This window comes from Dama dama, chromosome 33 (genome assembly GCF_033118175.1).
Source record: "Dama dama isolate Ldn47 chromosome 33, ASM3311817v1, whole genome shotgun sequence".
NCBI classification, from domain to species: domain Eukaryota; kingdom Metazoa; phylum Chordata; class Mammalia; order Artiodactyla; family Cervidae; genus Dama; species Dama dama.
The window spans coordinates 16,965,447-17,037,535 of NC_083713.1; the positions used below are offsets into that span (position 1 = coordinate 16,965,447).

The following is a 72,089-nucleotide window of genomic DNA, read 5'->3' on the forward strand; positions in this document are numbered from 1 at the left end:
TTCCCAAAGAGAATTAAGTAACTTTAAATTATTTAAATTGTTCCAAATCATATTAATCTGGACTTCTTGGAAAAGAAATATATATTAAAGCTGAAATTAAGAAAATGTAAAAAGGCTTTTCAAACTGTCAAAAACAGTATCTGCTATTCAGGGTATAAATTACTCAGTTTTCAACTACCAAAGTCAGAAAGTGATTAACTTTAGTGAGAGATTAATTGTAAAAAACCACTTGTATTGTCAAGAGAGCACAGAAATTTGCATAATTAGTAAAAAGGACGCAAGTCCTATCATGATACTCCTCTACTAGAAAGTATTCAATTGCTGTCACTCAGTGTGTGTTTTTTGTTACTGCCAAATCAAATTATCACAAATTTAGCAGCTTAAAACAGTGTCAATTTATTACCTCACGGTTCCAACAGGTCAGAAGTCCAAGAGCTTAAACCAGTCTGAGTCTCAGAAGGCCAAAATCCAGAAGTTAGCAGAGATGTGTTCCTTTTCCAAGGTTTTAGGAGAGAATGTTTTCTTACCCATTCTGGCTGATTCCAGAATTCAGCACTTGTAGGACTATCTCCAATTGCTTGCTATCAGCTGAGAACTCTTCTCAGAAGCTCTATTTCTGACTTGGGAGGAGGAGGGGATCCTCTGAGCGGTCTAAGGGCTGATTGATTAAATTGGGTCCACCTGAGTAACCAATATACTCTTCCCAACTCAAGGTCCATACAGTTTTGTTCGTTTGCTTATTTTTTTTTAATTGAGATATAAGATGTAACGGGGATGAGATAGTTGGATGGCATCACCAACTCGATGGACATGAGTTTGAGCAAGCTCTGGGAGTTGGTGATCGACAGGGAAGCCTGGCATACTGCATTCCATGGGGTCACAAGGAGTCAAACATGACTAAGCAACTGAACTGATGATTAAAGGGGAAAAGGGGAGGGAGGGATATATTAGGAGTTTGGGATCCCCTGACGAAGGGAATGGCAACTCACACTTCTTGCCTGGAGAATTTCATGGACAGAGGAGCCTGGCATGCTGTAATCCATGGGGTTGCACTGAGTCGGACCAACTGAACAACCAAGACACAGACACACTACTATATACACAAAACAGATAACCAACAAGGACCTATTGTCCAGCACAGGGAACTATACTCAGTATTTTATAATAACCTACAAGAATCTGAAAAAGAATATATCAATGTCTCTCTCTCTATATATATATCTGAATCGCTTTGTTGTACACCTGGAACTAACACGTTATAAACACATTGTAAATCAACTATACTTCAATTACATATTTTTTTTAATTGAAGAATGACATATAACATTTTATTAGTTTCATGTGTATAACAATGATTTGATATCTGTATGTAACAGCAAAGGATCACAATAATAAGCCAAGGTAACATCCATCACTACAACATGGCTAAAATCATTTTTCTTGAGGTAATATTTAAGATCTACTCTCTCAGCAACTTTCATATATGTGATACAGTATTATTAACTCCATGCTGTGCATTACACTCCATCACTTATAACTGGAAGTTCGTACAATATCTTGTGACTCCTCTCACTCATTTTGTCCTCCCACACCCCACCTTTGGCAGCCACCAACCTGTTCTCTCAGACTGTGAGCTTGGTTGTTTTGCTTAACATTCCACACGTAAGTGAGATTATACATTACTTGTCTTCCCCATCCAACTTCTTTCATTTAGCATACTGCCCTCAAGTTCTATCCATGGTGCCACAAATGGCAAGATTTCACTTTTCATGAAAAGAAAGTCACTCAGTCGTGTCCGACTCTTTGCGACCCCACGGACTATACAGTCCATGGAATTCTCCAGGCCAGAATACTGGAGTGGGTAGCCTTTCCCTTCTCCAGGGGATCTTCCCAACCCAGGGAAGAAACCCAGGCCTGCTGCATTGCAGGCAGATTCTTTACCAGCTGAGCTACATGGCTGAATAATATTCCATTTTATATATATATATATATATATGTATATATATATCCCCATCATTTCTTGACCCATTCATGTCAATGGACACTTAAGATGTTTCTGCATCATGGCTATTATAAATAATGCTGCAATAAATAGAGGTGCATATATTTCAGGTTAGTGTTTTTGTTGTCTTCAAATAAATAACCATAAGTAGGACTGCTGGATCATATGGCAGTTCTGTGTTTAATTTGGGGGGAACTCCATACCGTTTTCCACGATGGCTGCACCCATTTCCAAGCTTCCCAAGGATGCACAAGGATTTCCTTTAATCCACACCCTTGCCAATGCTTGACACTTTTTGTCTTCTTCATAAAAGCCATTCTAACAGGTGGGAGGTGGTATCTCACTGTGGTTTTGATTTGCTTTTGATTAGTGATGTCCAGTATCTTTTCATGTTTACCTACTGTCAAGGTCCATATCCTTCATCGCATCTGCACAGTTCCCTTGCCATGTAAGTAGCATACTCCCAGGACCCTGGGGACCATGTCTTTGGGGAGCACTATAGTGCCTACCACAAAGGGTAAAAGGGGAAGCCCTTATCAAGTTCTATAAGATGCTATTTGATCTCAGTCTCCACTACCTCTGTTCGCTCTTCCTACTAGTCTTCCCCCTGCTCATCCAACCCTAGCTTCCTTGAACACACAACTCCTGCCTTTGTCCTTTTTGTTTCCTCTGGCTGAAGCTCTTCCCCAGATTCATCTGAAAATCTCATCCTTGTCAAGTCTTTGCTCAAATCTCACCTTCTTAATGAGGTCTACCATGAGTGCCAGTGTTTGGTTTTTTTTACCCCATATAACACCTATTACCCTTTAGGAGTACATGAAGGTTGTATATTGCCATCCTGATTATTTAACTTATATCGAGAGTACATTATGAGAAAGGCTGGGCTGGATGAAGCACAAGCTGGAATCAAGATTGCCAGGAGAAATATCAATAACCTCTGATATGCAGATGACATCACCCTTATGGCAGAAAGTCAAGAGGAACTAAAGAGCCTCTTGATGAAAGTGAAAGAGGGGAGTGAAAATGTTAGCTTAAGACTCAACATTAAGAAAACTAAGATCATGGCATCCCGTCCCATCACTTCAAGGCAGATAGATGGGGAAACAATGGAAACAGTGACAGACTATCTTTCTGGGGGCTCCAAAATCACTGCAGATGGTGACTACAGCCATGAAATTAAAAAAGACGCTTGCTCCTTGGAAGAAAAGTTATGACCAACCTAGACAGCATAGTAAAAAGCAGAGACATTACTTTACCAACAAATGAACGTCTAGTCAAAGCTATGGTTTTTCCAGTAGTCATGTATGGACATGAGAGTTGGACTATAAAGAAAGTTGAGCTCCAAAGAATTGATGCTTTTGAACTGTGGTGTTGGAGAAGACTCTTGAGAGTCCCCTTGGACTGCAAGAAGATCCAACCAGTCCATCCTAAAGGAAATCATTGCTAAGATTGATGCTGAAGCTGAAACTCCAATACTTTGCCCACATGATGCAAAGAACTGACTCCTTGGAAAAGAGCCTGATGCTGGGAAAGACTGAAGGCAGGAGAAGGGGACGACCAAGGATGAGATGGTTGGATGGCATCACCGACTTGATGGACAGGAGTTTGAATAAACTCTGGGTGTTGGTGATGGACAGAGAAGCCTGGCGTGCTGCACTCCATGGGGGCACAGAGTCAGACACGACTGACTCTGTAACTTATTTACTATGATTATTTCCTGCTGTCTCTTTCTGCTGGAGTATTAGTTCCACAAGAGCATCTTTATCCCTCTGATGTAACCCAAGGCTACTGCTGACTAAACACATTGTTTAGTTGCTGAGATGTGTCCAGCTCTTTTTGCGACCCCTGGACTGTAGCCCACCAAGTTCCTCTGTCCATGGGATTTCCCAGGCAAGAATGCTGGAATGGGTTGCCATTTCCTACTCCAGGAGATCTTCCCCATCCAGGGATAAACCCTGCAACTCCTGTGCCACCGGGGAAGCCTTGGAGTAGACACTGGGAGCTCAATAAGTATTACTTGAATTGGTAGTTTAAAGAAGTTTTCCAAATACTGACGGATGGATGGGATTACATGTGTATGTTCTATGTTCTTTTTGTAGGTCATGCGAACTGCAATAGAGCTGCCTGAAATACTGAATTATCTCCTTGATCCTTACCAATTTATCCTTTTTAAACCAATGACATTACTCAGTGTTTTCATATTTTAATTCCTTAAGATCAATACTTCTTTTATTCTGGCTCAAAAGAAAATTCTGGGAAAAAAATGACTTATTTATAACTGTTCATTCCCTTAAAAAATACTTTTGATCTTTTATGATAAAAGATGTACAGTAAAACTAACAAGTACACAAAAAACAAAGAAACAAAAAAAGGCAAAAAGAAACAAAGATGTAAAAAAGAAGTTGTCATCAGTTCCGAAGGCCTGAATACAGCACTGCCTTTTTATCTCAGGTTTACTCTGAAACTTTTTCACTTTGGACACTTCAGACAAGTCACCACAAGAGGGAGGCACATCTGCAGTTTGAGTTAAAACACTTTTCTGAAGTAACAGGAACACGAATGGCTGTTTTCAGCAATAAAGTCTAACCAGTTAAATTCCACTTGAAATTACACTTCAAAAACTACTTCTGCAAGACTTAGCTACTTACAAGAAACAGCCAGTAAGAGACAGATGGCTTAAATTTATAAAAGATTCTTTACTGATTATAATCAATAACCTGATCATTTAAGATATGACCCAAAGGCTCCAAAGACACCTGTTTCACTGACACATCTCAGAAAAAGGTTTTGAGTCTCCTCCCAGTGTCAGTCTCTACTCCAGCATACACTGACCTGAGAGTTCTCACAGACTGCAGAAACTTGGAGCTAAACCACCCACGTGTCCTCTGGGCCAGAGATGCCTTTGTGTCTCCCAAATTTCCCTCTGCCTTAATGAATGGATGAATGAATGAATGAAAGTTGCTCAGTCGTGTCTGACTCTTTGCGACCCCATGGACTATATAGAGTCCATGGAATTCTCCAGGACAGAATACCAGAGTAGGTAGCCTTTCCCTTCTCCAGGGGATCTTCCCAACCCAGGGATCAAACCCAGGTCTTCCGTACTGCAGGCGGATTCTTTACCAGCTGAGCCACAAGGGAAGCCTAACCCTAGATAATAAGTGCTGGCACAAAGAGAATGTAGAATATTTAAATGAATAATTTATCAAACTTTAATGATGTTTATATATTCACAATTAAATGTGTGCAATGATTTATGTTGAGTTGATGCTTTATATATTGTAAATTAAGAAACTTTATAAGACCAAAAGTAACTCATGTATAGTTTTTAACACTTTCTTTTTAAATATTCTATTACATAATAGCTACTTTTACAGCCACAACTGGAACCCAGGACATTCGTTAAAACACTCCAATTCGTTAAAACTCCAATTCGTTAAAACAACTCCAATGCATCTTAATTAAATGACTTAAAATTCAAATAATCTTAAGTTTTAAAGAAAATATACTGTAATTCCACAACACTGAGCTCTACAGAATCTGGGTTTCTGTCCAGTTGCTATCACTATATATCTATATGATTTTAGGCAAGACATGTGTAATGTGTTCTTACCTTCTGTTTCAACTGCTCCATAACCTACCTCCCTTAAGCTTAGTAGCTTGAAACAACCACCATTTCCTCTTATATCTCACGATCTTGTGAACCAGTAACTCATACAAGTCTTGGCTGGGTAATTCTCCTGTTCCATGATATGAATGGGCTCCTGGTGATGCCGAGCTGGCAGCTAGGCTAGGCTGAGTCTGTGACAGCCTCACTGACATACTTGGTGCCTTGTTAACAGGAGGCTTTGCTGAGAACTAAGTCCCTGGCCCATTCCACGCAGTCTCAGAAGGCTTTGTTGAGAGCTAAGTCCCTCTCCCATTCCATGCAGTCTAAGGCCCTTTCCATCTCTCTCCCACAGGATGATGGGTCTTCCCACCCGGGAGATCAGGAGTTCAAGAGACCAAGGTAGAAGCTGCTGATCTTCTAATAGGCTAGTTCTGGGCCTAGCATACCAATTATATCAGTTAAACACATACACACACAGATACATAGGAAGGAGAAATCGATCCTGTGGCTCAATAGGGAGGAATGTCAAAAATTCGCAGCCATCTTTAATCCATCACATACTCATTTTTTTAATGAGACTAACTAGCAAGCATATTAACTATTAATAGTTAATGTTTAATGGATGCATAGTGCATGCCAGTGGAGAAGGCAATGGCACCCCACTCCAGTGTCCTTGCCTGGACAACCCCAGGGGCGGGGGAGCCTGGTGGGCTGCCGTCTATGGGGTCACACAGAGTCGGACACGACTGAGTGACTTAGCAACAGCACATGCCAGATGCTATACTAAGTGATTTACATGTAAATCACATTTAATCTTAACAACCCAATGACAAATATACTATCATCATTTTATACATAATGAGGCTGAGGCACAAAAAATGTTAACTTATCCAAGGTTATATAGTTATCAGACAGGAGTTATAAATAGTCTCACTCCAAAATCTATGCTTTTAGTCATTATAAAAAGCAAATTCCAGTAACTTTAAACACTACCTTTTAATTAACCAGCTAGTATTATAGTAATTTGAACTGTATAGGTTATCAGCATGTTTATTGAAATTAACATAAGAACACTGAGTCAAGAAAATGAGTATTAGACCAAGATAGTCAGATACCCATTTTGGAAAGCTATTTAAAAATTACATCATTACATTACCTTTTAACAACCTAGTTAAAAATTTTAAGCTAAAATAATTTTGGTTCAACTTATTTACTAACGTGAGGTGAACTTCCAAAGCTGAATCTCTGAGTCACAATACCTACATCTTTGCTTCATTAAATCCAGAAGTCTTACAAGCTTACTAAGAACTTTAACTTCAATCAGATTTCTACTTCACATAGAAATCTCAACCCTTTTCAAGCCTGACTGAACCTACAATATACTAGTGTATTTTACTCTTAGTCTATTCCTACATATTGAGATTTTTAAAAACTGTCTGGAAAGTACTTGAGTACTTTAAAAGAGTACTTACATTTAAGGTTAACTGTGTATATCACAGAAGTGTCTTCATGCCCTAAATCACATAGCCATTGCCAACCAACTCACAGGAAATCGGAGAAACGGAGACTCACCTTCTCCCTAGTGTCATAACATGCGAGTGTCTAAACTATGAATAGAAGGAAAGAAGTATGTGGATCATTTGCCATTTAAGTTACTCGGGACATCAGAGACACAGATGAGCTAGAAAACACAAAACTGAAAAGGGAAAAAAAAAATCAAAACACAAAGTCATCTAGCCCAAGATTTGTCAAGGCCATAACCTTTCCTTTATGTGCAAGTTAGAAGATAATAAAGCTGTACATCAAACTTAAACTTTGATTTAAAAATCACAATGCAACACAACAGTCTGTTTGTCTTTTTCTAGTATTCTATTTTTTCTATTATTCTTTCTTCATAGTGTGGGGAAAGATGAGGGGGGCTGGAGAACCGATACAGGTAGTGAGACTAAAGAAGGGTAAACAAGGTAAATTCTGGGTACGTGTGTGCGTGCTCAGTCGAGTCTGACTCTTTGCAACTCTATGGACTGCAGCCCGCAAGTCTCCTCTGCCCATGGAATTTTCCAGGCAAGAATACTGGAGTGGGTTGCCATTTCCTACTCCAGGGGATCTTCTGGTCCAGCGATGAAACTGCGTCTCTTGCTCATGCACTGGCAAAAGGATTCTTTACCACTGCACCACCTGGGAAGCCCAAACTTTGGGTAAACAAGAGTGAAAATGGCAAGGGAGTGGAGGGAACACTAAATAAATTAATCATCTTTAATCTCAGGGGAAAAGATCAAAGTCCCACGCCTCAATCTCCAGCAACTAGCACAATGAATAAGACAAACACTCAGCAAACATTTGACAAATGAATGATGAGAACATTAAAAGAGTTAAGATCAGGTAGCAACAGGAGAGATGGAAGGGGAAGTGCTCCTTAGTTTTACAACACTTTATGAAACTTAATTAACATTTTGGGGGAAAAGGCAAAAACATTTCAGAAAGGAATGAGTGGATTTAACTGCAAACTTCAAAGCTACAGATTACTATCTTTTTAACTAAGATTGGTTTCTTTGCAGAACTTAAGCTCCTAAACACATTTCTACATTTCTTCACTCTTATTGTCAAAAAATAGTAATAACACCATTCCCTTTATGGATCACTGCCTTGTTGTGGCAAAGGGGGGATTTGTGGAACTCAATGAAGCTATGAGCCATGTCATGCAGTCAGCCAAGACAGACAGATCATAGTGGAGAGTTCTCACACAGAAGAACTGTACAAACAAGGTCTTGATGACCCAGATAACCATGATGGTGTGCTCACTCACCTAGAGCCAGACATCCTGGAGTGTGAAGTCAAGTGGACCTTAGGAAGCATCACTACCAGTAAAGCTAGTGGAGGTGATGGAATTCCAGCTGAGTTATTTAAAACACTAAAAGATGATGCTATTAAAGTGCTGCACTAAATATGTGAGCAAATTTGGAAAACACAGCAGTGATCACAGGGTTGGAAAAGGTCAGTTTTCATTCCAATTCCAAAAAAGGGCAGGACTAAAGAATGTTCAAACTACCAGACAACTGCACTCACTTCCCATGGTAAGGTTATGCTCAAAATCCTTCAAGCTAGGCTTCAACAGTACTTGAATCAAGAATGTCCAGGTGTATAAGCTGGGTTTAGAAAAAGGCCAGAGGAGCCAGAGATCAAATTTTCAACATTTGCTGGATCACAGAGAAAGCAAGGGTTCCAGAAAAACATCTGCTTTATTGTCTATACGAAAGCCTTTGACTGTGTGGATCACAACAAACTGTGTAAAATTCTTAAAGAGATGGGAATACCAGACCATCTTACCTGTCTCCAGAGAAACCTGTATGCAGGTCAAGTAGCAAAGTGAGAACCTTACATGCAACAACTGACTGGTTCAAAACTGGGAGGGGAGTATGACAAGGCTGTATACTGTCACCTGTTTATTTAACTTATATGCAGAGTACGTCACTCGAAATGCTGGGCTGGATGAGTTACAAGCTGGAATCAAGACTGCCGGGAGAAATATCAATAACCTCAGATATGCAAATGATACCACTCTAATGGCAAAGTGAAGAAGAATTAAAGAGCCTCTTGATGAGGGTGAAGGAGAGTGAAAAAATTGGCTTAAAACTCAACATTCAAAAAACTAAAGTCATGGCATCTGGTTCCTTCACTTCATGGCAAACAGATGGGGAAAAAGTGGAAGCAGTGACAGCTTTCTCTTCTAGGGCTCCAAAATCACTGTGGATGGTGACTGCAGTCATGAAATTAGAAGACGCTTGCTTTTTGGAAGGAAGACTATGACAAATCTAGACAGCGTATTAAAAAGCAAAGACACCACTCTATTGACAAAGGTCAGTACAGTCAAAGCTATGATTTTTCCAGCAGTCACGTACAGATGTGAGAGTTGGACCATGAAGAAGGCTGACCACCGAAGAATTGATGCTTTCGAATTGTGGTGTGGGTGAAGACTCTGGAGAGTCACTTGGACAGCAATTGGATCAAACCAGTCAATCCTAAAGGAAATCAACCCTGAATACTAATTGGAAGGCCTGAGGCTGAAGCTCCAACACTTTGGCCACCTGATTCGAACAGCCAACTCACTGGAAAAGACCCTGATGCTGGAAAAGACTAAAGGCAAAAGAAGATGAGATGGCTGGATAGCATTACTGATTCAATGGACATGAACTCAGGCAAACTCTGGGATACAGTGAGGGAGAGGAAAGACTGGCGTGCTGCAGTCAATGGGGTCACAAGAAGTTGGACACAACTTAGCAACTAAACAACAATAAAACCACAGTTCATCTGTGAAAACATCCAACAATTCTGCACACACACATACTCAAATATGTCATCTATTTCCTGGTTCTCTTTAAATAAATGATACGATATATACGAAGATAGGTCAGAGACAATACTGGGTAAAAAGAACATACTCAAACACAGCAAACAAATATTTTTAGTTAGAAAGCAAACTTCATGCTCCACAGAGGTCTAAGAAAATAAAATGCCCTCTCAAAACAAAAATCCACAGCCCTTTTACAAAACTGCAACTCAAATATAAATCCAACAGTTTTAATGGGAGAAGTATCCAGTTCTACCTTGAATAACTGAGTTCTGTATGTAATGAAACAGGATATAAAATACAATCCTACTTTAAAAGTTGGAAAAGATTTTTAAAGTTTCAGATAAAAAGTACTTTATAAATGTAATGATAAATAGATTTTCATCCATCCCAGTACACTCTTTAGTATCACTTCATCTCAGAGAACTAAACAAGTCTTCACAGTAGTTTACTGCAATTTAAAAAGGGTATCAAAACCTTCCACACTATGTGTTATTTTAGTTATTCTTTATATAAAGAAAGATGCAGACTACCTAGAGACATGTTCTGTGGTGAAATATTATGTCAATTAAAACTTCCTTTTCACACAAGTGCCAGCTTGAGGAGGTTTTCACTGGCCAAGGAGGATAATTTGAGTAAGACAATGTCTGCAAGCAACTGAAACAGTGAATTTAAAAAAAAAAAAAACTTAAAGCCGTAAGTACATATGAAACAAAAGGATAAAAAAAAAATTTGTTTTTTAAACTCAGAACAGCAGTGGAGGTTGCCAAGGCACCAAAAATTACTCTAAAAATTGATAAAGGAAACAAATTAAATATTTATCCTGGCATCCTGGCATGAATGTATTCCATGATAACCAAACAGCCCTAGTGGATGGCCCGAAGTTCTTCTATATGAAAAGAATTACAGCTAATAAATGCAACGGGAATAAAAGAAAAGCATCATTTTACAAACCTTAATGAAATAACTGATTCATGCAAACTTTAAAAATGTTATATAAAAAGTTAATGGGGACCTTTCCAATGATAGTGTCTGGCTTTTGCCAAATGACCAACCTCAGGATTATTAAAAGTGGGACAACCAGAACTAAATGTCCCCTGGTTTAACATAAAGTCTCCCATACTACCATGAAGTATTCTTGCTCAAACAAATGAGATCAGAATCTAATTAACCTTCTCTAGATATAACATCTAGGATACGGGACAAATGACAGAATAAGTAAAACAAAAAAACTACTGATCAAATTCTGTCCATGGGACACTACAGAGGCAACTCACATGATACTTTCAACAAGTCAAGGTGCACTGAACAGTGGAGAAGAGCAGGGAAACTTTAATTTAAACTTCAAGACACTCCAAAGACAAAACCAAACACACTGTGTAGATGTGGTCTCAATAGTGACTCAAACCAACCAACTGTAAAATTGAAACAAATTTTGGAAACAACTGGAAAACGTTTTTACAGGACTAGATATTAGAACTTAAGAAATTCTTCTTCTTTCAGGTGAGATACTGCCATTGTAATTACATATGGAAATATTCTTTCTTTGATATAACCTCAAGTATTTAAAATCACATCTCAGATATACTTTAAACGAAAGAATGAGAGATTAAACTAGCATGGCAAAATAGTAATGGTTACACGGTTATGAAAGCTGGATTATAGGCAGATGAAGGTTCATGACATAGTTTCTCTATTTCTGCAGACTTCAAACTTTTTGTACTAATTAAGAAATCACTTTCAAAAACGGCTCAATACATATAATTGACAAGTTTATTATCAAGAAACTTCGGTTTTTTAAAATATTGCATTGGCTTTACAAGACTGAAAGATGATCATTCAGGACAAATATAAACAAGGATAATTAAAATATTAAATACTATCTAAATTAAAAGACCCTAATTCAAATTGTTAATTATAATCTTTGTGTCTTGTTAGAAGCAGCTATAGCTACCCTTCATGAAATTCACCTCACCAACTTATGAAGACTACAAAGCCTCACTACAAACTCAATTATATAATTTACAGTAATCAATCAGTTTTTGCAGTTAATCATGAACTATCACAGGAAGCCCAAAATCTTCTTTACAGGGATTTGTTTCTTTAAAATGTATCTCAAGCATCTTTTAAAGTGCGAGCTACAAGTATGCTATATTCTTAAAGAAAAAAGCTTCCAAAGGAAGTATGAGACAGCTATATGACACTGTCAAGAGTGGTTATATAACTAACCGAAGAATCCCAGCAGCACCCTGCTAACTCTGCTTTAGTGTGGCAGTCTTCTCCTCTGTACTTGACGTCTCAGCTCTTCCTACACTACCAGCCGAACATGTATTCCATCGCTTTGGATACAAGACTTTCATCTTTTTTTGGTGTTTGTCTGTCAGAAATCACCTATCAAAAAAACACACATACATAAAATTGTATGGTTATGGTTTTAGTGTCAGAGTCCATTCTAGAGTTAACAGCTAATTTTAAAGTACCAGACACTAAAATGGATTTGTAGCACTAAATTGTATATTTAAAGATTAAAACACAGGCTTAGCTAGAAGATCTATATGCTTTTAAGAATGGCAGAATTTATATTCCTTCAGCAAAGCAAAGTGCATCTACTGCCCAATTAGTAAAATGACAAACACTAAAGCTACAGGAGATGAGGACTTTACAATGATGATTAAAAGAAAAAAAACAACTGAAAGGAAAAATTAAGCCAGTTCTAGAATGATCCCCAAATTTCAAGGGGAAGTCCAACTGCTCTACTAAAGTGTCTTATTTGCTGTCTTAGGACTTGTGTCTGTAGCTGGGCAAGTTTAGAACTCCTGGCTAATTAAGCAAGAGACAATTATATACTGAGTGAGAGTCACAGTATTTCTAGTATTCTTCAATAAACATAATGAACTTTTCCTTTAAGCTTTTTTGAAATGGTAAGTTTTGAAATGGGAGCTGGGCAACGTTTTCTTTTGATCACCAAAATTGCTTCCAATCTAAGGTTCTTCATTTGTGATACCATCAGATTTAGTTATCAACTAATATAGTTTTAGCATTCTCTCACGCCAGAGATGCCCACAAGAAACTTTTTATATATGCAAACATAACTTAGAAAAAACTAAAATAACAACTCTCAAAATGTTTTTTAAAATGACAACGATTTTTTTTGAAAATTCAAGATAAATTTCCACTGGCCAAAATTGTAATTTGTAAAATAGAAAATTTAAAAACACAAAGTGTATTGGTTTCATCGAGGTAATCAATTTCAATAGGAAATATTTAATGGCATTTAATGGCATACAAATCAACCCAATGAAAAAGTTAAACACACACACTACGCACTGCAGCCTTTAAAGTATGTTCTTTCATCCAATCCTTAAAATACCTGATAGTCACTAGTAGAAGCTTTGTATGCTGTAGCAAGAGGTCTCATGGTAGAAATCCGAGGAGTGCTTCCAGGCTGGGTTGGTGTACCTAAGGTTTTGATCGGTGGTGTGAAGGCAAGAGATGGAGATGATAAAGCACACCTGTCACTGTTTTCCATGACGCTCTGGAGAAATAAAGAACACAAAACATCTTATCCACTATTACGTCCAAAGAAAACATCATTAAAAGAAGCATACTTTATTTGATCTAATTCACCTTTCACTAATTTTAGACTTGATAGAACAGTACCTGCTTCTTAGCTAGCATATGAGACCTAATGCTCAAACAGAAATCTCACTTGAATGACCTCAAATATCTACTATCAACTCTCAAGAGTAAGACTCTCCTAACAAACACAATGGAAAATCAGTAAGAAAGACAAGAGAATTTTGGGGGAAGCTGAGGTGGGTAGTAAGTCCATGCTATTTTATACCCAGTAACCCCAAATTTTCCTCTAGCCTCTATGATGATCTGTTACAGCACAATGTAATAATTACACAACTACTCAGCAATCTAAGATTATGATAACAGGAGCCATGTCTAATTCATGCACTAATATATATATATTATATATATATAATGTATATAAGTACCAAGCACAATGCCTGGTAGGTGAAAGTTCACATATATTAAAGAACGATCATGATTTTACAAGCCACAAAGAAAAGTTTAAAGTGTACTCAGTTTATTTAAAAGTATATAGATGTATGTCTCTGTGTGTATATATGAGTCACTCAGTCGCGTCCAACTCAGTGCAACGCCATGGACTGTAGCCCACCAAGCTCCTCTGTCCATGGAATTCTCCAGGCAAGAATACAAGAGTGGGTAGCCTTTCCCTTCTCCAGGGGGATCTTCCTGACCCAGAGATCGAACCCAGATCTCTTGCACTGCAGATTCTTTACTATCTGAGCTATCAGGGAAGCCCCATATAAACATATAGTATTATTTAAATATTTTAAAACAGAAATGACTAATAAAAAAGCTTCACCTTACAACAGCCAAGACATGGAAGCAACCTAAACGTCCATCAACAGAGGAATGGATAGAGATGTGGCACATATACACAATGGAGTATTACTCAGCCATTAAAAATGATGAAATAATGCCATTTGCAGCAACACAGACAGCCCTTGAGATTGTCATACTAAGTCAGTCACACAGAGAAAGATAAATATCATATGGTATCATATGGTATCCACCTATAAATGAAATTTTAAAAGACACAAATGAACCTAGATAACAGAAAGATGCTCACAGACTTAAAAGAATCAACTTATGGTTGCCGGGATAAGGATAGGCAGAAGGGATAGTTACAGGGACATGAACACACTGATATCTTTAAAATGGACAATCAACACAGACGGACCTACTACATAACATAGGGAACTCTGTTCAGTATTATGTAACAATTTAAATGTGGAAAGAATTTGAAAAAGAACACACACATGCGTCTGTATAACTGAATCACTCTGCAGTATACCTGAAACTATCACAATATTGTTAATCAACTATATTTCAACATAAAACAAAAAGTCAGGAACTTCCCTGGTGGTTCAGTGGCTACACTCTGCACTGCCAAGGCATAAGACTCAGGTTCAATCTCTGGTCAGGGAACTAGATCCCACATGCTGCAACTAAGATTTGGCACAGCCAAATAAATAAATACAGTTTTCAGGAAGTTTTAAAGAATATATATAAATAAATCTATTTGATACTACATTTTAAAAAAAAGCTTCAGTCTTTCTAAAGAAACCCTCAGTTACCATTCATATGGAATATTTCATTCTGAAATAGCACCACTCCTTTAAAGTACTTAAAGAATCTGATGTTGCTTTGTGCAAAAAAGGGAATGGGTTAAAAGTTAAAAGACCTAGAATGTAGGCCTCACCTTAACAACCCTGGGTAAGTTACCTAAGACCTCTTGACCTCTTTACCTGTAGAGTGAAGGGGTTAGGATATATTATATCTAGAGTATTGTGACTAAATATCTTTGACTTATCATAAAAGAATGCTATAACATCATCCATCACATTTTTAAAAACTAAGCAACAGCAGCACAGTGAAGCAAAGTGACACGCCACCAATGTTAGTACTTAGTTCTGTGTTCTTCATATAAATTAAGCTGTTTTCCTTACATCAGCAATAACTTACTTTATCTATACATGGTTTTACACCAATCATGATAGATTCTCCAAAAATTCTTCCATCTTTGCTTAAGGCTTTTCGGGCCTGCAATTTAGATTGATAACGAATATGCATCCAATTTCCTGTGTTAGACATCTGCAAAAAATGAAGTTTTTTCTTAAATTAAAATATAAAGTATATAAAATTCAAATTTTCTATTAGAAAATAGAAACATACAAAATAAATCCGCTTCTAGTTTTTATCTGATGCCCTGTAAAAGCTGTATACTAGAATTCAACAAAAATTCTATTTAAACAATTTCAGTATCTCTAATTCTTAAATCTCTTATATAAAGAATATGTGGCAAATATTCTCTAAAAGCAAAGTAATTTTCAAAAGATAATTGTTTCTTACAAAAAGGTCTTATCCACACTTGCTATGAAATTTTTTTAAAACTGTATTCATCGATCTGATTTTTTTGTAGGAGTTAAACAAGTCAATCTCTAGCAATAAAAAAAAGATTTGTTATTTATAATTTATTGTGCAAGGTAATTTAAAGAGAAAAAAAAAAAAGCTCTCTGCAAAACTAAAGAAACTCTACGAACTCTAAGTAAGAAATATCCTTTTTGTTTTCATTTACCCCAATAAAACAAGCTCAAATTGGAAAACTTTCACAATCTTTTTTAAGAGACTGTGAACTATTTTTAAAAGGGGGGAAGCCTGAAACTCTCACTTACTTATCTTCTCCTTTTTTATCAAATACTATGCAACTTCCAGCCTGTCAGACTCCAACAGATATATTCTTTGAAAATTTTAAAAAAGAAAGAAAAACTTTTAAGACATTCAGCAGCAAATTCACAGATTATCTTTCCTCAGCTTAAATCTTGAACTGAAAAGAATTAAGACTTACCACATGTTTTAAGATATTCCCATATTGTGCAAATTGCAATAATATATAGGAAGCAGATGCCTGAGGAAACCTGGGGAAAAAAAACTTGCCCAATCAACTTCAATAATGATGAATGCAAATTAACTTACAAGCATTTCAAGATAAACACTCCCCAGTTGTCTAGTACATTAATAAGAGACCCTTGATCATTCTGCTTTCCTCTATTATTAGTTAAATCTATTCATTTGCCCATCACCCAAAAGCAAATTATGTTAAAATTAGTTCTGACTCAGCCACTTTTTTCCATCTCCAAATTCCTTCCCTGAAATTTCTAAAATTCAAGTCACAGTTCTGCATATAACTTATTTTACGTGGGTATGTGTATGTGCATACATGCTTGTGAGGGGGGTGGAGAAACACTGAGATATACTACTACGGTTATTAAAGAGCAAAGAACTTTACATTATACAGAGTCATATCAATATATACTGAGCACCACCTGAAAATTCAAAAATGTGTTCCTGAAACAAAAACTCAGAACCAGAATCAATGGTAAACAATCAATTAAAAAGATGGCTACCAAAACTTTAAATGGCCTTATTTCTGTATGGAAAATTCTAAGTGATTTTTACTTTCTTCTTCATAAAGCGCTGAATGTCTTGACTATCACAATGAGATATAAGTTTGATAATTCAAATAATAAAGCTATTTTCAACTTGAAAATCTGGAGTTTCCTTAACCAATAACTTCAGTTATCTGGAGCTTGAATTAGAAATTTAAAGGAAAAAAATGTGAGTCACAAAAATAAATAAGAAACTCCACATATTAAAATCTATGTGACTAAAATACTGCATTCAAGATTGGAAAATTTTATGTTATGTAAGTTTGGATATAAGGTTTCTAACTCCAAAGAAAACAACAAAAAAGTCGGGGTGACTGCAAAGCAGTACTAAAAAATACCAAAACCAGAGAGAGAAATAATGTTTGCACTTGAGGGAGGCACTTGAGAAATAAAACGTAAGAGTCTAGGACCACTCTGAGGAGAAACATTCCAATATATCCTGTCAAAGAATCACCCTACTCAAGAGGGAGGGATATATGTATACTTATGGCTGATTCACCTTGTTGTGCAGCAGAAACAAACATAACACTGTTAAGAAACTGTCCTACAATTAAAATTTTTTTAAAAATCATTACCCTAAAAAAATAAATGTTATTTCATGACCCTGAGTCAGAAGGAAGAAGTCAAATCATCAAAGGAAGAACATATATAATGTATTTTAACTGTACTTTTTAGCTGTACTTCCCTATAAATAATCAAAAGATGATATTTTATCCCTTAGAAGAAAATGTTTCCGTTCTTGCAATTAAACTCATAAGCAGGGCTACTAAAATATAAAACCAACAGAAAATATATGGGTGGGAAAGGATAAGTCTTAACAATGAAGGACTAACAGAAGTATAATACTTCAATTAATTTATGCAACTATTGAGGAAGCTTAAAAGTGATACCATTACTACTCAACTTGAAAAACACACTTGAGTGGACAGATACATTCAAAAACATACCAACAAGCACTTCATGAGAGAATACAAAAATTTAAACACAAACACCGAAAAAAAAAAAAGCAGCAGCAGTCAGCCCAATGGCTGTGGACACAGGGCTGAGGGTGGGCTTTCTGGAGAGCAAGGAAAAGCAAGGACCCTGCTTTTTACCTAAACACAATCAGCACCAACGACTCTCTCTGGAAGGTGACACAAAAAGCAGGTGGCAGTAACTACCTAACGAGGAGAGAAACTGTAGCTGCTGGGGAAAAGGTAAGAAGGAAAACTTCACTGTGATCTTACACACCCCTCTGAGCTTAAATAAATTGAATAAAGTACACTAACACCCACCCGTGCATTGCTCTCTCCTTCAAGCTCACGTGTTCTTGTATTTTTCACCCCAAAACTAGGTACAGTGAGGTCCAGCAACAGCATGACATCACACTGTCAAATGCATCTAGGACTGCCGTGCAGTTTCTATTAATGTTCGATATTCTACAGCTAGTAGGTACCAATCCTGTGGCACAGTATGCATATATACACAAATACAATTCAACTCGTTAGTTCAAAACTGGTGAAGTCCAATATAAGCATAGACACAGTTCCAACAAAGGAAGGGGCTTCCTAAGTCTAGTGGGGCAACCCTCTTCCAATATTCAGCAAATATGCTGAAAAGAAAATAATTTAAGAAAAGGCAAACAGAAAAATGATGGAAAAACTATTAAAAATCAAAAAGTAATATACATGCTGAAATGTCAAGGGCTTCCCTTGTGGCTCAGCTGGTAAAGAATCTGCCTGCAATGCGGGAGGCTTGGGTTCGATCCCTGGGTTGGGAAGATCCCCCGGAGAAGAGAAAGAAATGTCAAGAGAAGAGAAGAAGAAATGCCAAGGTGATATATACTGAAGTCTGCAACGTACCCTGAAATGTACCAACAATAACAAGAAAGATGAATTTAGGTGAATCTAGGTGGATAAATGAGTGTCTGCTATGCAACTATTTTAGTTTTTAAAATATATTTGATAATATTCATTAGAAAACATTGTTGCTTTAAAGGTAAATTATCTAGAAACCTTACCCGAACACAGTCACCCAAGTGTCATCAAGGTGATCTTCAGATGTCAGAGAATCTCCTTGAGTATAAAAAGGATCCAACTGGGCAGGAGATAATGTTGTCTTTCGGGGTTGACCAATGTTTGCTGGACTAAACATACTTTGCCCTATATTAGTATATTTAGTAAGTTAGTTACCAATATAAACATCTTGGTTTATTTTAAATGAAAGCTTTAGTTTTAAATGGAAAAGTATATTAAAAGTTGGCAATTCCATAAATAATTCAGAATATACACTGTAACCAAATCATAATTATATACTACTATACAGTTTGAGAGGAAACCATTAAAATTTGAGTGTAACTTATGACTTTGCAAATTTATTTTTATTACAAATTTCTAAATGTTTTATTAATTTCCAGTTAAACCTACACCAGAAGGATCTCCAGTCAACCTCAAGGACTTCTGTTGGACTCATCTTCCAAACCCACCACTTTCATTATGGCACCTCTGCCTTAAAAATAGTCAATTACTTCTCATTAGACACTACAAAATACAACTGCCTTGGTCTCCACAATATCAGTTCAGTTCAGTTGCTCAGTCGTGTCCGACTCTTTGCGACCCCATGAACCGCAGCACGCCAGGGCACCCTGTCCATCACCAACTCCTGGAGTCCACCCAAACCCATGTCCATTGAGTCAGTGATGCAATCCAACCATCTCATCCTCTGTTGTCCCGTTCTCCTCCTGCCCTCAATCTTTCCCAGGATCAGGGTCTTTTCAAATGAGTCAGCTCTTCGCATCAGGTGGCCAAAGGATTGGAGTTTCAGATTCAACATCAGTCCTTCCAATGAACACCCAGGAATGGTCTCCTTTATGATGGACTGGTTGGATCTCCGTGCAGTCCAAGGGACTCTCAAGAGTCTTCTCCAACACCACAGTTCAAAAGCATCAATATACTTCCAACCTTATTTTTCCCGTGTGCCCCTCAACAGTACTACCCTAGTCCCTAAGATGTGAATGTAGTTTTCTCTTATTCAGGTTATTTCTATCTGAAATGTCTGATTCTACTTTTTCTTTTCTTATCCTTCAACAACTACAATTAATGAGTACCTCATGTCCAACATGTCAAGCTAAATACTTTACATGGTCATTTTATCTCAGAAGCTCTGTCCTACTGAGACTACATATTTCTGAGAAACAGAGACTTTAAATGTACACTAAGGATCATTCCGGGTATCAAAGATACAAAAAGTGACCAAGTCAGACCAAAGGGAGAAAAAAAAATCTCTAACAGAGCTTAAATTCTCATGGAAGAGAGACAAGCAAATACCTAGTATGTTAGAAAACAAAATCCTGTAAGAAAAAAAATCATAATGCAGAAGAGTGATAAGGAATACATATGCAGATAGGAGTTAATACCCAAAATACATAAGGAACTCATACAACTCAACAGCAAAAAACAAACAAAACAAAACCAATCCAATGTAAAAAAAAGAAAAATGGAAAGAGGAACTCAATCAACATTTTCCCAAAGACACACAAATGTCCACAGGTACAAAGAAAGGTGCTCAATATCAATAATCATTGGGAAAATGCAAATCAAAACCAGAATGAGATATCTCATGGCTATTCATCAATGACTATCATTTAAAAAAAACCAAGAGATAAGGGTTGGTAAGGATTTGGAAAAAAGGGAATCCTTATACACTGCTGGTGGGAATGTAAGTTAGTACACACGCTATGAAAAACAGTATAGAGGGTACTCAAAAAAATTAAAAATAGAGTGACATATGATCCAGCAATCCCTCTTCTGAGCACATAGCCCAAGAAAATAAAAACAGGATCTCAGATATCTACACTCACATGTTCACTGAAGCACTATTCACAACAGCCAAGATATGGATACAGTAAATAGATGGATAAAGAAGATGTGCTACGTGAGTCCAACGAAATGTCATTCAGCCATTTAAACGAACGAAGTCCTGCCATTTGTGACAATATGGATGGACCTTGAGCGCATGATATTCAAGATGGTAAGTGAAAGAAGTCAGACCAATACTGTATCACCTCATTTATATGTGGAGTGTAAAAAAGCAGAACTCGCAGCAGTGGTTACCAGGGACTTGGGGAGAGGGGACATGGGGAGTTGTTCTGGTCAAAGGGTATAGTTGAATAAGCTCTGGGGATTTAAGTACAGCATGCTGATTATCACTAATAATACCAGATTACATACCTAAAAGCTGCTAAGAGAGTAGAGTTTTCTCACCACAAAAAAAAAAAAAAGAAAAGAAATGGTAATTCAGTAATATGATGAAAGGTGTCAGTTAACACTAGGATCATTTTGTGATATATCAGTGTAGCAAATCAGCACACAGTATACAATTTAAACCTGACTGTCAATCACAGCTCAGTAACTCTGTAATGTTAGTTTCCCTCTATTATATCCATAAGTTAACCTGCAACAGTAGACTTATACGTTACTTCAAGAATCAAATAAGAACTCACACAAGTTAACTATTTTAACGAGATAGAACTTCAATACTACGAATGACGCACTTGGTACAATTATTATTTTGCATCAACAGCACAAATATATTCAGAGTCAAATCTAAAATAAAAGACTTCCAAGAATGATCTCCATTCTCTTGCCTCCAAGCAGTATCAAACCAAAACTACAGCCTCAACAGAATTAAAAGTCAAAGGCATCAATAAAGTAAAAACTGAAATGTAACAATGTGATTCTAACTAAAGAGGAAAAATATGATCATTTACAAATTTCAAAATTCTTAATTCTTTATGCCACACAACTTGAATTCCCTTACATCATCTGGACTCAAGTTTAGAAATCAGAATTAATCTAATTTAACACATTAATATAGCCTTTCCTTAAGAAAATAAATAAATAATTTCAGATCACCTCAGATCTGTTAGGCTAATTAAGAAATCTATTTAATTCAGAACACTATCCTAGCCCCTACTAGAAAATAAGAGAAGATGCTCAAAACTGATTTTTTTATGTTGGGTCGTCAAGAAATCGGGCTAAAAACGATTTAGCAACCAGAATCTTGACAAACAAATATTTAAATATTTTTATAACAGTAATCGAGCACAAGAAGGTATGGAACAGTTACAAACTCTAGAGAAAACAAAAGGATATCCAAGGAGGACATGGAATTCTAGTATACTACATGGTTCAGTCTATAGATGCACCTAATTTTAAAATTAAATTCATGCTTAAGAGAGACAATACAAAGTAAAAAACTTAAAGAATGTTAAACTGCACAGGATGCTAGAATACATTTGGCCACTTTTCTTTTCCCTAGCAATTATTCTTTTCTTCATCATCACAGAGGCATTTAATAGGTATAAAATATTTCTAAAATAAGCCTGATTTAAAATGAAACACCCTACTTTAATAAGTGAGCTAATCAACTTACCAACTTTCCTGCTAGGAAATACAGAGAAGCACACAAAAGATAACCTTAAGTAAGTTTAGTTCTTACTACAAAGACATGCCTTTAACACAATAAAAGAGATGGTAAAAAGGCATTTTAGTATAAAATCTAAAGCCAATTCAAAAATTTTATGTCCTGTATTACCATTAAGAAGGTACAACTTAGCTTTGCTATTTCATGTAATAATCTTCAAGGAAGAAATTAAATGAAGGATCAAAATAAGACAACCATTATGACCTTTAAAAATAAAACAAATCAAAATTAACTCTCAAATAAATAAGCAATCTAATTTTTGCCCCATCAACTACTCTGAAAAACATAATGACTTATACTAATCTAAAACTATTTACATAACTTTAGCATAATTGTCCCCCCACTTTGTTAATGTTTCATTGGTCCAGTAATTTTACTTCCTTTCAATCAGACTTCTGGTACCTGCAAGCAATGCTTTGTAAAATGAAAAAGTGTGCCTATCAAACCACATCAAATTGTGTCTCCCTTGGTAAACCATTACTCAAACAGTCTTAAGATCAGACTGGAAGTGGAGGGCAAAAGAACTTATTACCTTTTATGAAAATGTCTTCAATTAAAGAGCAGATTCAATTATTTCAAAATAGACCACTAACCTAAATGAAAATAAGAGACAGAAGGAGTGGGAAATTTTAAAGAGATACATGGCATATGAAACTTGGGAGAAAAAGAGGTTCCTGGCAGTGCTGCTACCTTCTTATCATGAAACAACATATAAAAAAGAATTTGGTCTCAGTCCAAAGAGATGTTTGGCCTTTTCAGGTTCCTGGGAGATAACCCCTACACCCTAGGAATTTCCTCAGCCAGGAGAGTGTCTTTGTTATTTGTGGCAGACCCCTCAACCTCAAGTGAACCTAACAAGGTGACTCCTAGTGAAGCAGGTCATGACATAATGACCACCCATAAAGACCGTTCATGTTATTAAAAAAGGTCACCTCTGGGCAGAAGAAGGGATGGAGACCGAGTCTGGCCACTTGACCAATGATGCAATCATTTTTATGTAATGAAACTCCAATGAGACCTCAAGGCATGGAGGCCCCCTGAGCTTCCCTACTCGCCAGTACTCTGAGCACTGTGCCATCTGTCCATGCCAGGAGGATAACATGTCACAGTTCTTGTTTGGAACAGTCCCGGACTTCAGCCCACGTATCTCTTTCTTTAGAAGGTTCTAATCTGTATCTTTTCTACAATAAAACTAACTGTAAGCATTGCACTTTCAGTGGATCCTCAATCTGTCTGGTGAATTATCAGACCTTAGAGTGGGCTTGGGAAAGCCTGAATTTGCAGCCAGCAAGTCTGAAATGAAAGTGGCCCTGGGGACCCTTAAACTTACAGTCGGCACCTGAAGATAGAGCAGTCTTGCAGGGACTGTATGCTCAGACTTGCAGTTTGACAAACGCATGGTACCCGGATGAATGTAACAATATCCAAAATAGTACAATGAACTGAACACCAGTGTTCATCTCCAGCCCTTGTCAGGTGACTAATGACAATCATTCTGGAAAGTCCAAGGTTTTGGAGACCAAAGAAGGTGTGAGACAGACCCCTGGTTGAAAGCAAGGAAAACCAGTTTGAGAGAGGATATGATAAGGGGTGAAAAGGCAAGCCCCTCCCCATCCTGTGCAACTACCCCACCCCCGTTCGAGAGAGGATATAGTAAGGGAGGGAAAGGCAAGCCCCTCCCCATCCTGTGCAGCTACTCCACCCCCGAAAAACCAAGGTGTCCCCTTGGAAAAGAAACGCCAATAGCTCAGGACTCAGCAGGTCCCGGTCACAGAGGAGAATAACTATGTAAGAGTGAAAATCTGCATACTGAAAAGAAGACTTCTCCCGTTCTACATTCAGAACAGCAGCTTAGACATTAATACTGAACATTAAAGAACTTTTCTTTGGGAAATTTAAGAGAAAGGACCTATATATGCTGAAATCAGAGATTTTTCCAACAAAAATTTGTCTAACTGTCTAATGCTCCTACAGCAAAGCCCAAAAAGAGACAGAATAACCTCTCTCCACTAATTTCCCCTTTCCTACCATTGTCAACACACATACACACACACACACACACACACACAGACTCCAAGTAGCTATTTAGTGCTTCATTCAAATACATATGCCTTCACTAAGAAAAGGCATAAGAGATTTAAAAAAGAGACACAGAGAGAGGGGAAAAAAAAGATCTAGAAGAAAACAGACGGTATAAACAGGAATAAAAGTCCAACCTGAAGTTCACTGGTAAGTTATTTTAACCATGAAACAAGACAGGATGCTACATTTTAAATACTTTAAGAGAACAGCAGCAAAAAAGATCATTGAATATTAAAATATCAAAATAAATTATTAGATGCACTGGAAATTGATATTATGGACATCTTTCAGAAAGTAGAATACAGATATAAAAGACACTCTAACACAGAAAAAGTAGAAATTTAGAAATCTCTGCAGCACTCACACACAGAATAAATTCCAGAGAGATAGAGAACACAGAAAACAGTGGGAAAGCTATTATCCAATACAAGGAAGCTTGCCAAAACCCAGGGTAAGTGTCTTGATTTAAAGGATCCATCAATTCCCCCAGAAAAAGAAAGTCCCAGAGCAAGGCAGATTTGTGGAAATGAAAACACTAACCCTACAGAGATCTTAAATTTTTTGAAACCAAGCCCCTACAGCAACTTAGGAACCATCACTGCGTATGACATCTGCAGAACACTGGAAGCCAGAAGACAAAGGAATGATGCCCCCAAAATTCCGATCTAGAACTCTATACGTGGCCAAACAAACAACCCACTATAAGGAAGATAAAAGGCATTTCAAACTCAAGGTCTTAAATTTTATTTCCCATGTAAGTTTTCCTAGAAAGGTACTCAAATATGACCTTCACCAAAATGAGAAAATAAACTAAGAAAACATGTTAACTAGGAAAAATAGATCAACTCTAGAAACTTGCTAAGGCAAATCCTGAGGTAGGAGTTGTACATCGTGCTGATACAGGAAACAGCCAGGAGAGAGGCTGAGAAGGAGAGGTTCTCAGTTTAAAACGAAACAAACAAAAATGAAACTGTGAGCATTTTTAAAAAGACATAGCAGCAGAACATTTGCTTAAAGGAAGCAAATGGCACATAGAAAATTAGACAAATGGAAACTAGAAACAATTATTAACTAAAGAAAAATTAAAATTTTACAGGAAGAATAAATTATACTACTCGATGAAACACTGAACAGCACTTACATAATCTTAGTAATATAAAACACTGACAAAGGAATAAAGTTTGATATATTTCAATTCTATTCAGATAATGCAGGGGACATAAGACAATTTTCTTCAATTACCTTAAGATATAGCAACTTTAAAAATGAAAATCAAGAATCAGCAATATAATTACATACAGCCGACTAAGAAATGGCCCTCCAAGATGGCTACATCCTAATCCCCAAAACCTGTGAATGTTACTTTAGACAGCAAAAGAGATTATGCGTTTATGATTAAGGATCCTGAGATGAGAAGACTATGGAGGATTATTCAGGTGGACCCCCAATAAATCCATTAGTGTCCTCACAAGAGATGTGATGTGATGATGCAAAGAGATTGGAGTGATACAGTACACTTTTAAGTTGAAAGAAGGGACCACAAACCAAAGAATACAGGTAACCACTAGAATCTGGAAAACACAAAACCAAAGAGCAGGGGAATGGATCCTCTCTAGGGCCTCCAGAAGGTAACCAGTCTTACCAACACCTTGACTGTAGCTCAATGAAACTGATTTTGGACTTCTGACTTCTAGAACTATAAGAAAATAAATCCAAGCTGTTTTAAATCACTGAACTTGTGGTAATATGTCATAGTGACAACAGAAAGCTAATACAGCAACTCGTTCAGGTAAGGGAAGCTAAATTCCAAAAGGAATAGCTCTAAGGTCTGGACTGGCTAGTTCTGGAGGAATAAAGCTAAAGACTGCAGCATTTCATTATGGTACTGCATTTAAGTACTATGTGCTATTTTTAAACAATTTGGAATTATTACTTTGACTAAAACATAACATATTATTATCCCACTAAAATTAGAGACCAATCAATGGTACTATGGCTAGTTTGGCATGAAACTAAATAAATTTTGGTGATTAATTTTAAAAAGTTAATGCCACAGGCAGAAAAATGGTCCCCCAAAGATGTCTATGTCCTAATATCCAGGAGTTGTGAATATGTTACATTACATGGTAAAGAGAAATTAAGGATGCTATGGAATTAAGATTGCTCATCATCTCATCTTACACAAGAAGATTATGCTGGACTAATAGAGTGAACCCAACAGAATCACAAAGGTCTTTAAATGGTGAGGGGAAACAAATGATGTTAAATAAAGGCTCAACTAACCATGGCAGGCTTTGAAGTTGGTAAGAATGTATGACCCAAGAAATATGGGCAGTTCTAAAAGCTGGAAAAGAGGAGAAGAAAGCAAGATTCTCCTCTAGAACCTCCACAAAAGAACGGAGTCCTAATAACACTCTGATTTTAGCCCACTGAGACCCATTCCAGACTTCTGACTTCCAGAATTTTAAAATAATAAATGAGTTGTTTGAAACCACTGTAATCTGTGATAATCTGTGTCAGCAGCAATAAGAAACTAATATAATCTAGATTAAGGCTAATGTTTACTCAATATATTAAAGAAAAACTATGCCACGCCAAGTTGAACACAAATATTCCAATCATCATTTGGTGTTGGGATGTCACTGCCTCAAAACACTATATACATATAGGAGTTTCCTCTGTCTGCTCTAACAAACTACTACAAACTGAGTGGCTTAAAACAGCAGAAATTTATTCTCCCACAGTTCTGGAAACCAGAAGGCTAAGAACAAGTTTTCAGCAGAGTCTAACACCTGCTGAAGGCCAGCAATCAAAGAATTCCTTGCTTGCTGGCTCCTGTAGCTTCCAGAGACCCTGGTGACTTTTAGTATTCATTGATCTATGGCTACAACACTTCAATGTTTCCCTCACTTCATATCACCTTCTCTTCTGTATATCTCTCCTGTCTGTGCCAAATTTCTCTGTGCCTCTAGGAACACTTGTGATTGGATTTAGGGCACACTTGCATCCAGGTAATTACCAGGATTATCTTGCCCTCTTTTCCTCTCTCCTTAACTGTCCACTCTCCTTGAGAGACATGCCTCTCAAGATCCTTAGATTAATATGCTTTGGCCACAAAAAGCAGTACTCAGGATTCCAAGAGTTACAACGTCAACAAGTCATTTTGGGGGCCACCATTCAACTCACTACAACTCACATCCATCAATTCACTCAGTCAAGCAACATTTACTGACATCCCTTTATACCCAGCTCTGTGACAAGTAAACAATGAAGATATATGGAAGGAATCTCTGTCCTAAAGATCATAACCCAGTAATGGAGAAACATAAAAGCCTAGCAGAGAGAGTTCCATAGGCGCACATACAAGGAACAGCTAAGCCAGATCAGAAAAAGAAGTGTCAGGGAAAAGTTGCTCACAGAAAAGTCAGTCCTTTATCTGCTCTTCTGAGAACACTATTAGAATTATGAGTTCCTGGCATCAACAAAAGCAGCCAGAAATGGCTATAATCTAAACATCCTACTTAACCTGTTAACAATATGCTAACACAAATAAGGATTCTAGCTCAGTACATGTAAATGCTATACTATTTGCGAGAGGTGACAAGTAAATGAAAGAACTTCTCAAGGAAAAAAAAAAACCTAATTAAAAATAGGATGAAAAATAGAGGAATACTTAAATACCAGCAGCAGAAAACTGATCAGTGAGGATGGGGAAAGATAGGGCAAACATTCAGTATTCTTTACCAGAGGCAATAATGGTTAAAAAGTTTCTGAAATTCTTTAATCTCAACTACCTACTTTGTTATATGACCAACATTTTCCTGCACCAGAAATAAGATTTTAAGAGAGATTTTTAACCTCAGTTACAGAATTAAAAACTAATCAGAATCTCCTTATTGGATACAAGTTCAGTTCAGTTGCTCAGACCTATCCGACTCTTTGCAGACCTCCTGGACTGCAGCACGCCAAAGCGTCCCTGTCCATCACCAACTCCCGGAGCTTGCTCAAACTCATGGATACAAAGACCTCAGCATAAAACAGCAATTCATACCATTAAGTCCTGTGATGTCTCTTTATAAAAGCTGTCAACCTCCGAAAGTTAAAAATTTACGTATTATAGAAGTTTTCGTTTATTTAACATTAAATGTAAGACTTTAAAAAATTAAAAGTCTACACATTCTCCTTCAATTTTCTCAACTCTTTTTTTCATTTTCCTGTTTAGTATCGACCATGCATCATAGTCCTCATGCCAACAACATGTTTTCAAAAGTATTCTTTTTCACTTATGTCCCATTAAGACTCTCTATACATAAATTCTTAAACTCAAAGGAGCAGCAGCAGTGACTCCCAGTGGCCAACTTTATGACAGGGATGTTTTCCTATCACAGTTTTTATATTTTCACGTATGGTTTCTAAAGTTGCAAGAACTTCATAGAAGTTACAGTATTAGAAAAAATAGATTAACAAAAGGAAGTTTAATTAGCTTTAACCCTGTACTCTTCTACTTGACAGCAATAAGAATATTATAATGTATGCTTTTTAGACAACTAAGAAATGCTTTAAAACATATAACACATTACTTAAATTACATGCTTTTGCATTTCCAATGTCTCTGGAGTCACTGACTGACTCACCCAGTCACTATTAGAGCAAACAGTCAAGCAGCAAGGTATTATCACACAACGGAGCATGTCACCCACCTATTTGTTTGATCAGATTAAGATGGCTAAAACCTGAACTAATTCCCCTAGAAAATTTCACCTCAAGTAAGTAACTGAAACAGAAGTGACATCCTAGATTTTTCACCATGATATGTGGTAGACAGAAATCTAAAGACATCACCCCAAAGTTTCTGTCCCTGGGTTTGATTGATTGGTAATTCAACCAAACTCTAATCCAAGTATTGCTGTGAAGGGATTTTACAGATAGAATTAGGTTACTTATCAGTTGATCTTAAAATAAAGAACTACCCTGGACTACTGCAGTGAGCCAAGGAATCAAATGATCCCTTAACAGCAGCAGATGGCAGAAAAGTCAAATCAGAACTATGAGAACAGATAAGTCAGAGAGACTCAAAGCATGTGAAAAGACTTGATCTGCCACTGCTGCTTTTGAAGACAGAAAGAAAACCAGAAGCCAAACAATGAGGGCAGCCTGTAGACACTGAAAACAACCTATGGCAACAGCCAGTAAAGAAACAGAGACCTCAGTCCTACAACTGAATGCAACTGAATTTGGCCAATGACCTGGATGCAGATTCATGCAGAGTTTCCAGAAAAGAACAGAGCCCTGCTAACACCTGAGCTATAAAGAACCAAGCTCTGCCCAAGACATCTGACCACAGAAACTATGAGATAATAAATGTGTGTTGTTTTAGGCCATTAAGTTTGTGATAATTTGTTACAGCAAAAATTTTTTTAAAATACTGATTTTGGTACCAAGTAGAATGCTGCTGTAACACCTGTAAGTGTGGGCATACTGTTAGAATAGGGCAGTGGGTAGATGCTGAAAGAAATGTGAGGAACATGACAGAAATAGCATTGAACAAACCAGTAGTAGAAATCTATACTTTAAAGAACATTGCCAGTGATGGCTCACACACTGCTTGAAGAAATCAAGATCTGGAGGATAAAAAGATCTGTTTGTCATTGGGTATTATTTTTGTCACCCATTTTGCCTTTAAACACGAGTGTTTAGCACAGTTCGTTTATATAATTGTCCATTCGATTCATTTAAATCTACTGTCTTGCTATCGCTTCTCTCATTTCATCTGCTTTTGCTGTCGCTTCTCTTTTCCTACTTTGCTGTCTTGTTTTATGTCTAAACCACCACCATCTCTCACCTGTGTTAAGGTAGTAGCCAACTATCTGATCTCCTTGCTTCCACCCTGCCCCTTACTCCAAAGTCTATTCACATCACAGGGGCAGTCTCATCCTATTTTTTTCTACCTTTTCTGGGTAAAGACCAAGTGCTATTAATACAATAACCCCCATTCCCTCTCTGGCCTCATCTCCTATTATTCACCCCCTCCCTCACTCCATTTCACACGTTAGTCCAACTTCTTCAAACACTCCAGACACAATCCCACCTCAGTGCCTCTGTACTTGCTTCTTCCTCTGTTTAGAAAACCTTCCCTCAACATTTTTGAGCAAATGTTAGTTTTCCATAACTATTTGTAGTAAGCAGAATAAACGCCCTCCCACCCCAGATGTCCGTGTCCTTAACCCTAAAACCTAGGAATCTTACATTACATGGTAAAGGAAAATTAAGACTGCAGATGTTAATATTACTAATCAGATGACATTAAAATAAGGAGATTATCCTGACTATCCAGAAGGGCTGGAAGCATTCACCACGGTCCTTAAAAGAGAAAGAGCAAGACTTGACATGAAGCAGAATGATCAGAAAGATACAATGCTGCTAGCTTTAAAGATGGAGGAAAAGGACCAGAAAGAAATGCAGGCAGCCTCTAGAAGATGCAAAAGGCAGAAAACAGATTCTTCCCCAGAGCCTCCATAAATTAACATGGGCTACCAATGCCTTGATTTTAGCCCATTGAGACCCATTTCAGATTTCTTACCTCCAGAACTGTAAAAATAACACACTGAATTATTTAAATCACTTTTAAGTTTATGGTAATATGTTATGGCAGCAAAAGAAAACTAATACACTTACCTTAGTTATACAAGCCCTTATTTCCTACTTCCCTTTGCTGCTTAATTTTCCTCCACAAAATATATTACCTTCTAACAAACTATTTACTTTACTTATAAATGTAAATTTCATAAGTAAATGTAAGCTCCATAAAGGCAAAGATTATATTTTTTTTCAGTTTCCCACGGCCTGGTACATAGTTATGCCAAGTATTTGCTGAATGAACATCTGATAGATTATAAATACATAAATATGTTGGAAAAGCTATGCTTATGATGATGCTAACAGTGACAGAAACACCATTAATCTTAAAGAAAAACGAGATATAATCAATGGCTGTTTGTAGTCAATGACATTCAGATTTACAGCTATGCATTAATATCCCTCAAAACATCTTTATTATTCAGTCTCTGCATTCCTTTTCTTCTCAATTGCAACTTTTTTTTTAATTACAGTTGTAACAATTCAGGAGACACAAATATATAATTTTTTAAATTCTTAACACTTTTCAGTAGAATATCATAACCTTATCTGTAAGTTCAGAAAAGAACCAATATACAAATATTTCCTTCCTAAAGAAAGTTACTGACATTCGAGAAAGTCTCCAAGTTTGAAAAATAAAAGACAAAATTTTGGGAATTACCAACAAAGGTCTTACTATCTTCATTCAAAGAGTAAAAAACTGTCACTGGTATTGAAAGGCATTGCTTACCTATTCCAGGAGTAGTTGTTACAACTCCAACGAGAGGACTCTGCATTACTGAAATGTTTGCCTACGCGAAAACAGAAGAAAGTGTTCAGGTCAAATGCAAAGTTCTAACCATAAAATAACCACAATATATGTTGAAGAACTTCATTCAACAGACAACTGAATGTCTACCAGGTACTGGAAATGCCCTTTATTAGCTCACAATTGAAGAGTACTTTCTAAGCTTGCTTGTTTTGTTGTTGTTGTTGTTGTTTTTAAGTTGAATACTACTAATCTAAAAAGGCAGACTCGTTAGCATATTATAATGTTTAAAATAAGAAAAGCTACACTAGGTAAAAAGACACTGTTTTTATTAACACTGCTATTTGTTTTTAGTACCTAAACTACAGTATTTGAAACAAGAGATATAATGGTGATTCTTCAAATCATCAAAGTTCACACTGAAAAACAGAAAGTTGGCAAAATTGTATTTCTATATTGACATTTACAAACCATGAAATAGTATAGATTCAAATCAGTCTACACAGTAAACAACAGCATATCTCTGCCTCTACCAGTAAAAAGTAACAAAAACTAGTTCCTTTAAATCTGAGAAAAAGATTCAAGTAGTTAAAAAAATCTTTTTTTTCCCCCAATTATTTTTATTAGTTGGAGGCTAATTACTCAAGTAGTTAAAAAATCTTTCTATAAACAAAACAGAAAACAGTAATAGCTAACCAAGAATGAGAAAGACTCTTTCTCTAGAAGTAAACAGAAATTTTTTTTTAACAGATTCTGATTAAACTAAGAAAATCTAAAATCTGGTTATTACCCAGCAACCAGATCAAATGTCAAGAGATTATTAAAGGGGGATACAAATTCACTGTTCAATTCTTAATGAGAACTTATGAGTAGAGAGAGGCTGACCAAAGTCTTAGGCGGTAAGACTAATTTGGACTTTAATAATATTCTTAGCAACTTTCAAGTCAAAAGCTTTCTCTACAATTTCTGGCTCACAAGATTTTTAAACATTTGAACATAGCAGTAACTATAAACTCCCTTTCTTTTCAGGTATTATCAGAGGAGTAATGAAAGGTGGTATAAACTTATAAGCCAGAGGTCCTCATACCAAATTAAACATCAGATTTACCTATCAACCTTTAGAAAAATACAACAGGATATTCTGGACTTAGTTAAGTTTATCACAATACTGTCCAAACATAACATAAGCCACACAGGTAATTGTTTTAGAGTAGGCATGTATATCTGTTAGGGAAATTATAAATAAAATTGAGGGAGTCTTGTTCAGACTTCAGAAGCAGAAGAGCAGGGCTCTGACTGATTTCTGACCATGCCAAATTATGTGCTTGCCAGCAAACACACCAACTGTTACCAGCAAATCAAGTGGCACTTTAGATAAGAAAGGGAGTGGTTTTTGTAATTTTTGAGCCCCTGGAGGCCTGGCCAGCCTTCCAAGGTCTAAGTCGTCTTATGACTCACAAGGTAAAAGAAACAGCAATGTAAAACTTAAAAACCGGAGCTGCATTTTTGCACACAAACTGATGATGGTATTATTTTGCAGCTTGGAACTGTAAGCAGGAGTCCCCAAATCCTTACCCCTGGAGTGGACACACTGCCCAGGACTCTCTTCCCTAAGAGGGACTCCAGACTGCTGTTACTCTGGACTTCCCAGCACTATTCAAGTCTGGATGTAGGTTTCGGCCCAATTTAGTGATGTGTATACAGTTACTTTTCTCTATTGTTTCTATTTCTTTTCTCTTAGTGGCAGTATATTGAAATTAATCAAATAAGCCTTTATTAAGTATCAAAACTGTTTATTGTGTGTGTAATGAAGGGCTTCTTTTGTTAACCAATCCTTCTAACCTAAAATGAAGGATTTAAAACTTTCCACAAAACAACATCTCAGTTAACTGTAGGACTAGCCACATTTCAAGTGTCGACAGCCACACTGGGCTAGTAGCTACTAAACCGGACGGGAGGGCAGGTGCACAAGTGTTGGTAAGAGAAGGATTCTGTTTGACACGATGGATTGATTTTGCTTTGCTTGACAAATAGGCCCAGAAGGCCAGGTGTATCAAGCCTATAATCAAAATTTTCCGAAAGATTTTTCTACTTTTCTTAAACTTGCCAATAAATATACTATATTTGATTTAAAGAAAGGCCTTTAATATTCCTCCAAGTCAAACAGCAGAAGTATCTTTATACAACTAACTTAGCAGTTTAGCTGAAACACTTTGTTTCTGTATCCTACTAAGCATAACAGTAATAGTAGAGAAAACTTTTGACTATAAAAAGCTCCTCAACTTGCCACTTAAAAGAAAAATCCATACTACCTTTCAACTGACAATCAAGACTAATCATGGTAGTATTAGCACAACACTGTTCTTATAAACACTGGCTCTAGAGTCAATATTCCCTGGGTTTAAAATCTGGCTCAACTAGACTAGCTGCCTTGGGCTTTTGGTGTCCTAGTTTCCTCAGTGATAAGATAAAGCTCCTAAGAGATTCATTCATCCCAGAGTCACTGTGAGAATTAAATGAAATAATACATGAGATCAGGGCATGTACACTTCAGGCACTTCATAAGTATTGGACACTTTTTGTGCTATCAGTCCCATCAGAACACAGAATCTCTACCTTGCAATCCATAACCGAAAGTAACACTAGCAGGACACCTACATCCACACCAGCCAAGATTTAGCGTCACCAGCAGAACACCTACACCAGGAACGTACTAAGCCATCACTCATAAACCGCAGAAGGAAGCATTTTTAGTAAAATAAGTAAACAGTAAACAGCTCTAAAAGGGCATTGGTCTTATACTAATAAAACCATCCCTAAAAATAATCACCTCAAATCATCACAAGGTACCTGAGATCTGGATAAAACCCTGGATCTTCATTTGTTCTGTCACAAAACTATGTATATGGAACTTTTAAACAATCACTGACTTAAACAATAATCATTTCTACATGTTTATTAAAGAGGCTGAGGGTATGGACAGGTGTAATAAGTACCTCTTTAAAAATCACTGAATTAAAAAAAAATTAAAAAAAAAAATTAAAAAAATTAAAAAAAAAATCACTGAATTACCTACACAAGGAAATTACCTGAACTCTATTATATTTTTAAGCACATTTCATAATAAGCACAATTTAAGTAGACTCTATGGTAACTGTCCCTAATGCTTATTTCTATGCAACAGAGTTATACTAAAATAGACTTCAGGGAAATATTTCAAATTACTGACCCTCACTGTATAACCACATGAAAACATGAAATGAGTACATATGGTCATAAATGTGGATATGTATATCACCTGTCTTCTTGAAGTTAAAGGTGTTGATCCAAGTCCTGGGCTGGAAATGTCATCATAAATACTTCTAACTGGCGGAGCTCCACTTTTATCTTTATGAGCTGGTACAACAGGCTGTGGTGGTGATCCACCTAACAATGTACAAAAGACACAGTCAGGTGAGAAAACAAAGAAATCTCCCACCTAGTTGGTAAGATCCTTTAATATTTTTAAAATAATGGCTTAAACTCCTGTCTCCCAATGTTTCTCAAACCTTAATACACAGAGTCACTTGGGCATCTTGTTAAAATTCGGGTTCTGTCTCAGACCGTGGGGAATGGAGCCTGAGATTATGAATTTCTAACAAGTTGCCAGTGATGCCAATGTTGGTGATCCATAGAGTGCCCTTCCAGAACAAAGCTTCCAGAACAAGGACTATATAGAAATTTTAGTTTTTAGTGAATGCATACAAGTTTTGTTTTCTCTACAAAATACTTAACAATTCCATACCAAATTTAATCCTATTTCTCACTAGAAATAGAATTTTAAACAGCTCCAGTTTGTATATGCTTGAAAAAATATAATATTTTAATATGGAATTTGACAGTCAAGTTCCTATGTTTCTCACAGTAAAAATTTATTAAAGTATATAATAAACATACAGGAAAAGGACCAACTTTGGGGGATACAAAGAGGCCTTCTTAAGTCAGAGAATCATCAATGCCAACTAGTAGAGCAGCCCACACCTTCTGTAAGACTCATGTCTGAGTCAAGACAGTACAGCGAAAGCCATTCACATTGGAGCACAGGCTACAGAACAAGACCAGCCCAGTCTTTAACTGCCTGAGGTCACTGACCAGCGAGCTCCAGCAAGTTCTACACTGCACTTAGCCTCAGTTCACTCCTCTAAGAGGCCTGACCAACTACTCTTTCTTCTCTTTTTCTTTTTTTTTTAAAAATATGGAACGCTTCACGAATTTGCGTGTCATCCTTGCGCAGGGGCCATGCTAATCTTCTCTGTATCGTTCCAATTTTAGTATATATGCTGCCGAAGCGAGCACCCAACTACTCTTTAAGATTGATAAAAGAATAGGATAACATATAAAATGCTTAAGATACTCCCTGGCTCATAAATACTTAATATATGGTAGCTACAACAATAAAATAATACACTTGAAATATGTAAAAATAAATAATCTGTCCGAGATAATGTTTCTAACTGAATCGCTTCAGTTATAACTTTGATAATTCTCCCTGATAAAACTTTTTAAAAGAAAATTATAAACCACTTTAACACAAATAACACCTCACAGGCATGCATGCTAAGTTCTTGAGTCGTGTCCAACTCGTTGCCACCCCGTGGACTGTAGCCCACCAGGCTCCTCTGTCCATGGGATTCTCCAGGCAAGAATACTGGAGTGGGTTGCCATGCCCTCCTCCAGGGGATCTTCCCGACCCAGGGATCAAACCCAAGTCTCTTACATCTCCTGCATTGGCAGGTGGGTTCTTTACCACTAGCGCCAATTGGGAGGCCCAATAATACCTTAGGACAATTAAAGAAAGAAGAATTTCCATTTAAACATCTATTAAACCACTTATTAGCTCACATTTGGAATTCAACCATTTCTGTAGCTCTCAATACTCGTGGTCAAAACTTCCAAATTATCTTTTAAAATATTTGTTTGCTAAGAGTCTGTATTAGATGTTTCATTTACGTAACAATATTTTGTGCTGGCAACTGCAAGGCATAGTTTGTGAAGTAAGTCCTTTCACTAAACACAGTGAGTGAGAATCTTAACTCATTAAGACTAGAAGTCAAATTCATATCTACAAATTTACAAATTATACTTCTTTTGACTGAATATTTGCTGTTATTATATTAAGATGAATTTTTTAAACTGAAGCCTGCTGAAGTTGAATGACCATATTCCCCTCTCCCCACCCAAACACACTTAACATCTCTGAAATAGGAATAATTTACAAAAAATGGCAAATGGTGTATCATATTTAGTGTTTTTCTCTCCTAGTGGTGCTTAATGGTGAGTGTTACAATCAATGCTAGATTGAAAAATGCAGTATGCATATTTTTAGGGAGTGATTGTTAGAATTAAAGTAAATTACATTGCTTACACCTGTTTCAATAATTTTAGTTGATGAAGGTGAAAGCTGCATCACTACTCTTTTTAAAATTCTAGTACATGTACTGATGGTACTTAAAACTACACTAAGCAATTCACCTTTGTTGTTGTCAAGTTACTAAGTCATGTCCCAACTCTTTTGAGACCCCATGGACTGTAGGCTGCCAGACTCCTCTGTCCATGGGATTTCCGAGGCAAGAATACTGGAGTGGGTTGCCACTTCTTTCTCCAGGGGATCTTCACAACCCAGAGATCCAACCCGCATCTCCTACATTGGCAGGGAGTTTCTTCATAGCTGAGCCACCAGGGAAGCCCAAGCATTTACCTACCTGCAAGCAAAGGTGATCTCATTTCCATTACTCCTATAGAAGGGCCACTAATCGATCGAGGCTGTGGAGTCACTGGAGCTGGCAAATCCCCCATTAAAAATCCAGGTAAGAACTGGGCATTAACCCCTGGCTTTGGAGACGTGGGTGAACCCAGCATCATTGGTTCAGATCCTAAATGAATCAGAAAATAAAATACAGAGAAAGGACTTCAATGTAATAACAGGTAACAAAAAGATACAAGGACCAGTATACACAATTTTGAGAATTTAATAAAATTGTTAAATATTACAGAACCACAGTTAAATTATTTTAAAAACCATAAAATTTTTCCAGAAAAATATGAAAATATTTGGAACAAAATAATATTTGACAGCGGTTTACATTATTTCATAGATTTAAGAACCAACAATTATTTTTAAATTTTAGCTTATTGACTAAAAAAAAAAAAAATCCCTAATACATACAGAACAACTTCTTTCCATTTTTGGCAGTTTCTACTATGTAACAACCAAAAACAAGGACAGGATGAACTAGCAACATAAAGTCCAAGCAAATTAGACACAACAGGTTTAGCTGCATATCCCATTTTTCTTTCCCCATACACAAAAACCGTGTCATTTCTGTAGTAAAAGTGTAATTATGCACACATTAAAGCACATATGAAATAACAGTGATGACAGCATACCAACTAAGAAATATGCTTTGGGTAATTTTTTAAAACCATTCATTTTAAAGTTAGGAATAATTACTAAGTTTCCCTAACAGAAAACCAATTAAGAGGAGAACTGATACTTCATGATGATCCATTCAAAACTATTTTTCACAATTTATAGGATAGATAATATTATTATTCCAACTATGAAAATAAGGAAGCTATTCAGTTCAGTTCAGTCGCTCACTCGTGTCCGACTCTTTGCGACCCCATGAATCGCAGCATGCCAGGCCTCCCTGTCCATCACCAACTCCCGGAGTTTACTCAAACTCATGTCCATAGAGTCAGTGATGCCATCCAGGCATCTCATCCTCTGTCATCCCCTTCTCCTCCTGCCCCCAATCCCTCCCAGCATCAGGGTCTTTTCCAATGAGTCAACTCTTCACATGAGGTGGCCAAAGTATTGGGGTTTCAGCTTCAGCATCAGTCCTTCCAATGAACACCCAGAACTGATCTCCCTTAGGACGGACTGGTTGGATCTCCTTGGAGTCCAAGGGACTCTCAAGAGTCTTCTCCAACACCATAGTTCAAAAGCATCAATTTTTCAGCACTCAGCTTTCCTCACAGTCCAACTCTCACATCCATACATGACCAGTGGAAAAACCACAGCCTTGACCAGAGGGACCTTTGTTGGCAAAGTAATGTCTCTGCTTTTTAATATGCTATCTAGGTTGGTCATAACTTTCCTTCGAAGGAGTAAGCGTCTTTTAATTTCATGGCTGCAATCACCATCTGCAGTGATTTTGGAGCCCAAAAAAGGAAGCTATAACTTCTCCTAATTTCAAAACAAAATAGCACAGTAAGGAAAACATGAGCTCTGGAGTCAAGAGACCCGGTTTCAAGTCTTTCAGAAAGATGGACATAATCAGAGCACTCAGCTTTGATTAGAAAGATAGCTAATAAAGCACTTAACTCAAGTGCCTATCAGTACTCACAAGTGTTAGTTATTATTATTATTATTCTAATAGTACCTTACAATAGCCAAAACTCACTACTGTGTACATGTAGAATTTGCAATTTCTGCTTATGAAAATTTAATTTTTCAATTATCTAACAAGCCTGGTTTGTGATTTATGGCACTCAGAAAGTTCAAACACTTGATACTTTATATGGCCTTCATTAACTACACCGGTTGGTGATGGACAGGGAGGCCTGGAGTGCTGCAATTCATGGGGTCGCAAAGAGTCAGACACGACTGAGCGACTGAACTGAACTGAACTTTTAACAGCCTCAAAATTGTGTTTAGTGCTATCCAAATGCTGTCAGTATTTACTCCTCCTCTTATTTCTCATTATAGCAGACCTTGATAGTAACAATGCAAGCACATGAAAAAGGAAAAGAAAGCAAATACTGAAACAGGTGTGAAGAGCTACATTACACTGTAATTACTTCAGAGTGCTAGTTACCATGTTACCACAGCACTACTACATATTTCCAAAGAACATAATACTAAAATCAAATCAAAAGTCTAAACAAAAGTATATTATGAACATACATTTATAAACCCAAAGTACAAAGTTTTAGGTACCATCTCCCAGCCCCAAAAGAAAAAAAACAAAACATATATGGGCTTCCTAGGTGGCAAAGTGTTAAAGAATTGCCTGCCAATGCAGGAGACACAGGAAATGGCGACCCACTCCAGGATTCTTGCCTGGGAAATCCCATGGATAGAAGAACCTTCCATGGGGTCAAAAAAGAATCAGGCATGACTTAGCTACTAAACAAGAATAACACCAAGTATAGTAAAAATTAAGTCAAAAAAATTTTGGCTCATCCAAATATATATTGTGATACAAGAGAAATAACCAGAATGAGGAGGGCCAAAGGATTCTTACCTAAACTGTCACTAACCACCAGGCCCTCAGATAATGTTCCTTAGAGAGTTACACTGGTGGATCCTCAAGCCTTAAATTTCCATTTCCGAGTCTCTACTCCTAAAATGTTAAGTGGTGTGTCTTACTCAGGTAGCATTGTTTGTTGAAGTAACCATTAGTTTTAGTGTTCCATTACGTGCTAGGAATGCTCAACTACTGCACAACTGCACTCATCTCACACGCTAGCAAAGTAATGCTCAAGTCTCCAAGCCAGGCTTCAACAGTACATGAACCGTGAACTTCCAAATGTTCAAGCTGGATTTAGAAAAGGCAGAGGAACCAGAGATCAAATTGGCAACATCCGTTGGATTATCGAAAAAGCAAGAGAGTTCCAGGAAAACATCTACTTCTGCTTTATTGACTACGCCAAAGTCTTTGACTGTGTGAATCACAACTGTGGAAAATTCTTAGAGACGGGACTACCAGACCACCTGACCTGCCTCCTGAGAAATCTGTATGCAAACAGTTAGACCTGGACATGGAAAAACAAGGCTGTACCAAATCGGGAAAGGAGTATGTCAAGGCTGTATACTGTCACCCTGATTAACTTATATGCAGAGTACATCATGCAAAATGCTGGGCTGGATGAAGCACAAGCTGGAATCAAGATTGCTGGGAGAGATATCAATAACCTCAGATATGTAGATGACACCACGCTTATGGTAGAAAGTGAAGAACAACTAAACAGCCTCTTGATGAAAGTGAAAGAGGAGAGTGAAAAAGTTGGCTTAAAGCTCAACATTCAGAAAACTAAGATCATGGCATCTGGCCCCATCACTTCACGGCAAATAGATGGAGAGACAGTGGAAACAGTGACAGACTTTATTTTTGGGGGGTCCAAAATCACTGCAGATGGTGACTGCAGCCATGAAAATAAAAGACATTTGCTCCTTGGAAGAAAAGTTATGACCAACCTAGACAGCATATTAAAAGGCAGAGACATTACTTTGCCTACAAAGGGCCATCTAGTTAAGGCTATGGTTTTTCCAGTAGTCATGTATGGATGTCAGAGTAGGACCATAAAGAAAGCTGAGCGCTGAAGAATTGATGCTTTTGAACTGTGATGTTGGAGAAGACTCTTCAGAGTCCCACGGACAGCAAGGAGGTCCAACCAGTCAATCCTAAAGGAAATCAGTTCTGAATATTCATTGGAAGGACTGATGCTGAAGCTGAAACTCCAATACTTTGGTCACCTGATGCAAGGAATTGACTCATCTGAAAAGACCCTGATGCCGGGAAAGATTGAAGGCAGGAGAAGGGGACGACAGAGGATGAGATGGTTGGACGGTATCACGGACTCAATGGACATGAGTTTGAGTAAACTCCAGAGTTGGTGATGGACAGGCAGGCCTGACATGCTGCAGTCCATGGGGTCGCAAAGAGTCTGACATAACTGACTGAACTGAACTAAGGTGCTGGAAAAATGTTTATAGCTCGTCTGGAATAAGGATTTAAACAAAATCAGCTAATGTCAGATTTCGACCAGGGGTTTATTCATAATTGTAACCCCAAGAAATATATACTCGACAATGCTTTTGTTAAGCAGAACACTTTCATACTGGAAATGAAAAGTTTTCTGACCTCTAAAATAATACAAGACATAAATACCTAGCCATCAGCTGAGTATCTCCCCTGATATTACACATTTAGATTTTTATAACTAATAGTAAAACAGTTCAAGTTACTCTATTGTCAAAAGAAACTGATTTTGTACAAAACATGGCCAACATCATATAGCCTTCAATTCTAATAAAACTCATTCTACACAGACATACGTGCTTGCTCTCCTTTCCAAAGTCAGAAAGTTATAAGCGAATTTTCAAATACATCTCTATGATAATAGATGGTTTATTTTCTGGGTTTTTTTTTTTTGGCGGGGGGGGGTTCTGTTTTAAGCTATTCCACGGTTCTCACAAAACCCACAACTCAACCGACACACACACACAATAATCGACATCCAAGATTGACATGCAATATTTTTTTCAACAACATATATCAGCAATGCCCCCATTATAAAACGGAAATGATTTTTTAAAATCATTCTGCTGCTGCTGCTAAGTCTCTTCAGTCGTGTCTTGACTCTGTGCGACCCCATAGACGACAGCCCACCAGGCTCCCCCGTCCCTGGGATTCTCCAGGCAAGAACACTGGAGTGGGTTGCCATTTCTTGCTTCAATGCATGGATGTGAAAACTGAAAGTGAAGTCGCTCAGTCGTGTCGGACTCTTCGCAACCCCAGGGACTGCAGCCTACCAGGCTCCTCCGTCCATGGGATTTTCCAGGCAAGAGTACTGGAGTGGGTACCGTAAATGTAGAGGAATGTAATGTAGAGAAAAAGATCCTCTACAATAGAGGCATTTTCCCAAGATAAAGAAAACAAAGCGAACTCATGGCTTCCTATTAAAGGAATATCTCAATGGTTGCCATCACCTGGTTAATTAAATAGCGAACTCAAGTTTCCATTCAGAACACATTCCTTTAGCGAATCCCGGGAGGAGTTGGAATCAAGCAGTAACGAGAAGCCTAGGAGACCGAACAGCGGTGAAAGGTGACCACATTCCAGGGAACCGCCCACCCACGTGTTCACAGGTGAGGACCTTCCCACCGCCGCTTCACAGGATCCGGGAACCCAGCACAGCGTCCGCCGCGCCGGCGGAGAGAGTCTCAGGTATGGACAGGTCTGGCTCTGGCTTGCGGGGAGGATACAAAGCGGCTTAGTCACCACAAGACCGCCGTTTCTTCGACTTCCTCGGAGCCCGCAGCGTCCCGGAGCCCCCTTAGTAGCTACAGGGTGGCGACGCCTAGAGAAAGCGGTGGACTTGGAACCTGGGGGCGTGCCAAAGGGCTAGCTCTTTGCGGCTTGAAATTAGACGAGACCCTACGATTACTCTCAGCGTGCCCGCTTCCAAGCTTACAGTGTGCATCGCAGTGCTAGCGGAGGAAAAGCAGTTTTTCACTCACCCAACGTGGGCGCCTGGGGTTCCACGGCAAAGGCTGCCATCACAGCAACAGCAGCACTCACCCGCGGACCTTCCTGATTTTCAAAAATGGCGGAAACTCGCCCCACGGGTGTGGGCGCGCTACCTTATGGGATTGCGCAACTTCCGGACATGCGCTGTAGCTGTTGTGGCGCCGGCGCTGTCATTTTGGCTTAGGGCGACAGTCCGCTCAGACTACTTGTGCGGGAGGAATTTCTCTGGTAAAGTGATGAAACAACGTGGAAGTTGTGATCTCGGGACTTCATTGCTCACCTGTGAGCCTCCTGATTTGTTGGTGCTTTAGTCGTATAGGAATACAAGTTACAGTAACGCTTTCATAGTTAGCGAGAGTTTACCCAACGCTCTTAAGTACGGCCTGGAAAAGTTGCCTTGGAGAAACAGATGATGCCGCTTTCCAGTGTCAATTTCTGGGCCTAGCTGCATGAAACCATTCTCAAAGCATATTTTCTACAATCTCTATGCCTTTTTTTTTTTTTTTAATTTTAGGTTATATAGGCACAGTTTTACTTAAGTGAAAGTGAAAATCGCTCAGTCGTGTCCTACTCTTTGCGACCCCATGGACTATACAAATTCTCCAGGCCAGAATACTGGAGTGGGTAGCCTTTCCCGTCTCCAGCGGAATTTCCCAGCCCAGGAACCGAACTGGGGTCTCCTGCATTGCAGGCTGATTCTTTACCAGCTGAGCTATCAGGGAAGCCCATTTTACTTAAAGCATAACTTATACTTGCTGTTTTATTATATATTAATATAAACAAAAGATTAAATAATGAAGGCTAATGATACCCGTGAACTCACCACATTGCAGAATCGTGTGTGTTCCTCCCTATGCCATCCCTGCTGTCTGCCTTTCCCTACTGTGCTGCTTTTCTTTAGATATTATTTGAAGAGCGCGCACACACACACACATTGTATTTATCAATATGTGTGTGTGAAAATAAGTTGTCTAGCCATTTGCAGCAACATGAATGGACCTGGAGATTATCATAGTGAGTGAAGTAAATCAGACCAAGAAAGACAAATATAATATCGCTTATATGCAGAATCAAAAAAATGATACAAATGAACTCATTTACAAAACAAAAATAGAGAAAGAACTTATGATTAACAAGGGGAGAGGATAGGGAGGACGGATAAATTGGGAAATTAGGACTACAACAGATAACCAACAAGGACCTACCGTATAACACAGGGACTTCTGCTCAACACTGTAATAACAGAAATGGGAAAAGAATTTTAAAAAGAATTCATATATGTACCTGTATAACTGAATCACTTGGCTGTACATCTGAAATTAACACAACATTGTTAATCAACTGTAGTGTAAAATAAAAATTAAAAAATAAAAGGAAAAAATATGTTGTTTAGTTTTGCTCACTTTGTTTTATTAAAGTGATGTGCTACATGTGTGTATTCTGAGATGCTCTCTGATCTATACCAAACTCACTATCCTCCAAATACTCACCATCCTCCCTATTTCCTCTGGGGTTTTCCTGAAATCCCAAATCCAGCCAGGATTTTTCTAATCTGGTTGAGGTAATAACAATTCCAGCATTAAATGACAAGTTTCCAGAAATCAAAGCTTAAAACCACTTACAGATGAAGTGACTTTTTCTTAACAGATGTTATGTATAGGTTGAACTCTCTCCCCCAAGATAAATGTTAAGATCCTAACCTCCAGTACATATGAATGTGACCTTATTTGGAAATACAGTCTTTGCAGATGTAATCATGTTCAGATGCAGTCATACTGAATTACTACAAACTTCGGGGCTTAAACCAACACAGATTTATATTTTATAGCTCTAGTGGCCAGAGATCCAAAATGTTTGTTATAGGACTAAAACCAAAGTGTCAACAAAACTGGTTTCTTCAAGAGGCTCCAAGGGAGAATCTGTTTCCTTGCTTTTCTAACTTCTGAAGGCTAACCATATATTATGTACTTAGCTTTTGGCCCTGTCTTCCTGCTTCAAAGCCAGTGGCAGAGCATCTTCTATCTCTGACACTGTTTCTCTCTGCTTCTGTCGTCACATGGTCTTTTTCTTGTATAGTAAAATCCCCCTCTGAGTCAATTTTATAAGGAGCTTTGTAATCACATTTAGGGCCTACTCAGACAATCCAGGATAATCTTCCCGCGGTGGTAATCAGTTGTGGTGATTAAGTTAATAATCATGTCTATAAAGTAACATTCATAGATTCCAGAGATTAAAATGTGAATATCTTTGGAGGCTCCATTCAGTCCCCCACACCCAGCGATTCCCTTTCTAGAAACCAGGTACCAAGAAAAGTTCATCAATGAAGGGATTTCAATATAAATTATGACCTAGCCAAATAAGAGAACATCATGCACCTGTTAAAAAGAATTAAATGGATGGGATATGTGACTGTATGTATTGATCTAGAAAAATCTCCATGATTGGTGTGAAAGAAGCAATTTGAAAACATTATATAGCATCATTTCATTTTAACTTAACAAAAAGTATAGATTTGAGAACAGATGCAAAGAGACAGAGAGACAGAGATGCTTATTTAAATAAAGGAAAAATCTAGAAAGCATTCCTTCCAAACTATTAACAGGGAAGGCAGAATGGGAGAGGGGTTCGTAAATCAGGGGGCTTAAGAAAGGCCCTTATTTTACCTTATATAACTTTTAGTAGTTGATTATAGGCATTATTTACTATTTTTAGTATTCTTCGAATTAACACACTCTAAGAAAGCCATTTTCTTTCAGTTGCTTTTCATTCTTCTACCCTTTAAAATTGTCTCTTTCCTTACCAAGTTATAAAGATGCCTAGTTGTCCCTCTCACAGAAACTTTGCTATATCTTGTTCTTTTTCCTAACTACCATGCACGAATTTCTCTCACATTTTCTCTCCTTTTCTCAAGATCTCAAAGTAAGAGCCTACAGATTTTCATAGATGATCTATTTCCCTAACTTCACCATCTTATTGTTCAATTCATTACGTACTGGCTACTATGTAAATCTTATGAAATTACTGATCCCCATCTATTTTTCTCCTTGTGGCCAGATTAAGCCTGTCTTCTTGATATCTGCAGTAGTCAATAGCTTTGACCATCTTTTCGTCTAGACCATGTTTTCCATGTTTTTGGTGAGGCTACACTTCCTATTTTATCCCATAACTTTCTTTTTCTGGTTTTTCTATACCTGATCCTACTTTATTCCAACCTGGACATACTATTAATAGTCAAGACTTTGTCCTCTCTCTTCTTAAATTCTTTACGTTCTTTCTGGGAGTCCTCGTGAATTGTCATGTCTATGCCAAAAGAAAAAAAAAAAAAAATTCCAATACTGTAAGCCCCAGCTCTCTCTAAAGCCAACTGATACTTTCCCAGATGCTTGATGAGCACATCAAGCCTCAAGAATAAACTCATGTTACCCCTAAAACCAGCCCCATTCCAGTTGTCCCTTTTTCTATTGACCTCTTAGAGATTCAAAATCACAGTATGTTAGAGTAGACTACTAAAAATGTCTAAAATAAATAGACATTTATTCAAAGTTCAACTCATACACTTAAACCCTGTATTACTTCGATTTGTATTAAATCTCTTTAGATTGGAAAATAGAAACAACACCTACTTTGGAAGGTGGTTATGCTTAGTGAACTGAACTGAATGCTTAATGCAGGCTTCCCTGTTGGCTCAATGGTAAAGACTCTGCCTGCCAAGGCAAGAGACATAAGAGAGGTGGGTTTAATTCGTGGGTCAGGAAGATCTCCTGGAGAAGGAAATGGCAACCCACTCCAGTATCCTTGCCTGGGAAATCCCATGGACAGAGGAGCCCGGCAGGCTACAGTCCATGGGAGTGCAAAAAATCTGAACACGACTTAGTGACTTAACAATAACAATATGCTTAGTCCAGCGCCTGGTCCGTTTCGCTTTTTCTGGCTTCCATTTTCCCTTCCATCAAACACTCTGATACCAAGTCCTATTCTTTCTCCTCAATGCCTAGACAATTGCAGTCAACTCTTAACAACGCCATGCCTTCATTCTCTGCCACCAAACACCACTATCCAATGCTCCCTTCCTTGGACACACGAGTCAGCTGTCCAAAACTCGCACTGACTTCCTACTCCCTACAGTAGCCTCATTTGCTCCATCTTCACAAGCTTCACATGTGCAGCACATGCCAACCACTAGTGTCTCCCATTACACTGTATATATTCTCACCCAGGCAACAAGAGAAGAGGAAAATCAGAATCCTTTGTGGGTGGAAGTTGCTATAGACTGAATATTTGTGTCCCCATAGTTCATTTGTTGGAAATCCTAACACCCAGTATGATGGTATTTGGGAGCTGGGAACTTTGGGAAGTGGTTAGGCCATGAGAGTTAAGTCCTCATGAATGAGATCAGTGCTCTTATATAGGAAACCATCCAGAGAGCTCCCCAATCCCTTTGGTCATGTGAGCGTAGAGCAACAAGATGCTGTCTGTAAGCCAGGAAGCAGGCTCTCACTTGACACCAAATCTGCCATATCTTGATCTTGGACTTCCCAGCCTCCAGAACTTTGAAGAAATAAACTTCTGTTGTTAACACGCCCCCCGAGTCTATGATATGCTGTTGTGTGTGTGGTCAGTCACTTCAGTCATGTCTGACTCTTCACAGCCCCATGGACTGTAGCCTGCCAGGCTCCTCTGTCCTTGGAAGTTTTCAGACAAGAATACTGAAGTGGGTTGCATGCCCTCCTCCAGGGGAACTTCCCAGCCCAAGGATCAAACCCATGCCTCCCGCACTGCAGGCAGATTCTTTACCATTGGGCCACCAGGGGAGCAAATAGCCCAGACAAACTGAGACAGGTCAGCAGGAGCATCTCTTTTGCTGATTCAGCGGGCACCCTAAAAGGAATATATATTGTCACCCTGCCTTCACCAGGGGTGGTTGAGAACCTCAGTTTCAAAACAGTCTCTTCACGCTCTCACCCTAGTTTTCTGCTCCAATCAATTCTCCCATTATTCCCCTTTGCAAGTGTTTCAACATTTTGTGAAAGATCTTCACATTATACTCCTTGCTCACAGCAGTACCCCTGTTTAGCATCTCTTTGCTTTCCACCCCAATTTACAAATTCCTGTTATTGCAAGTGGCAGCTCTCTTCCACCGGAAACGTGCTTCAGCCCTGCCAGCCTTCAATAATCATTTCTCTCAAAATGCACAACCCATCATTTCTGCAACTCCTTTGCTAGAAGATACTTGTTTTTTTTTTTAAGTTTTCTTTTCAGCCCTACTAGATGAATGTTCTTGAGGACAGGATTGTAATATTTTCTATTCTGCTTTTCTATCACTTTTCAAGAAAACTATGTTGAAAAAGTAAATGAATGAACAAATTTTAATAACAAACTCTATATAAACAATGAATAAGTGTAATTATCTGATATAACTTATTTGATGCAATTTTCATGTTTTAAAATGCTTAAAATAATAATTTTACATGTTAATTCTATTAGAAGTGCTTATTATGCATATTATAAATTGAAGACCTATTTGTAGTTCTGCTTATCCTTTTTTGGTAAAATGAAGTTTGTATAAAATTAAATAAAATGGGTTATCTTGAATGAGTAACATTGTATAGCACAATTTTACTTTTTATGCTTCTTGTTAAACTACAACCTTTAGAAATACTGCATGTTCATCATAGTCTTCTGCACATGGATATTATTATCTTAATTGAAATATTTGCTTTCCTACGTTCTTTTCTGAACATGGTTAATAAAATGTCAAAGTGGAACACCTGTTCCTCATTTCTATTCTGGGTTTGTGGTTCTCTGAATGCTGCCTTCCAGTGACATATGATTCCATCAGTGTTATTTTTGATCAATGATCAGTAGATCATTGATTTTCAGACTTATATGGAATACTCTTTCATTTAACAAGGTATTGTGCAGATACTTAATACATACAACAGAGCCACTCTGGTTGAGGGGAAAAAAAAAGACAGGAAAAGAGCAAGCCCCACTAACTCAGGATTCTTGCCCCCTCAGCTATCAATTATCACCTTGAAATGACCCCTGAAGCACTTGGGTGAAATCCCTAGGGCTACAGAGAGTCCAATCTGAAGATTAGTTTCCGGCTAATATACATTTCAACTTTCTTCTAAACACAAAATTTTAAAAAGTCAGAAATGTATTTGAGACATGAAGTCTCAAAATGTATTAATTTTCAATATATTGCAGCCAAACTACCGTGTATCTATCATAGACACTGAATACTCATTGACATATTTATAAATGTCTATTAATATGCAATGTATATACATCTAAATTATTAAACCCCACTCCTAGCCTATTTTAAAAATAAAAACAAAGAATTTTTTAACTGACGCAAAGAAAAATGATATCCACCTTTGGTAAGAATTTAGGGAAAGAATAGATTTTGTCACCTTTGAAAAGAGAGCCGAGAGAGGCAACATTGTCGCACTCATGTTCCCATCATCTGAGCTTTTGGCAGCTGGTGTAGCATGGGCAGGCCATGGCGTAGATTGTGATGTCACATAAAGCATATGGAGAGACTATGATTTCATAGGGCCCAGGGACAAGTGATCTCCAAAAGAGCTTTGTGGTGTTTAAGATGTAGGGATTTTGTCCAGAAAAAATGCAAATCAATTAGTTGTTATTTGCATTGTCTGATCACTATAAATAGTAATGGCCAAAGCTACATCATTAAAAATTAAAATCAATATTATATTTGGACACTTGCCAGTATTTTTCTGATTTCATTATAGTAAACAACTGGCAGAAGCAGGGTAGCCAAACATCAAAAGATATATCAGTGTAGCTGACTCACTTGTCTTTTAACCAATTAGATGGTTCTTAACACCTGTTGGGACTTCCCTCCTGGCTCAGCTGGTAAAGAATCCACCTGCAATGTGGGAAACCTAGGTTCGATCCCTGGGTCGGGAAGATCCCAGAGAAGGGATAAGCTACCCACTCCAGTATTCTGGCCTGGAGAATGCCATGGATTGTATAGTCCATGCGGTCACAAAGAGTTGGACACCACTAAGAGACTTTCACTCACTCACTCACTAACCACCTGTTGGAAGTAAAAAGATAACATCAAAACATACATATAACTATAGGAGAGAGTGGTGAATAAGCAGAATACAGGATTTTTAGTGCAATGAGACTATTTTGTATGATATTATCATGGTGGATACATGTTATTATAAATTTGTCAAACCCAAAGAATGTAGAACACCAAACGTGAATCCAAAGTAATGTAAACTATGGATCTGGGGGGTGATAATGATGTTTCAATGTAGTTTCACCACTTACAACAAATGTACCACTCTGTTGGGAGATGTTGATAAAAGAGGAGGCTAAACATGTGTGAGGGCAGAAGGTAGAGGGACATCTCCAAACCTATTGTTCAGTTTTGCTATGAATGTAAAACTGTTCTAAAAAACGTAACTTTCAGGTGTTATAAATTATTTTTTATAAATATAAACATATTATAAATAAGATTTCATTTCCTGCTTTTATATTTGAACTATTAGATAGGTTTAATCAGATACTTGAAAGCCCCATGGAAGTTTTAGCAGGAAAAATGGACAATACTGAAAAAAATAGGATTTACTTTAGAAAAAGCTTTGTCTGGGATTTTCCTTGAAATAATCCTCTGTAATAAGCGAGGGCAGAAGCAGTGGAAGAAGAGGATAGTTGAGCATATCCTTTAAACAAGAAAAGCCATGAGTTGATCATTGTTGATGGCTAATTGATTATAGTATTCTCTAATTTTGTGTATGTTGACATTTTCCCAAGTTAGATTCTTTTTTTAAAGCAATAATGAGAAGGGATAGGCTACCCACTCCAGTATTCTTGGGCTTCCCTGGTAGTTCAGACAGTAAAGAATTCGCCTGCAATGCAGGAGACCCCAGTTCGATTCCTGGGTTGGGAAGATCCACTGGAGAAGGGAAAAGCTACCGACACCAGTATTCTGGCCTGGAGAATCCCCATGGACAGAGAAGCCTGGTGGGCTACAGTCCATGGGGTTACAAAGAGCTGGACACAACTGAGCGACTAAGCGCAAGCACAGTACTAGGGTGTTCAAAGATCATACATTCTCGCCCAGTTTGTATGAACAAATGAGAGTGAAAAATCAGTGAAAAAGTTACTCTTTTCCTACTTGATAATGTCTTCACTTAGAGAAGTGGCGTTTTGTTGAGGAGAGGGGCAAATCTTGACTTAATAAAAATACTTAGTAGTTATATGACATTAACAACTCTAGGACTTAATTTTTTATTCTGAATAGTGGAAATTATAGTAGCTACAATGTATTGACTTACTCACTCAGTGATATATAATATTCAATATTCAATATATATTCAATAACTGAAATTTATCCTAATGCTCTTGTATGTCACTCAGCCTACTACATAGCTTTTAATAAGCTTATTTGGCTTCTTCCCCCATTAATTCACCAAACAATTCTTGCCAACATCACCAAAGACCTACATAAGGCTAAATCCAAGATATTGTCATTTTATATCTCATGTAACTCTTAGCAGCATTAGTTCACAGTAAACATTCTTTGAAATTCTCCCTAATTTCTTTGACTCTCTTGCTTTCTCTCCTACCTCTCTGACCATGTGGCTAAGTCTCTTTTCTTAGCTTATCCTTCCCTATCTACCCCAGAAATGTTCCCAAGGCTCAATCTTATGGTCTTGTCTTACTCTAAACTCTTTCTCTGTATAATAGTATTCACATCAATTGTCCTAATGACTCTCAACTCATATCACCAACCCAAATCATTCTCTGACATCCAAAATTACATATAAAATTGCCTATAGGACATCTACACTTCAATATCTCAAAGGCATTTCAAAATCAAATATAAAAAGCCAAACTTACTATCTTTTTTGTAAAATTTATTTATCTCAGAGAATGGCCCCACCAACTATCTAGTTGTTAAAGAATGAAATCTTGACATGGTCTTTAAACACCAATCCTTTCAACACCAATCCAATCCTGTGAATAATACCTCCTAAATACCTTTCAAGTGCATCCACTTCTTTGCATTTTTACTGCCTTCACCAAATCCCAGCTTGACCATCTGATTTAGCTTCCTGGTTAGTCTTACCCTCCCTAATCCACACTCCACAGCACAGCTGAAGTGAGCTTTTAAAAATAACATTCTGAGCAAGTTGCTCTCCTGCTCAAAATCTTTCCATCCTACTGCTCTAAAAGACCAAAATTCTTCTTCCCATCATTCCCGTGTGTCATACTCTTTCTTATCCCTGGGTCTTTACATGCCTTCTTCTCTCAGTTCTGGAAGATCCTCAACACCCTACTTATCTTTCAGCACTTATCTCAAACTGCACTCATCTCAAACATCGCTCGGGATAGCGTTCCCTTATAACTTGACAAATTATGATTTGAAATATATACTTCTATAATTCTAAAATTATCTATTCCCCCCAGCTAAGTTGTAAGCTTCATGAAGTCGGGTACTTGGAGGTTTTTGTCAATGGTTTTATTAAACTTTGTTATATTGAGATGTTTGTGGGTTCACAGGAAGTAAAAAATAATGTAGACGGATGCTCTGTACCCTTCACCTGGTTTCCCCCAGTGGTAACATCTTGCCAAACTATAGTACAATGCCACAACCAGGATACTCAATGTTGATACATTTACACCTTTACCAGGATCTTTCCTTTGCCTTTTTATAACCACACCTACTTCCCTAGGCTGCAACCACTTTCTTAACCCCTGGAAAACACTAATCTGTTTTTCCTTTCTATAATTTTGTAAATACACATGTAATACTGACACGCCCTGAACTATGGACTAGGAGAGGGCTAGTATTCTCTTTGCTACAGAATCAGGGAAGGCTATGTTATAGAGGAGGATCAACATATCCTGTACTGCCAACAAATATTTTACAGAAAAAGCACAGCGGCGTCTGAAGAATGTCCAGGATGACTAAAAAAATTTTCCTAATTCAAAATAACAAAACAATAATTCTAGTAGTATAGCACTTTACAGTTTTAGAAAACATATTTTCATACAATTCAATTGTAGAGCCATTGATTAGGGGAGATGATATCAGGTTACCAGGTAATAAAAGGGAATATCTTGCCTCTCAGTTTGCTCCAGGCTCGTTTGACCACAGTTTTGCAAGGGAAGACCAACTGTTAGCTGATCTGAGTGGGGTTAAGCCTCAACAGCACCAGGAATGTGAAATGTCAAGGAGCCACCGTAGCATTTGGTTAGCTTGTTGTATCACTTGTGAACAAGGTCCACAGCTGTTCATTCTCGCCGAATAGGAAAAGACCGCAGAATTGAATTCTATTGATTTCCCAATTTCTTAACTCTACTGAAAAGAAAATGTACTTCTTAAACAAAGTTTTAACAAATGCTTCTTTTGTCTGGAATTAATGAGAATTGTAGAAAATATTAGTACTTACTGAAAAAGAAAATCTTCTCGAGATACAAATAAGTGCTTAATCTATCCTAAGGATATGGACCATATAGTGAGAAAATTTTATTTCTAGGCTACTCATCATTTGGAAATCTACTTCAATTTTTTATTTAAATTGAATACTTACTATTAAGCTAGGTGCTATTACTGCAACTTCTTTAGTATCTGCAACTTAATCCTATTGTAATAATAATTGCAATATCTTCCAAAGAAACAAAAAAAATTTATAAACATTAAATTGCTAATTCTTTCAACTTTCTTGTGAGGACGGTTAATTAACAGTTTACCCATACAGACACGGTCAGTCAAGGACTCCATACCTTGACAGAACAGAAAAAGAGTATCAACTCTTATTTCTGTAATTATCAGCTTGATTAATATTTTAAAAGATTATAGGTGTTTTGAAAGTCAGTTATAAAACACATTCACTGCCTACAAAGGAATATGTGTGTATGTGTCTGTAGCTTCATCAAAACTGCACATTGGGGAAGGAAGTTTTTAAAATATTTTAGGGCTCTTTTCTGTAATAGGATATATAATTGATATCTGTAGACAAATTTTTCTGGTGATTACTAGGAAATTGCTCTCTTTAAACTTTGGTAATTATTATTAATTAATTGTAGGTAGATGTTGGTGAGGAGGAGTTTTTGTGTTTCTTCTTAAGGCTACTATTTACTTCAGCAGAACCAGGAGTGGTTGTGTTGGGAGATCCTTAGAAAATTCTGCCCTTGGTCATTTGCCCACCTCTCCTTAGTAAAGAAACACCTCCATGGTTCAGAAATGTCAAAACAGAGGAAAATCTAATCAGGAGAAGGCTGAATGATCAATGTAGATGTATCTGGTTATTATACAGTGGTGTTACTTTGAATGCAAGCTCCATGGGGGCAAGGATTTTTGACTGTTTTGCTAATCATATCCCTAGCACCTAGCACAGTATTTGACATGCAGGGGAGTCCCTGAATGTGAAAAAAAAAAAAAAAAATCATTTTTTATATTGAAAAATACTAGGAAAATCTGCTAGTGATATTCCCAAAGCAAGATCAGTTATATTTAAGACATGCTGTGACAGTGTCATAAAATTGAAGATAGGCAATTATTATACCAGATTTTTTTTTTTAAGAGGAACGGGAGAATGCTCTAACTTACACATAGTAAAGCTATAACTTATACATAGTAAGCTGTATGCCAATTCTAGAAAAAATGTAGGGAACTTTTTGTTTGTGAGCACTTATAAAAGCATTTGCTATTACAAAAAATAAATATACATGTGTGTGTGTATAAACATCACACACACACACACACACCACTAGTAGTGAGACGTTAGCTGTCTTCATTTACCCCGAGTTCACAAAGTTGCATTATCAGTAATTACAACTATTAGTAAGTGGATTCACAAATTTAGTAGTACAACTGGACTAAGCAAAGAGGGCAGTGAGAATTCAGTTCAAGCACTGAAAGCAATTTCCTCCCCTCCTGGTATGATATACAAATGGGAGGAGTGGGTGAAAACACAAGAGCAATAGCAAAGTACACTATATGTGTTTTCATTTTTTTTTAACTTTGAAGAATTCACCACTCTGTAGACAAGAAGCATTAGCAAAATCAGGTCATTGTGTTTATACCCTTAAACAGAACACTGTTAATATTCATACAATTATTCTCTCAAAAAATAGTCCTACAACATTAATTACTATTTGAGCCTTTATTATCATAAGTTGCATGGTTGTAACATAGCTTGACCTGCTACCAGAAACACTCCACAAGGATAATTATTAAAATAATTGACTGTAAATTATAGGCTAGACAGCCTAGGTCCATCTGGAGATAAACCACACAATAAAAGTGGCAAAGTTTAATATAAAAGTTTATTAACTATAATAGGATTGGAGTAATGAGCGATCGGTTAGAAAGGAAGAAGGAAAGTGCTCTAAACAATAGCACAGGAAGAGCGGATATAAATAACAGTCACCACCACTGGGGAAGTGTTTAAGGAAAAAGTCTCCCAGGGTTGAAACCTGGATCTTGTTGCAGAGTGAAGCCATGGCTCACAGAATGGCAGAGATATGGAAGAACTTTCTGGAAATGCACCCTCTAGGATGCCAGGCAAAGCTGTCGACAAGGAGGTATTTCACATCATTCAGTCGTGTCCGACCCTTTGCAGCCCCATGGACTACATAGTCCATGGAACTCTCCAGGCCAGAACACTGGAGTGGGTAGCCTTTCCCTTCTCCAGGGGATCTTCCCAACCCAGGGATCAAACCCAGGTCTCCCACATTGCAGGCGCATTCTTTACCAGCTGGGCCACAAGGGAAGCCCTGCTATAAAACCACCCCAGGGAATTCCCTGGGAAAGCTGCTGCCGCGGGGTGCTCAAGAAGCCTGGCTCCCAGGACTAACTAGGTGGTGGAGAAGCTGTGGGCACTGTTGGAGTCTATCTGAACTGCAGCAGCCTGCCTTGAAAGCACACCAAGCCCAGTAGAAATGACCCTTCCTCCTGAAAGGGCTCTCCCACACATAGCTCCTTCTACTGACAAAGCTCAACGTCACAGCCACTGTCAAGAGAGAGGTATGTAAATTGCCCATCCTCCTTTTCATAGACACAATTATGAGTGGATTTGGAGCTGAGACAGTAAATGGATAATTGGCACATAAGCCACTTTTCTTTCATATCTTGCTTGAAAGCAAAATACCATATCCTGGATACTCTTGCTGGATGTTTGATCAAATTTTTAATTTCTAAATAACTTTGGTAGAAAATTATTGAGGGAATTTCCTGGCGGTCCAGTGGTCAGGACTCCAGTCTTCTACTGCAGGGGGCGCGGGTTCAATCCCTGATCAGGGAACTAAGATCCTGTAAGCTGTGGGCATGGCCAAAAAGGAGAAAGAAAATTGTTCAGAACTTAAAAAGGACACTCATGCTTTCTGTTGTGTAGGGTGCTATGTGGTCCTGTATCAGACCTGTTACTCACGTTCCCCGCTGTCGCCCTCATGCACTGACACGGCCACAGATGTAACTTGCAGTTCACCGGCCAGAGCATGACTGATGACCTGCAGTGGGCACTGTGAAGCTGGCACAACAACATGCATCAGTTCTTTTCCTTCCTTCCCGCCTCCCTCTCTTCTTTCTAACAAGAAATGTCTGAGTGCCTGTTATGGGGTACACAATGGTACAGATAAACAACATAGTAAAAATCTCTGCCCCCACGGGGAGCCCAAGTTTTGATGGGAAAAGCAACAAAATAAAAATATATACAATTTTGGTGACAATTAGGGATATGCAGTAAATAAAACAGGGAAAGGTAGATATAAGTGTTAAGGATGGAAGCAGCTTGAAATAAGGTGGTCAGAGAAGGTTTTACTAAGAATGCAAATCTCAGCTTAATCTGAGAGTAATTTAGCATCATCTCTTGACTTAAAGTACTAGGATATGCAATTGAATTTTCACTGCCAATTTATCCACAGTAATGCCAATTACAAGAACTGACTTTAGCTTTTCACTTCTTGAGGTGGCTGGAGCATCAAATTCCCACAGACCTTTAAACTAATTTATATTCTAAAACATATAACTCAGTGTTTTGCCACCAAGATTTTTTAAAACCAGAATTTAATGGCAAGTCTTTTAAAACAAATAACCTCAAAGAAGTAAAGATACTAACGGAAGAAATAGTAAATTTATTATTTTTATTAAAGTATATCAATACCCAGAAACAATAAAGGGCACATTATAAATATGGATACAAAACAGTAAGCCAAAGTTTCACTTGAAGTAGAAAAGTTGAAACTGTTTTAAGTATGTCAATGAAGACAAACCAAAAATGTGTTCATTGTAAATACCATTGCATGTAACATATGAATATAAAACCTTAAAATATTCTGCTTTAAAGTGTTAAATAAAAAAAAAAAAATTAAGTGTTAAATAACTATAGGTAACTAAATATGTTCAGGAGGCTTTGGGCAGAAAAATCAACTACTTAGGGTCAGCTGGAAAAAATCAAATAATTCATTGTGCCACATTTCTGGTTTTTGTGTTTTTTTTTTAATGTATTGTGGGTTTGCTTGTAAAGGTGTTAACTCACCCAGTTTACTGTGTAAGGTAAAAGGACAATACTATGATTTATACTTGCTACATTCCAGAATCTTTGGAGAATTTACCTTTGAAGGAGACTTTCTAAAATAGGGAAATCTGTTTTAAAATAGAGGCACAAAGGCCTTGAAATAGTTTTATCACTCCCTCAAAACAGATGTATATTTGAGATCTGTTCATAATATGTGAGGGCTTCCCTGGTGGCTCAGATGGTAAAGAATCTGCCTGCAGGAGACCCAAGTCTGATCCTTGTGTTGGGAAGATTCCCCGGAAAGGACATGGCTACCCACCCCAGTATTCTTGTCTGGAGAATTCCATGGGCAGAGGGGCCTAATGGGCTACAGTCCATGTGGTCACAAAGAGTCGGACACGACTGAGCAATTAACACTTTCACTTTTTCTATAATATGTGAAATAGAGAATCATAGTAATAAAGCTCCTTTTTGTAAATAACTAGGTGTGACAGAGTGACATACTCATGGGAAGCCAAATAAACATGTTACATGTATAACCTATCATTGCCTTACATAATACCCCTCATTTAAAAGACTGAATTCCCTTCACTGATTTATTTTGGATACAGCAAACTAGTGTCATTTAAGAGAAAACAAAATTGATGCTCAATGCCCTTCTGTAGATGTGCCAGAATATACATGTTTGCACTGTAACCATATCACTACCGGCAACAACATATAACTACAGACAAAAATAAACTATCCATAAGGAATACGTTCTATTTAAGGCTTCATGTTCACAACATTTAATGGCTGAAAACTAAATAACAATAACAAAGGAAAATGTATTTAAATAAATACTTACACATGACCAGACAAGGTTTACCCAGCAAATCCTCAGCAATATTAACTATAAAGACAATATTATACACCAGTCTCATATTTAAGAGGATTCTGTCTGCCTTGTTAGGCTTCAGACAGCTTACTGTAGGTTGATTATACTTATGCTGCTTCTTAACAGATGGAAAGTTCATAGCTTTGCACATGATGACATCTTGTCAGGCTATAAGCAATCTTAAAACATAATTTGCATTTATCGCTTCTACTTTTTGCTCCTGTCAGCATAAGAAAGCCTGCTTTTTCAAATGCACAGATGTGCTCAATGTGCATTTTCCAACTTATGTATAGGAAAATGCTTGCTCTCTATAATGTGTATCTAAGAAGAGCTCAAGATTTTCTTATTAAAACCTACAGGGCAATGTTATTTTCCAAGTCATGCAGGTCTACTTGAAAGCTCTTAAATTCTATCTTAATTATTATAATTAATTTTAAGTGCATTTTATTCTGAATAATTTAAAGCATACCTTTAAGCAAATTCATAACGAACAGAGTTTAGCCTTGCCAACATGGAGACGTACTAAAAAAAAGAAACCATTCAAAGCCTCTGGCCAGAAATAAAATTGTAAATGATTTTGGGCTTTCTAAAAATGTATTCAAAATTTCTTACAAAACCATAAGTGTTCTTTCCTTAAAAATATGTTCCCTAGTAGAATACCGAACTAGAAAACAGATCACATTTTAAAAATGATTCTTCAGTTAGAAACACTTTCCTACAGATTCAAGGAGATCAGAAAATTATGACATGGAATCCAAAAACAGAATGCTAGGAACCCAGAATAAAAAGTACACAATGGAAGAGACTAACACCTAATTAAAGAACCATATGCTCACAATAATGGAAGAGCTATACAAAAATGTTTAAAAATAAACACGGAATATAATTTAAAAAGCAAAATGAAAAGTGGGTGCATTTTCATAAAAGGACATAAAAATTTTGTGAATAATGTAACTACTAGGTAAGTATTGTGTAAAATTTTGGTTGCCTTTTTGGGGAGGTTTAAGGTATTGTTTTTTAACCTTAAATTCTTTACAAAGAAATTTGCCTTCTTCATAGCACTTCATGTTTTTTCTTTCATGGAAATAGTTGCTGGCATAGAAAACTACCAGAAGTTTTAATCAACTAATTTAATCTTTCATGCTTTAATACAGACTTGAAATGTGTAAAGCTTTGCTTTCTACAGAAATCAATTATTGGTAATACATTGTTATTTTCCCTTAGCAAATCAAAGAAGCATTTAATCCCACATTATAAAACATGATATAATTTAAAAATTTATTTATACCCTACTTTAGGACGATCAATTGACCTCTATTTCCGCTTGAAAAAAAAAGCATGAGAAAAGGAGGTTTCTACTAGTTTACTCTCCAAAAGAGGAGGGAAGGTGGCTCTAGAGACCAACTCAGAAATTACAGTTGTCCTTCATCGGCTAGAATGTAACTCAGGAACTGTTGCTTCTTCTAATTCCTGTGGTTTGTCACATTTATTGCTTTCTTTGCCCCCTTGATATGTACGAAGCTGCTCCAGAAAGCCAGCATTGGGACATATGGAAGGCCTTGCATTTTTCACCAAAGAAAAAGCACTGGTAAATGAGATTTCTTCAGAATTCATTAAGAAGCCTATTACAATTGCAGCAGCCCTGGAAACTCCTGCATTACAATGAACAAGAACCACTCCATCCTATAATAAAACCAAACAAAAATCTTCATTATTTACTTAAGAAAAGTTGTACTGAAATCTTATACTATTTAAAAACTATAAGATAAAAATATTCACTTCATCAATTTATTTGACTCAATTTATTCAATCATCAGAAACCAATGCACTGTAGGGAATGAATGGAAAAAAACAATCAATCAATTAATCAACACCTTTTCCCACTTCCCAGGTTTGAAATGCTTTGATGATATATTTGGAATTCTGAAATTATCTTTTATTACCCTGAAGTAATCTAGTAAAGTAAACATAAAAGCCTAGTAACTCAGTAGCCACAGGCCTATAAATAAGAGAAAAATCAGAGGAAGTATGTGTGGAAATATAAATAAAACCACAATCATAAACTACACAGAAAGCTTATATACTAGGTACATGTACTGTTCCCATAAAGAAAGTAGTGCCACTGGCTTAGAAATCTATCTATAAAATGATCAGTAAGGAAAAAAATGTTCTTCTTTTGGATCTATTTTATTCTGGAGGGAAATAACCTAAAAAAATAGCTAAACTTATGAGGCAGTAAAATGTTGACTCAAATAGCTCATGACAACATGAAGCGGAAAAGGTAATTAGACACCAGAATGAGGTCAATAAATGCAAAACGTTTCAGGTAACTTGCAAATGATACTTTACAAGCGAAAAGGGACACAGTGCAGGACGGATGCCAAGGGGGGTAATATTGCATTAATAATGAATGTGATATATCTGACGGATCAGCACTGATACAGGTTGGCTTATCTCAGGCCTGTTAAAAGTTAATGATCTTGATGAAATGTAGTGAATGGTGAGCACACCCTACAGAACCAGATATTGTAGTTACTTCATTTCTTGATTTTTTTTTTTTTTTTGTACAAACAACATGGGAACAGGGAAGGGGAGAAAAAACCTTAAAACTGAAAACTCTGCCCAAAGAATACATTAACAATGCTATGTTCATGGTTTATTAGATTATTTTACAAGGTAGTTCTTAGATGCATAAATTTGTTGCAAAATTCCTTTCCTTGGTCTATTATAACAAGCGTAGCAAATGTATCTCACTTCAAGAAAGAAAGATAATTCACAAGATTAGTTAATATTTTAAAAATTCTCATACCAAAAAGACAATTTCAATTGTTTATATTTATATATTTCAGAGTCATTTCCAGATATTAATTGTTTCTGCATTAGAAAACCAAAACAAAAATATTCACTCTGCATATACAGAACTTTTCTCACTTTGTACAATGGCTCTTTTTAATGAGACTTAAGACATTTTAAAATCATATTACAGTAACCAATGGACACTGCTAAGGAACTTCCTTTTTATTTATTTATTTTTTTTTTTGGGCTTATTATTCCATTTTCCTTTATTATTTTTATAATACATAAGTACAACATAAGGAACTTCCTTTTTAAAAATAATATTTATTTATTTATTTGGCTGGAGCATGTCTTATTTGCAGCTGGCAGTATCTTTAATCATTTCTTGTGGCACGTGGGATCCAGTTCCCTGACCAGGGATCAAACCAGGGACCCCTGCAGTGGGAGCTCAGAGTCTGAGCCTCTGGATCACCAGGGAAGTCCCACTATTAATGAACTTCTCTTAACGTGAAACAAATTAGATTTTCAAAAAAAACCTGGGCTCATAACATTAATAATTACCCTCCAGTGTAATTTTCAATGTTTCCTGACTATGTATCAGTTATCGCTATCTTATGATCTACACATATGCTTTTGAAAATGAAACTAGCTTTATTTTTAGTACAGTGTAATCAGTTTTAGCTATTATTTAATAATGTTAGTGTTTTCTTCTCTCTTACCTTCTTTATGTAACAGATACTTTTCTGTTAGTTTCTACAGCCTTTGAATTTATTTACCTCTTATTCCTTGGGTATCATACTGCCCTTGAAAGTATTTCCAAAGAAACTACTAGCTTCATATCCCCTTTCAAGAATTCAAAGTAATTACAATTAAATAATTTATAAAGCAATTTTTCTTTTGCATTTGCTGTTGTCCTATGCTTAAAAGGCTTTTTCCTCTCCTTGGTCCAGTTAACCATGGCTTCTAAGAAGCCTGTCTCTCTGCATGAGAGGAGGGCAGGAGGAATATGCAAGACATCTTTTTATGCCTAGTACTTAGTGCAATTTTTGGCACATAGTAGATATTCCATAAATGTCTGCTAAACAAAAAAATTTTGCTATGCATTTTGAGAAAACATTCTCTTACAAAATCATATCACCATTTTGCTATGGGCAGACAGGAATTATAGTATTTCCGTTCTATGTAGCCTGCTTTGTTCTCATGTTGTTATTAATAGCTTTTCAATTAGATGGCCAGCTCCTTAAAGGCAGCATCCTTTAGATACATGTATCCTAAAGATACATCCCTTCTATCTTCTCAGAATAGGTAACTCATATTTTTTGACAGATCAAGTTCAGATCTTTTTTAAAAAATGAGTCTTTTGATATATTGAAAAATACTACAAATGGTTATATGTATTGATGAAAATGGGTGATCTTAATTTTACTTATCTATATTTTTCCAATGTATAAACTACTTACATGTTTTAAAACTCACATCTTATAATTAATAAAGTAAATGTGGAATATCAAATACACATTTCATACTAACAAACAAAATCTTTTGCACATAAAAAAGGGGATCAAGTAAATACTCAAGTAAAAGAACTCTTGAACCTATGGAAGTTATCTCACTACTAGCATGTCATGTGTATTTCTGTCCCTTTGGGCATAAGCCTGGCAGATAACATATTGGGTGGAGATACAAGAAGGACAGAGAAACCAAACAAACAGGGTTTTATAACTACAGAGGAAAATGAGGAAAGACATGGGGAAATGAAAGACATTCTATTTGGCAGGTATATGTGAAAAGACGAAAACAACAAACTAGGGCCTAGAAAGGTAGTTTTGAAATAGGCAATTCACCGAGTAATCACATTTAATAATACCTGAATATACAACAGGCAAAATCATGAAGAGATTTCTTCTAGGGAAAAAAAACAAAAAACAGAATGAAGAAAATTCAAGAATTCTATTGCTAAAGTTAAATGTGCATTATCTAAACAATAAAGAGTTTCCAGGGTAAGGAAATAATGGCTGAGGCTAAGGTTCCAGTAAAACACATAAGGCTTGAGAAATTAGAACACAGTAGAGAATTCAAATGTATCTTACAGAAGAAACAGTTCAGGCATCTCCTCAGATTCCCTTGATGCCATCATCACATGGACCCTCAGCTGGTTCCACCTCGGCTGCCGCCTCTGTGGCTGACTGTTTCCCACAGGCCTATTGAGTTCTGCTTCCCTAAGAACCCCTGGCTCTTCCCCCATGTCAGTCTCTGCATGGGCCGGTACACCCTGAGTTCTGGATTCTCTTGCTGCTTCTGAACTTGGATGGCAAGTCACACCACAGGCCTTCAAGGTGGCTGCTGAAAAAGTGGGGTGCTGTAACCTGGAACTGTGGGGTTAGTTACCTCTCCATGTGTAAACTCTGACCAATGGGACACAGGAGCTGAAGAGAGCCAGGCAGGTAAATTCTCTCTCTTCTCTATCTCCCAAAATCTGTACTGAGGTGCAGTGTCTTTGGATTCCCTGCCTGGGGGTGTCTTGGGTACCACCTTGCCAAGGAACCAGCTATTTCGCTATCAGCTCATTGTGAAGCTGTCGCTCAGCAGGGTAAAAGCATCATCTTACATTGCTCCTCATCCTTTTCAGAATCACTTCCCTTTCTTCTCACTCTCACTGCCTAGGGACTGCACCTCTCAAATGAAGCATCAGCTCTAAATCCTTGCCTCAGGTTCTGTTTTCTGAGAAACCCAAACTAAGGACCACTTTAATTAACTCTTATCCCTTTCACTTTTTACTTGAAACATGTATATGTTTAATGTCTAATATGACATGTCTAATATGTCTAATATGAATATAAATATGAATAATGTTTACATTTTTCCATTACCATCTAAGGCATATTATATATCTCCTTAGAAAAGCAGCTAACACAGAAACATTATCACTTTTATTTCTAACACTATTAGCTGGTACACTGGCATGTGACAGTCTAGAATCTATATAATTTTTCACAAGCTAAAAGAGTGGCCAATATCAGGCTTTGAATTAGAAAACCTCTTCCTTTTTTTCTATCCAAATATCTAATATTAAATAAGGTTGAATAGTTTAATATTTTTCCAGCAATCTAGAGGAAGGTATCTAGAACAGTGTTGGGCATATAAGGCACTCAATAAATACTACTAAATGAAAGGAAGGAGAGAGGTAAGGAGATAAGGTAGAAAGAAAATCATTAGAACTTAATTAAGCTATAATGTTAACTATCATTTATTGCCAAGTGCTCCATGACAGTTAACTTTTCTCTATAAGTGCTTCTATATTTCCATCTATTTATCTCACATAAATTTTATAAGAGTTATATATTGACTAAAAATGATATAATTTCAAGGCATAATAATTGGTAAAGCCAACCTAGAAGCCCTGCCTGTCAGAGTGTTCCCTTGGATCTAGTACCAAGATTAAAGTATTGTATTTTCTGTGGGTTTTCTAAAGTCAGAGAACCAATGGACAGCTTTTGATCAGCATTTTCAAACAATCAGTAATATTCATCTTCATAAATACACTAAGGACCAGAGCAGTCTCTGTTCCATAGTTCACCTGATTACCTCGCAAAGTGGTCAAAGGGTAGATGGTTAGAGACGATCAAAAGGAACCTTAGCATTGGGTTGGCCAAAAAGGTCATTTGGATTTTTCTATAAGATGTTACAGAAAAACCCAAACAAACTTTTTGGCCAACCCAGTTGAGCAGAAAATTTTAAATCCTGACATTTCTTAGGAAGGCATAAGAAGATGAGAAATTAAAGTTAAAAAATAGGGACTTCCCTGGTGGTCCCCTGGTTAAGAATCTGCCTTTCAATGCAGGGGATGTAGGTTCAATCACTGGTTACAACAAAGATCCCACATGTTATGGGGCCACTGAGCCCAGATGCCACAACTACCGAGCCTGTGCTCCTCAACTAGAGAGTCTGAGTGCCGCAAAACACAGAGCATGCGCGCTCTGGAGTCTGCACACAACTGCAGAGCCCATGCACTCTGGAGCCCGAGTGCCCCAGCGACAGGGACGCCACGGGCTGCAAGGTGAGCCCGATGCCACAGTCACGGCCCAACGCAGTCAGAGCAGTAACAGTGAGTAAATGCAAGAAAATAAAGTTCAAAGTAAGGACCTCATGGGAAGACGAGCAACTGGAGGACTGAACAATTGTAGGAATTAACGAAATATTGTTGAAGGGGAAATTTCATAATAGCTCTTACACATTCACTACAGAAAGAAGCGGATAATGGACCAATATTTTAAAATTTCTGTTCTTTAGGAACTGTGAATCAACACCAAACTTACCTTCATTTTTGCCTGTTCTATAAATTCAAAACATTCTGGAAAATAAGATAGGATATCGGTCTCAGGCAGATCCAATATAGAAATATTCTTATATATAAAGTCATTGAGGAAAGCATTTTCAACTCCATATGCAACATTGAGAATATGAGTCACCTTAAAGAGAAAAAAAAGGTAATTTTTTAAAAAATTCACATGAATTAGGTTAATTAAACCTAAAAAATTAGGTTTAAATAAAATTAAACCTAATTAGGTCACTTAGGTTAATTAATTAGGTTAATTAAACTGAGATGTTGAGATCTGTAACAATAATACATAATTTAAGCATGACTCACTTGGGCTTCCCCGGTGGCTCAGTGGTAAAGAAACTGCCTGCAATGAAGGAAATGCCAGAGACGGAGGTTCAATCCCTGGGTCGGGAGGATTCCCTGGAGGAGGAAACGGCAACCCACTCCAGTATTTCTGCTTGGAAAATTCCATGGACAAAGGAGTCTGCTGGGCAACGATCTAAGGACTCACACAAAAGTGAGACACGACTGAACACATGCACACTTGAGTAACACTTCCTTCAGGGAGCCTTCTCTGCCTGCCTCATCCCTCACCAGAAGTGCTGGTTCTACACACTCATATTGGTTGTTACTGCTGTTTAGTCGCCATGTCATGTCGACTCTTCTGTGACCCCCATGGACTGTAGCCCTCCAGGCTCCTCTGTTCATGGGATGTACCAGACAAGAATACTGGAGTGGGTTGCCATTTCCTTCTCTAGGGGATCTTCCCAACCCAGGAATCAAACCCACATCTGCTTGGCAGGCAGGTTCTTTAACACTGAGCCTCCAGCGAAGCCCATATACTCCTATAGTACCCTCTATGTGCCCTACAATAGCCCTTATCACCAAGTTTGTCTCCCCCATTGTACTGGAAGCTCCACCAGGGTAGAGACCATATTTAGCCTACTCACTTTTATAAGTAAGCACTGTGAGTGAGCAGGAAACTTCCCACAGAAAGTACTTAAAATATCTGTTGAATAAATCAATTAATGTCCATAAAAAAATTAAAGTAAGGGACGTGCATTAGTAGCAATAACTTCCCTTTCAATACTTATTCCCCTACTTTCCTTTTGTATTCTTTTTAAGTACAGTCGTTCTCAAGTGTGGCTACACACTAGAACTACCCAGTGAGCTTTTTAAAAGTTCAATAGGTACACCCTGAGTTCTGGATTCTCCTGCTGCTTCTGAACTTGGACGGCAAGTCACACCACAGGGCGCTGGGTTTGGTTTCAGGGTGACTGCTCACCCAGGGAGGTTTTCAAAAGCACCAACGCCACAAGGTCTCAAACCCAGAAATTCTGATGAATTAGTCTGGTTGAAAGATGGGATGGTCGTGAAAGATATGCTTTCAGATGGCACATGTGAGCAACCTCCTCCTCCATCTACGCGTTCAACCTCCTTTCCTGGAGTCCCCCAAGCAAAAGGAAGAAGCCACGCGGGAAGTTCGTTAAGAGAATCCAAAGGCTAAATGGATCGGATTCTGCCTTTCCTGCCCCCACTAGCCTCACAGGTGTGGCTCTGGCAGCGCCTCGCTCCTTCCCCCAACACAGCTAATTGGATTCTGGTGGACACCTGACTTAAGCTAGACTGATTTAAGAAATTTAGAAAGAGGTGTATGAGACAGTTAGAATAATCCACACACTCAAGAGCTTTAAGACAGTCATTTTGTATTAAGTGTTCTGAGAAGCTGAAAGATCCCTGCTTCCAAATGAGAAGAAGAGCAGATGTGCAGAGAGGGGCCGTGTGCCAGTGGATGCCCTTCTGTTCTCTGGCACAGCCACTCTCCTCCCAGGTTCCAAAGCGCTGCCCCCGCCCTCGTCCGCCAGCCCTGAGATCATCGTGTGCATTCTCTTTCCTTGCTCAGGTTTCTGTGGTCCACAGCCACAAAAGTATTGATTAAGATATTCAGGGAACTAGACCTCATGAAGAGAGGGCCATAAGCTATTTACAAACCTAACTGCCTCGTGAAGGAAAACAACAGAAAAAAGCCTCTAATCTACTCAAGAGGGGGAGATGGGAGAATTCTAGACAGAAGGGAAGAATATTTTTAGAAGATAGTGTCTGAAATGTCCTTCTGCCTTCCCTGGTGACGGCTTCTCAGGCTACGTCAAGTTACCCTCCCACTCCTCTGGCCAGGGCTGGATGACTCTGCCTTTAATTACATAATAGATATTCCAATGTTGAATAATACTGATATGTTTGCCCTGTCTTTAGAACTATATTCTACATCCCCCAAAGACCAAAAATGAGGTCTGACCACTTACAGAATATATCTGTTATCTATCACGGGATTATGATGATGACAAAATGAGAATCTTGGAGAAATCTGCTGAAAGGTAAAAGTGCTTTACAAATATTGTGGGCTATTAAACTATCCAATGTCTAGGTAGTTTAGCTGCTTGGAAATGCAGTTTATATGTGTATTGATTCAATGATCCTGCTTGAAAAGAACTGTACTCAGTCACAGGTCATGGTGGTGGTGCTGGAAGTGTTAGTCACTCACTCATGTCCCAGTCTTTGCAACCCCAAGGACGGTAGGCTGCCAGACTCCACTGCTAGAATTCGACAGGCAAGAATACTGGAGTGGGTTGTCATGCCCTCCCCCACAGGATCTTCCAACCCAGGGATCAAACCCAGGTCTCCTGCAGTGCAGCAGATTCTTTGCCATCTGAGCCACCAGGGAAGCCCAAGATGGTAGTAGTGGTGACGTAGCCTAAAACCTTTCTAGTAATTCAAGCATACTTCCCAAATGCAGTTTCAGAGGTCCTTTCAATGGTTGACCTTGGGATGCCCTTTAAAGTAAGGATAATACAAACAGCCCCTTCACTGAGTACTTAGCATGTGCTAAGCACACAGGTTAACTCACTTAAACCTCACATTTAGGCAATATCAAAATTTTATTTTTTGAAGTCGTTCAAAAATCAAAACATTATTTAAAAAATTAAGAGGTCTTGCTCTTCAACCTGTTCTTTTCCACTCTATTATCGCCCACCTATATGGTAACTACCTTTATCCATTTCTCATATATTCTTTTAGGATATCTTTAAAAGATATTTATATCTTATAAGATAGATATTTATATCAAACATTTTATTTACTCTCTTACACAAAGGCAACACTGTGGGGATTTTTGGCCCCATTTAAAAATGGCCTTTCATATCAGTATTTAAAGACTTTTGTGTGTGTGTTTTAAAAACTATATAGCATTCTGTCATTGTTCATTTAACCAATTCCCTATTGATGGAAATGTGGGTTGCTTCCAATAATTTGCTATTATAAACAGGGCTGCAGTAATGCAGGGCTGCATTTCTTTTTACCTTGAGTCTTTTCAATGTATCCAGATCATGAGCAGCATCTTGTGACCCTATAAGAAATAAATCACATCACCTTGAACAGAAAAATAATTATCCTGACTTTTAATCTGAATTTTGTAACAATTTTGTTACTTATTCATTTATTTTAAGAAACACATCTTGGGAGGACCTGAATCCAACTCTTTGAAAGATAATTCAGAAATATTCATCAAAAAATATTCATCCTGTAAATACGTTTGGACTCTGAAATCCCACTTCTAGGAATTTTTCCTAGAAGCCATGGGCCTAGGGCCACGGATGGGGCACTGGGTTTGGGTGGATTTTTGTTTGTTTTGTTTTTGTGGGGTTTATTTTGTATTACCAACAATACTGTGAAGAACATCCTAATAGCTAATCTTTGCAATATCCAGAACTTTTAGGAAAAATCCCTAGAAGTGGGATTTCAGAGTCCAAAAGTATTTACAGGATGAATATTTTTGATGAATATCCCATGAAAATATATACAGCCCTTTGAAATGAGAAATGTAGAAGAATATTTATTGCATGGAAATATATTTTCAATATATTAGGTGATAAAAGCAGGTTACAAAACATCAATCATTTTTGTAAAAACAAATACGATGTATATGCTTAAAAATGGGCGGGAAGTACATAGAACAAAATGTTACAGTAAGATTATAGGTTGACTTTTTTCTTCATGCTCACGTGTACTTTTTATAGTAAGTATCTATTTCTTTTGTAACTGAAGAAAAGAATATTAAAAAGACACCCAGAAAATGATTTAGTGCCAGCTCGTCTGGGAACACTCAGTAGCTTAGAGCAAACACTGTTGGTCTACAGAGTTCCACCCACGTTCCATGCACAACTAGGGCTGTACCCTTTTTAGTTTCTCCCTGTGAAAGTTGGCTTTCCAGATCTCCTACATCTGAAAAATGACTCTAGTTAATAAGCAAGTTTATACAGGAGAATAACTAGTTAATATAAAGTGAGCTACACAACTGAAAAAAATAGAGCATTTATTATTTAAAGATTTCAAGTATTTTACTTTCCTGAATTAGGTTCCATTTCTATAGAAAACATTTTTTTCACCTTAACTGTCTGGGAAATCTGCCAGCTTCTACCATGTGATTTTAGGTAGCTGGAAGGTCAGCAATATGCTGGTTGGCCAATATTCTCTTGGTAATACAAAGCTCACAGGCTCCTTACTGAATCTACATTCAACTTTATTCTACTTAGAACTTAGCCTATCAAAATATTAACATTTGTTAATGGTAGATATGTAATTGCTATAGTCTGTAATTTTTTACACATTTGAAATATCTCATAATTTAAAAATAAAAATTCTCAGTTTTCTGTAGAAAGTCCTATTCATCTCCAGGAGGAGAAATGGGTTCAAGTAAGTTACCTGAAATTTGGTGGTTTTATATGCATGCTATCTTTTAAATAATAATTCCACTCTATTTCTTACAATAGAAAAAAGACAAGAAAACAAAGAAACATGCATGAATGAAACTTTTTTTTTCTACCCTCAACTGTCATTATTGTATTTCTCGAAGCTGGATATTTTCATTATTTCCATTAAATACATATACACCCCAAACAGAATGAGTTAGTCATTTTTCAGAGTTGGTTGCTACATTTTGAAAATGATTTCCAGGCTATGAATATATTAATTCAAATTTAGTGTTCTTGAGACCAATGCAACTGACTCTTCAAACACAAGGAGAGTGTTAATAGTGTGGCCGGATAATTTTAGTCAGTACAAATGGACTTTATGTAATTGTCCTATGTGTGTCATCTAATACTTGGTAGTATTCAGTTCATGTTACTTCTCTCTAAATTCTAGATATAAACATTAGCTTTTCTCCAATTTTAAATGGTTGCTTTGTGTTGCAGTCTTCTATTAAGCTTTTGTTGGAAAAACACTTATTATTAAAAGAAATACTCTAAATCATTATAACAATGTGTTATTTAAACCTTTGTTTTGAAAAAGTAGAATGTATCCTTTTATAAACTACCTTAATTAACATTTTAAAACAAATACCAATTTTAAGAATTTTACGATTTTAACAGTAGCAACATGAATCTATGATTGTGTTAAATTTAATAGAACTGAATAGCAAATCAATTTTAACTGTACGGTAATTTTAAATAACAGAAAAAGAAGTTGATGAATAGGACTACAACTAAAGAAATAAGTTTAATAATAATAATGTACAGTTATATTTTACATTGACATAACCCAATAATATTCATGACCCTGGCCAAAAATTATTATGGAAATATTATAGATGAAGTAACTGATTTAGAAAGCATATTACATGCTATTGGAGTTGGGACTTCTAACACGTTCAGTGTTTTGAAATCATATGTATCATAAAAAATAGGCTATGTAAGATCTCTAGAATTCTGTTTTTAATGAAAATACCAAATATTGCATAAATTCTGATGTAGCATGTCTTAATTTACAAATCTCTATTTTTATCATCACAGAAATAGACCAAAAAAATTATTAATGAAACTAACCAAAAAGATATTATTACATTACTGAAAAGGGAAATAAATAATATTCTAAAGAGAAACGTTTTGGGGAAATTTGTAGGAGTGAATGTTCATAAATGGATAGAAATAGGAGCATAAATTTCTATAATGATAAGGTAAAATAATATTAATGAATTTTACAAAATAAAGAGCTTTACAAATTTAATGTATTATCTGCCTCCTAAAAATACTGAGTTTCCTAGATATCAGAAATCCTCCATAACCTTAAGTGTTAGTCGCTCAGTTGTGTCCAACTCTTTGCAACCCCAAGGACTGCAGCCAAGAAAACTGGAGTGGATTGCTATTTCCTTCTCCAGGGGATCTTCCCGAATCGGGATCAAACCAAGTCTGTCTTAGGGCAGGTAGATTCTTCACCATCTGAGCCACCAGGGAACCCTTATAACCTTATAAAGGATTCCCAAATTTTCACCTAGAATTGAAGCAAAGATCTCAAAATGTCACTGA

At 37.3% G+C, this 72,089-nt stretch overlaps 2 protein-coding genes and 1 non-coding gene across 4 annotated transcripts in view; all 3 read right to left on the reverse strand.

The window, feature by feature from the left end:
- Positions 1–11,712: 11,712 nt before the first annotated feature.
- Positions 11,713–43,348, reverse strand: NUP35 (nucleoporin 35). Its single transcript, XM_061135016.1, has 9 exons — positions 43,220–43,348; positions 37,674–37,844; positions 35,231–35,358; positions 31,915–31,975; positions 19,003–19,144; positions 16,403–16,472; positions 15,520–15,648; positions 13,328–13,492; positions 11,713–12,348 (listed from the first exon to the last, which is right to left on the reverse strand). The coding sequence occupies exons 1-9, from the start codon at positions 43,257–43,259 to the stop codon at positions 12,271–12,273; spliced, it is 984 nt and encodes a 327-aa protein (XP_060990999.1). The 5' UTR covers positions 43,260–43,348; the 3' UTR covers positions 11,713–12,270.
- On the reverse strand, positions 36,161–36,267 carry LOC133051401 (U6 spliceosomal RNA). The gene has a single exon (XR_009691881.1). It is a non-coding gene; the product is annotated as a U6 spliceosomal RNA (small nuclear RNA).
- A 13,992-nt stretch (positions 43,349–57,340) lies between the features above and the next one.
- The window catches only part of DUSP19 (dual specificity phosphatase 19), a 17,190-nt gene continuing 2,441 nt past the window's right edge, over positions 57,341–72,089 (reverse strand). The window contains exons 2-4 of one of the 2 annotated variants that reach the window (XM_061135095.1): positions 69,087–69,133; positions 65,726–65,878; positions 57,341–60,296 (exon numbers count right to left, since the gene is read on the reverse strand). In XM_061135095.1, coding sequence (XP_060991078.1) covers positions 60,039–60,296; positions 65,726–65,878; positions 69,087–69,133 — 458 coding nt within the window. In that variant the 3' untranslated portion in view covers positions 57,341–60,038. The remainder of the gene's footprint in view (positions 60,297–65,725; positions 65,879–69,086; positions 69,134–72,089) is intronic. The other variant, XM_061135096.1, reaches the window with a different exon arrangement.

Coding starts and splice junctions, on each gene's coding strand:
- NUP35 (XM_061135016.1), bottom strand. CDS start 43,259: ATGGCAGCCTTTGCCGTGGAACCCCAGGCGCCCACGTTGG. Junction 19,145..31,914: donor AACAACTACTCCTGGAATAG/GTAAGCAATGCC, acceptor ATACTAATATAG/GGCAAAGTATGTTTAGTCCA. Junction 13,493..15,519: donor TAAAACCATGTATAGATAAA/GTAAGTTATTGC, acceptor TTATTTCTCCAG/AGCGTCATGGAAAACAGTGA.